Consider the following 70295-nt stretch of genomic DNA (forward strand, 5'->3'; position numbering starts at 1 on the left):
GCTTTGGCTATGCCCCTGCCTGCACCCCAAAGATCAAGTCGTCTACGTTGAATGATGAGCAATCAAATGTCCGTTGGGCCTATTCATACCTAAGGTAGGCAGCTTCTCGGAATATTTTTTTCTGCGGCGGTGTGGTGTAAGGGAAGATAATGCGGGAAAACATACAGGTGTCCAACATATGTTTTACACACCAATTAGAAGTAATGCTGATTCAGAATTGTGCAACAATGCAACCATACGATCAGTTCGCGGTCAATCACTCGGGAGACAGCCTGGCCAGGACAATGGCCACCGAAGGCGGACGGGAGCAGGGCTCAGATAAGGAATATATGACAGAAAGACCGTCATTCTATGGCTTGGTTTCCAACGAAGGATATCCAGTTTAATGGATTTTGCCACATTGCTTTTGGCAGTTTCAAGCTTCCGAATTTCTTTCCGTCTAAAATGCTACAACAACTCTTACCTCTTGGAAAGCAGCCAGCGAAATGAAGGCGCATGAAAAATATGTTACACTGTGAGCCATCGATTCACTTTCAAAATTCTCACCAGCCTATGTCCAGGCCGTATTTTGGTATCTACCCTGTGCTTTGCCCCTCAATGACCCAAAATGCCTACCATCCCGTGGAATTTCTCTTCCTCAGGAAAGACAACGTGGAAGCGGACAAATAATCTTGGGAAGCTGGATAGCTGTATTTTCCTAATGACATAGATGAGTCGAATAGACAAGAGCATGCACCACTGGGAAACAGCTTCAGATGCATATCTGAAATAGTGGCCATTACATTTGAATAAAAAGCGATAACAACCTCCATTTGTACCCCCCCCCCCCCCCCCTCCTCCCGGTCTTCGAGCTCGCTTTCCAGAAAAGGTTCCTGGAGTACGCCCTGAGCTTGCCGCCCGCTTTTTGAAACGTTCCTACTCCTATGTTTTTAAAATGGGAACTTGACAATTTCAGTCCCTGGCAGAGCGTTGGGACGGTCGTTACAGGTACAGGTCTGCTTTTAAAACACTGCATATGTACTACGCTTGTACCAGTCTTGGGCGAACTTGCATCTAACTTGCTGGGAGGTCCGTTACTGGACCTGGGGCGGAGGGGGGGGGGGGGGGCGCCTATCGATCAGACCACTGGCAAATGACATGCTCAATCACCAGTATGATAGAATGGCCGGCACATGTCTCCACATGTCACATGCGCGCACACGTGTCACGTTTGTGCCATTTTGGCCGGTCTGACATCTAGCCTGAAGGGAAGACTCTTTCTGGACTTGGAGCAATCTAGTCGAAGCTGCGCCTCGTTGTGCTTGTGTTGGGCGCGGAAAGTGTTGAGACGGTCGTAACATCTCGGACATTTTCACACATATGCACACATGCCACATTTGTACCAGTCCGGGAGACCCTGCATCTGACCTATCGGGAGGTGCGTTGTTGGACCAGGGGCAATAATCGACGGACCGGCCGCCAGTCGCTCACACCGCTCTTGTCATGACATGTTCAATCACCAAAACGACAGAGTGGTCGACACATGTCCCCATATGTCACACGCGTACATACGCGCTATGCTTGCGCCATTTTGACTGGCCTGGCATCTAGTCTGACGAGAGGTCCCTTACATGGCCTGAAGCAATCCAGCAGCGCCCCTTAATGCGTGAGTACGGAGATGAAAGCGATGGGACGGTCGGTACAGCTTTGGCATCTGGTACCATGTTTATGTTTGGCCAATGTACACACACCATGTCTGTCTAACATCATGTACACGTACCATGTTTGTGCCATTCTAGTCGGTCTTACCCCTAGCCTGCATGAAGGCCAAATACTAAACCTGGGGTGGTTCCCAAACTCTGCGCCTGCTCGGGTGCACGTTGCCGCCGCATCTTCGGCCGGCGGCCATTCACCACCTGGTGGTGGCTGGGCGAGTCGGGGGTCCCTTATGCTCCTAAAAAGCAGACCTATGCTTAAGGAACTCCTGAAATGCTTACCACCCATCTACTATATCCACCATATCTGTAGCTACCTTTTTAACAACTTGTTGTCGCGGGATAAAGTTTGCCTCCTGGAGGGTTTCCTCTAAATCAGTATATGGTAGCTAAAACACAATGGCAACATTCGACAAATATGACGCTGGTACGTATATCACGATGCATACTGTTAAATGCAGTGCTGCACCATCATTGACGCCAGGGATGGCGTAATCCGTTGCTCGTCGTTAAATGAAACGTGTGCCGTTCAACATTTTGATTTAAGGCTGCTAAGGAACAGGTAACATACTTCACCTGATTCAGGAGCCTGTGTTAAGTATTCAGACTCATTGACACAATGACTTATGATTCCAAATGTGGGAACGTTGGTAACTAAAGGGGTACTCTCCAAGTAGACGTCACTTACTTTTCGGGTATTAAACACAATGACCTCCAATCAGACTATTCTCCTTAGAACTGAACAATACCTTAATTGAATTATATTGCATCGGGAAATCATGCTGTTTGTGCTGTAGATCCACTTATATATTGTAGATATCAAAAATCGAGGCATGCGTCTTGAGGCCGTGTTTTCGTACCGCTTGCGCCGCCGATAGAGGCGCCGCGCATGTTCGCAGGGACATGTGGCTCGTGTACATGCGTGTCAGCCAATGATGACATCTCAGATTTACACAATTGAGCTCGAGTTATTGGTCATATTAGTGAAGTGCCTTACATGTTTGCTGTTGGGACTATTTTTTGTAATTTATGTCTTATTCATCTTCAGTTGGGCAAAAGTTGTCATTAATTTTAGCAAATGGGGATGGTTCTGAAAAAGTTATAACTGTGGTAGTAAATTGGCCAAATGGGATGTGTTGTGTGTTGGCCAAATGTGTTGGACTTGGGACATAAGAAGATCCAAAATCTTTGGTCATTTAACAGAGGAAATTCCCAGTCTTCTAATAGGTGCAGCAAGTAACATGTGATACTGGCTCATTAGTACCTGTTAAAGTGATCAGTCACCCAATTTTGAAAGCCAAGCAGAAAGATACAAAGGAACTAGGGAGAATGTGCTAAATCACATTTGGACCCTTATGATGACCAATTTGGTGCATAAGTGTTCAGCTAGTAACACTCAGTTTCCATCCCCAAATATGCACTTTGGGACATAATGACTGGGTGGTTAGCACCACCTGCTCCCACCTTGAAGCCTGGATATGAATCCTGTTTGCACCATGAGCCCCTGAGTGCTAATTTGGCTGCTGGAACTGTTGGCTTTCCATAAAAGTTTGTGTGATGTTAGGCATTGTAATCCCAGCCCCCTTAAAATAAGCACAAATTGCAGATGTTTAATTGTGCAATTGGTCAAGCTGTCCTGTAAAGTTTTAAACCTGCTCATATTTGCCAAAAGTTACTATTATTTTAGTGAGGTATTCAAGCACTATGACCTATGCTACCTAGTATCTAGTGATGTTTTTGTTCTTAATGCCCTCAATTGCTCAGCATCCTCAATTTGTGATATTCCATTATGTTGGTAGATTAAGGGTTTGGAAATACAAATTATTGTAATATGAGGGTACAGAACATGTCTATCCATGTGCACTTACTTCATTAAAAACCATCTATAGTTACTTCATTAAAAACCATATATAGATATACTTACTTCTACCATCTTACTTCATTAAAAACCATATATAGATATACAATAGATATTGTATATCTATATATGCTGCTACTTAAAATTCCTTTGCATCCTGTTTCTATGGCTTTGGCTGTTCTATCTCATGTCCAGTGCTTCATTTAGAAGAGAAATGCAACATGCTTATGTGTTGCCTGCTTGCCTGATGAGACCCTTGCAACAATAGGTAGATTTTTAGTTCCATGATCAAATTGTAGCCATGATAATTGACAAATAGTGAGGGTCTGGCCAGCTTTACAGAGTTACATGTTTATTTCTTAGAAGTCATAGTTCTGAGCCAAATAACTCCATATCATATTTTGTCTGCATATTTAAGCTTGTTCCCAATCCAGGGTATGACATTTAAGGTGACATATATGCATTAGGCCATTGCATTAGACCTACACCAATTACCTTCTAGACCTACCTTACATTGTTTGGAGACATGGTCTTAGATATTAGGACAATAATACTTATAGCAGAGGCTTTTGGCTGCATATGAAGCATCAAATATTAACAAAGCATGATTGATTGGATATGATGAACATTGTGGCTAAAATTTGGAATGAAAGACCAAGTAAAAGCCATGTGACATAATGACATAATGATATGAGTATTGATGTTAAGGTAACAATGGTGTTTATTCATCATACCTTTTGCAATGCATATTATTATGACTTCATTGTTTTCATGCAACCAAAATGATTGTTGCCATTATGCCACCAATGCACCAAGATATCAAACAACCAGGAAGTAGAGCTTCAAAAGCCATGTGCACATTTTAAGAGAAGACTTAATGGATAACAATTGTTGTAATGCAACCTGCTCTTTTAGTTTCTTACCCAGCCCTTACACACTTCACCTGCTGCGATGTAAGAAGTCTAAATACCAGTCATCCTGCTTCTGCAGTTGTCCCTGGAAACATCCCCCCACCATGGGATGTGACACCTGAGTGTGTGATGACACCTGACCAATGACTTGGTTCAGTGGTGGCCACCACTGCCATCTTGGGCATCATGTGGAGTTGGCACCATAGCTGAGAGAAATGTGCTTGACTCAAGACTGGGCAGCTGCAGGCTCAAAGTATTTGGCGAGCTCTGCTCCAGACTGCCATAACATTCTCTGTCATGGTATTTTCCAACCTGATGCAGTTTCTAAGACAGTTATGACACAAATTTAACTTGCAAAAATTTGCACTTAAAGAACGTCCAATAGAAATTAATTCTAAGACTGTCGCATCTCAGTACACCCAGAAGAGAACTTGAATCATTGAAAGTTTTCCGCCGCAAAAATTGAATTCCTGTGCCACCACGTGACGCTGGCTGACGGTGCTCCCGCTCTGGGCAGCGTCCGCCATGTCGGACAGCGACTCGGACAGCGGCGGCGAGGGCGGCGGCGGCCTGGACCTCACTGCGGTGCTCTTCGGCAACATCGACAGCAGCGGCCAGCTGGAGACGGACGTGCTGGACGCCGAGGCGCGCGCCCAGCTGCGCGGCCTCTCCAAGCTCGGGCTCGGCCAGCTGCTGCATGACGTGGTGGGCGACGCCGCCGACGACAAACGCTCCGGTCAGTGGCGGCTGGGGACAGCGGGTCTGGGGCACGGGTGGGCAGGGGCCCACTGCTGGCTCGAGTATCGTGCCAGCCGGCTTTGGCAGTGGTGTCTTTTGGCGCGTGGGATGAACCCCGGATGATTCTCCCATGGTTTTGCCAGTTTGTGGATGACCCAACAGGTCCACGTGTGCTGACGCGTACGTTCAAGGAAAAGTGTTACGCACCATTAGCGACGCTTGATCGATGCACACGCTGAAGCTGCGGTGTGTATTGCACCGACAACAGTTTGTGGCATTTGTGACGGCATTTGTGACGGCATTTGTGACGGCATTTGTGACGCCTACGGCGCTGCGCGCACGTGGCCACAGTTCGCGGCGAGACGCACCTGCGTCAGATAGCTGAAATGGTGTGGAGCAGAAGTAGGCCCCCGTCCGAAATCTTCACTTTGTCGCTGTTGTGGCCGGAGCCGCCCGTGTCTGGCATTGCAGGCGATGTGGAGGGGAGGGGGAGGTCGTGGGTTCCCACACCCTGCTGTCAGCACCAGACGTCCCCGAGCCAGCGCGCCCGCGCCTGACGCCGCCGGCGAGGTCGGCCGGCCCGCGGCGCCCCCGCTCGCGTCCTCGGTCGCTGTGAGGTGACCTGCGCGTGTGCTGCGCAGGCGATGAAGAGGAGGAGCCGGTGCCGGCGCCGCTGCCCACGGCCGTCGACTACTGGGACATCACCGAGCTGGCTGAGGAGGACACGTCCTGGAACACGCAGGAGAACGGATCCGACGGTGCGTGACGTCGCCCCCCCCCCCCCCCTCCCCCCGTGCCGCGGGCTACCGGCGGCCCGCGCGGTCTCCACTGCCGCGGCACTCCAGCTCCCCCGAGAGCACCAGTTCGCTTCAGCGCAGTCGCCATTCCCTTGAACTGCCCGAGATCTCTCCCGCCACGGTCCCGCTCCGCGTCTCCCTCAGTCGGCGGGGTCGTTCGCGCCGTTGCACCAGACCGCCGAGATCGTCAGACCATGCCTGTCGCCACGGCAGTCCCGAGACTGCGCGATCGTCTTGTGACGCCCCGCCCCGTCCGCCGACTGAGCCGCGGCCCGCTCCCGGTACGGTAACTGGCCGGCCGTCCCCAGACTACGACGCCGACGACGAACAACGGGACGCTCGGCTGATGCCGCCGCCGGCGGCGCTGGGCGGCGGCACCGCCGCGGCGCCGGCGCCGCGTCGCAAGCAGCTCAACACACCGCTCGGCGCCATGCTGCCCGAGAAATACGCCAACGTCGAGATCACCGAGATCTTCCCCGACTTCAGGGAGGACAAGGTGAGGCGACATCAATGTGTGTTCTGGTCCTCACTATCTTACCCATGTTTTCCTAGCTTTCGCTTTCGCATGTGTTTTCCTAGGCGTTTTCCGCGTGTTTCCCGTTGTCTTTCATTATCTCGCCGTATTTGGGGCCTGTCTCTCAGCATTCCAATTGTATTATTTTTGGCTGAGCTCGGAACGGTGGGCATTACACAGTGGGGTGGAGATGTCATGGTGGATGTGGACATTTGTCTGGGCCTTCAACAGTTTCTGTATTCCATTGACATGGTGATCTCCGCTTCAAACCGCGGTCTCCTGGGCCTGTGCAGTAGTCCCTCACGTTCGGCACTTCTCCCTGTCTCCTGCCCCAGCCCGCACCGCTCCCAGCCTCCCATCCCAGCCCGCGCCGCTCCCAGTCTCCCACCCCAACTTGCGCCGCTCCCGGTCTCCCTCCCCGGCCAGCGCCTTCCACTGGTCTCCCCCCCAGCCGCCTCCCGCGCTCCCTGTACCGCTCCCAGCCTCCCATCCCAGCCCGCGCCGCTCCCGGTCTCCCTCCCCGGCCCGCGCCGTTCCCTGTCTCCCACCCCAGCCCGCGCCGCTCCCTGTCTCCCACCCCTGCCCGCGCCGCTCCCGGTCTCCCACCCCAGCCCGCGCCGCTCCCTGTCTCCCCTGACCGCACCGCTCCCTGTCTCCCCTGACCGCGCCGCTCCCAGTCTCCCCTGACCGCGGCGCTCCCTGTCTCCCCAGCCCGCGCCGCTCCCTGTCTCCCCTGACCGCGCCGCTCCCGGTCTCCCCTGACCGCGCCGCTCCCGGTCTCCCCTGACCGCGCCGCTCCCTGTCTCCCCTGACCGCGCCGCTCCCGGTCTCCCCTGACCGCGGTGCTCCCTGTCTGTCCAGCCCGCGTCGCTCCCTGTCTCCCCTAACCGCGCCGCTCCCGGTCTCCCCTGACCGCGCCGCTCCCGGTCTCCCTGACCGCGCCGCTCCCGGTCTCCCCTGACCGCGCCGCTCCCTGTCTCCCCTGACCGCGCCGCTCCCGGTCTCCCCTGACCGCGCCACTCCCGGTCTCCCCTGACCGCGGCTGTGCCGCCGTCAGGTGCTGCGCTTCTCGCGTTTGTTCGGGCCCGGCCGCCAGACGAGCCTGCCGCAGCCCTGGCGCAACATCCGCCGCAAGCGCCGCAAACGGCGCCGCGACGAGGAGGAGCCGGACGCCAGGCCGCGCGAGCTGACGCTCTGCTTCGGGCCTCCCCTGCCGCCCGAGCTGGTCGAGTCCGATGATGAGGTGAGGCGCTCGCAAGTCGTCGGCATGGCGGGCTATGGCTGCCGAGGTTTTTGGATGCTTCGGTCGAGGGTCGCGGATACATCCCCACATAAATCGCCACACGCTGCGGCTTAAGGTGAGATCAGTTAAAAATAATATCGGTGCAACTACAGTCCGTCCCGGTGGCTCAGTTGGTTAGAGCGCCTGCCTTCCGATCCACACACTCGTGGCAGGGTGGGTTCGAGTCGCTTTAGGGGCTCGATATTTGCCCTTGGCAGGTATGGCCTGCGGCCGGTGGCAGCGGTCACGTTAAAGGTCAGTTGACGTCAGAGGGCAGGACAGACCGTACCGAGCATTGCGGCACGTTAAGCTTTCGCCACTAAATTCTGCCGTTTCCTGGCATTGCGCGATCGGATGGTGGGGGTCAGGGCTCACACAATAAGCACTGCTCAGCGTGAGCGCTGATCCCAAAAATTCATCCATTCAAAGGGTTTGGATCAAATTTAAAAAAAAAAATTAATGGAGAGGGTCGTAAAACTCGCGCGATCGTCTTGGTTGTTGTCTGCCAGGACGATTCACGCGCGCCCGGGATTGTGGCAATTTGGCGTTGCGCTGGCTCGTAGCCGGCGGATGGGACGCCTGCGGCCGCCCTCTCCCTGTACGGCCGCCGCCCGTCGCCCGCAGGAGAAGCTGCTCCGGCCCGAGGAGGTGACGGCGCAGACGCGGCCCGTCGCCGAGGACAAGCCGTCGGGTAACAGCTCGCCCAAGGCCACCGACTGGCGGTTCGGGCCGTCGCAGCTATGGTACGACATGCTGGACTGGCCCAGCAGCGGCGAGAGCTACAACTACGGCTTCCGAGAGGGCGACGAGCCGCGCGCCGACGCCAAGCCGGAGGTGAGCTGCTGTTCGGCTCCGGCGGTGTCCCCCCCCCCCCCCCTGGCCGCGGTCGTAAACGGTGCATGTTCGTGGCAGCGCTGCCGTGGGCGTGGTGCGCGCGCAGGCGCTGCATGCGGTCGGGTCGGCACGCGCCGGGCGGCCCCCGTGAGGCGGCCGGCGGCGGGCCGACGCGCTGACGAGCTTCTGAGCCGAGTGTGACCTGCCACGCGCCGCCGACTTGCGCTGGCCAGTGTCCCCGGAGTCGGCCTGTGCTCGGCTGAACCTTGTAGTGAAAGCTGACCACGCAATACAGCGTGGGATCCATCTTTCGTGATTTTGAAAGTAGCTAGTATCGTGTATTGCGTGGTGGATGCATGCTTCGAAGCCTGAAGATGTCATGTCTTAAGACTAGATCCGTGTGTTCGTGGTTGTTGTGCCTCGCCCGCCGTGAGCAGTGTCGGGACACTAGCGGCGCAGCTCCCGCGCCCGGCCCCGCTTGCATGCACGTGTGTGCGTGTACGTGTGTGTGTGTAGCGTGAGCCACCGCCTGCCTGTCGCCCCGCCTCATCCGCTTCTGCCGTAGCGTGTGCGTGACGCGGCTGTTGCAGGGCGAGGATGTCCCGGTCGCCGAGGTGGAGCGCGAGCCGGAGCCGCCGGCGGCCGACCTGCCGCCCGAGCCGCCCCGCCGCCCGCCGGCGTCGCTTGTTAGTCACCCCGCGAGCCGGCAGACGGCTGCGGGACCGCGCCTGGGCGCGTGTGCGGGCTGTGGCGGCTCGTGGCCCTGTGTGTTATGACGTGTTCGCTTGTGCGCGGTCGCTTGGTCAGGAAGTGGGGCTGGGAGCGTCGACCGGCGACCATCCTCGTGCGTTATGCTGCGACCAGGGCTGCTGCATGCACTGCTGCGTGTGCGATTCCACTGATCAACGTGCAGGGAAGTCAGCGGAGTCACTCGTCGTGTCAGCTTTAAGCGTTTGCGTGCTTGTTTTCACGTTTGCTGGCACCTGATCTCACCGTCATTTATTCTCATCGTACTTCATTGTGGGCATATGCTCAGCTGTCAGTGTAGTTGGTACGCGCTTTCGCCACCCGCTGCCCGTGTCATTTGGTGTTGCCTCTCGGCGCCGGCACGTCCCCGCAGGGCGTGACCGCATCACACGCCCGGACTCACCTCATGTGACGCCACGCCGCCGGCGCCGCAGGTGAAGAAGGAGGCGACCACCGAGCGCGACGAGGACGCGGAGGACCCGGCCGGCCCGGTCAAGTTTGAGGATGACGCGTACCTGATGGTGACACAGCTCAACTGGGAAGATGATGTAATCTGGAACGGCGAGGACATCAAGCACAAGGTGTGTGGATGCGCCCCGCCCGCTCCAGTTTGTGTACGTATCGTTGTATTTTAACGCATCGGTGCTATTCCCCGAGGGGCTTATTTGCTTTCCTCCCCACTGTCTGTCATTGGTGAAGCGGTGTGAGTGTCCAGCGGAAGCGTCTGAGCGTCTCGGAGCGCCGCCGCCGCCGCCACATCGGCCGTCGGTGCCGGAGAAACGACGCCCACTGCATCGGCAGGTAATGCAGAAGCTGACGAGCAAGACGAACGCCGCCGGCTGGCTGCCGTCCGGCTACAACCGCACGGCCGGCCAGCTCAGCCACGCCGGCAAGCCGACCGTCACGCCCGGCTTCCCCGCGCCGGCCGGCCTCAAGATCCGCGCCTCCGCGTGAGTCAGCCGCGGCACGAGCCGCCCGCCCAGCGCCCGCGCCGCCGCCGGGTGCTCTGTGGCGCAGAGTCGGCATGTTTGCCTAACTTGTGTGATCATGGACGGTCTGGAAGGACGGCACAGTCGCGGAAGCGCTCCGTGTGGAGCTGATGGCTGGCCGTTCGCATGGTGGCGTTAATTCGTGCCGGGGTCTGGTGTCGTGTACAGACTGACCTCTCAACCTTTCAGAATCCTTGTTCGTAAAGCTTGGGCAACCTGCCTCGCAGATGGATCGCAGCTTACAGATGGATGTCCCAAAAATCTATTTGCATACCCATTGTCTTAAAGTTCAACCAACCACCCTGTGCTAGTAATTGGGGCTTTAGTACGCCTCGCCTACGCGGTCATTTAGCGCCCATGCAGTTTATCCGTAACACAGCAGAGTACCATCCGCCGTCCGCCGACATTCGTTGCTCGGATGGGGATTGCAGTACCTTGTTTGTACGTAAGCCCCACACGTGAGTGTGCTCGCATGGCTGGACTACTTTCACCGCCGCCTGCCCGTCTGATCCCAAGGCTGAAGTGGACAGTGTTCCGCTCCCTTCGAGCCGTTCGACTCGTGGCCGGGCCGTGCATTGCCGGTGCCCTTGCGTCTTTGACCAGCGTCAGGGCCGGGCTTCTTCGCAATGGTGCCCACCCCTCTGACAGCCGCGGATGTCTCGCGCACATCGATGTGCCTGTACGCTCTGTGACAGGCCATCCCTCTACGCCCCCTGTCTGCGCTTACACAGTGTTCCCTGACCTGTCTTCCCGACCCGTCCCAACCTCCGTTGTGTGCCGTGTCCGTGCCCCCACCCGACCGACGGCTCGCCTGGCGCGCGCTTCACCGCCTCTACCGTGTACCGCGTGCCTGCCTCCGCCCGACCTACGGCCCGCTTGGCGCGCGCTTCACCGCCGCTGCCCTTCCGCTTCCCGCCGCAGCGCGGCCGACGGCAAGAGCAGTTGGTTCTCCATTTTCCCCGTGGAGAACGAGGAGCTGGTGTACGGCCGGTGGGAGGACGACATCATCTACGACCCGGAGGACATGGGCCGCATGCCGCGGCCGCGTATCCTCACGCTCGACCCCAACGACGAGAACGTGATCCTGGGCATCCCCGAGGACGTGGACCCCACCGTCGGCAAGGGCGAGCGTGAGTGGACGCCGGGCCGGGGCGCGCCAACGCTCGGCGAGCGCGGCAGCGGCGGCGTGGCAGAACGGCTCGCGCCCGCGCGTGCCTGCCGTGTGGAGTGTGACGTGGTGCTGGGGTTGGATAGTGGTGGATGAAAGGTTCGGAATATGAAAGCCTTTGGCGTATTTTTTAAAATTTGAAATGAATGCGGCACACGTTCAGTGGACAGTTCTCCGGGTACCATTTGCCAGACGTGCGTTGATACTTCAGCAATGTGCTGCCTGTGTTTGGAAACGCGCTGGCTTGCAAGAGTCAGCCGCCACTTCGTGGCTTTATCTACCTTCTGCTCATGCTGCCGCTGTTTCGCTAACCAGTCGATGTTCTAGCTACTGATGCATTTCCACTCTCTGAAGCCGTTTGCGGTTGACATCTCAGCACCATCGCCGGCTGACATGCCGTTCCTGTCCGTTTTCCCAGCCGGCGAGCAGCGCAAGATCAAGATCCCGCACCCGCACGTGCGCAAGTCCAAGATCCTGCTGGGCAAGGCGGGCGTCATCACGCACCTGGACGAGGAGACGCCTCCGGCCACGCCCGAGCCCACCGACAAAGACCCGTTCAACATCTCCAACGACGAGTACTACCTGCCCAAGACGACGGACAACTCAATCAAGATCGGCAGCGCCACCGGCCTGCTGCAGCACTCCATCCCGGTGGTGGGTGGCCGCTGGCCGGGGTGTCAGCTGTCGGGTCACGCTGCAGTGCCGCGCTGGGGGAGCGTGGACACGTGGTCTCTGAGTGGGGCTGGAGCACTGTCCGACTCCTGAGGAGTGACTGGCGATGGTGTTGATGTGGAGGGCCTTAGCGCCTGCACGCCGTGAGCGGCGGCTGGCGAAGGGTAAAGGATGAAAGCTTGGGCAGGAATCGAGAATCGCACGCTATCAGCGCAGTGATGTGGTTATTACTTACCAGCGAAGCGTCGCCGGCAGTCTTGTCGCGTTTATCCGTGGAGCCCCGAGGGTCGGGTGTGTCGTCGGCGTGTTTGTGACCTCGTCTACCCGGGTGGCCGCCAGGTGGAGCTGCAGGCGCCGTTCGTGCCCACGCACATGGGCCCGATCAAGCTGCGCCAGTTTCACCGGCCGCCGCTCAAGAAGTTCTCCAACGGCCCGCTGGCCAGCAACCAGCCCGTGCCCGTCCAGCCGCTGCAGAAGAACATCAAGCGCAAGGCCAAGGTACGGAAGACGAGCGGCGTGAGGCGGCGGGGGGAGTGGCGAGAGGGGAGGGTAGTGTCGGAGTCAGGCGGGCTGTACGTGCTGTGAGACGGGAGAGATCAGGAGTGCGCGGCCGCGTGGTCCGCAGCGTCCCGACGCCAAGCCCTTCGTGTGGGGAAGCTAGAGGAGGATGGGGCAAAATGGCGCAGTTCAGTGTTCGGAGTGTGCTCGGCTTTCGCGCGGCATGTATGGGTTCTATTCCTGTCATCGCTCGACGACGTGCGCCGCGCAACCGTCCGCTGTGTGACCGGGCGTCCGCTGTGTGACCGAGCGTCCGCTGTGTGACTGGGCTTCCGCTGTGTGACGGGACGTCCGCTCGTGGCTGGGCGTCCGCTGTGTGACCGGACTTCCGCTGTGTGCCGGGACGTCCGCTGTGTGACTGGGCGTCCGCTGTGTGACGGGACGTCCGTTCGTGGCTGGGCGTCCACTGTGTGACCGGGCGTCCGCTGTGTGACCGGGCGTCCGCTGTGTGACCGAGCGTCCGCTGTGTGACCGGGCTTCCGCTGTGTGACGGGACGTCCGTTCGTGGCTGGGCGTCCGCTGTGTGACCGGGCGTCCGCTGTGTGACCGAGCGTCCGCTGTGTGACCGGGCGTCCGCTGTGTGACCGAGCGTCCGCTGTGTGACCGGGCGTCCGCTGTGTGACGGGACGTCCGTTCGTGGCTGGGCGTCCGCTGTGTGACCGAGCGTCCGCTGTGTGACCGAGCGTCCGCCATGTGACGGGACGTCCGTTCGCGGCTGGGCGTCCGCTGTGTGACCGGACGTCCGCTGTGTGACGGGACGTCCGTTCGTGACTGGGCGTCCGCTGCGTGACCGGGCCGCCTCTGTGTGTCCGCAGCAACGCGAGCAGGAGCGGCTGATGTCGGGCGGCGGGGACGTCTTCTTCATGCGCTCGGCCGAGGACCTGACAGGCCGTGACGGCGACATGGTGCTGGTGGAGCACTGCGAGGAGCACCCGGCCATACTGTCACAGGTACGCCACGGCCGCCCGGGCCGGCACGCGCTGGCGCAGCTCGCGACGTCGGAGGTCGGAGTCCAGCGACCGTCTGGCGTTTGGAGATGCTCTGATCGTCGGGTCTGAAGCACTGATATGCTGTGACACTGTGTTTGCGCCAGGGGTGGTAGCTGTCTGATGCGGCGTACAGACCGCGGGCGCGATCTGGCCTGGATGATCGGGCTTTGCTGTGCTGGGCCGCATCTCTGACGTTGACTTCCGCTGACTGGCGCCGCTCTGTGTGGCCGCAGCACCACGCACTGTCCCATATCCGGCGGCGTCTCTGGACTCACCCGCCCCTGGCCACCCCTCACCCCGGTGACGTCTTCCGCCGCGCGCCCCAGGTCGGCATGTGCACCAAGATCAAGAACTACTACAAGCGGAAGGCGGGCAAGGACCCGGGTCCGCCGGAGATGCGGTACGGCGAGACGGCGCTGGCGCACACGTCGCCCTTCCTCGGCGTCATGCAGCCGGGCAAGTGCGTGCAGACGGTGGAGAACAACATGTACCGAGCGCCCATCTACCCGCACCGGCCGCCCGACACGGACTTCATCGTCATCCGCACGCGGTGGGTGGAGCTGGCCGCGGCGGCGCGAGCTTGACGACGTGGGGTTGGTGGAGACTTGCTGAGAGCTCGGTTGGGAGCCGGTAATGCGTTGCCTATCGCATGTTACGTTGCTGCCATTAAGCTGGTTGTTGTACAGCCTTGGTGAAAGTTCGCTGGCGGGCCCGTTTAGCGCCGTTTTGAAAGAGTGAACCAGCAACGCGTGACATGTTTGTCCGCCGGCGTGGGCTTACCACGAGCATCGCCTCCAGCCGGGGCAAGTAAACCCCGTTAGCGGCAACTCCGGACACAGACCGTAACGGCGCCCGCCCTCCGTGCCGGCCCGCAGCCAGGGGTACTTTATCCGAGAGGCGGACGCACTGTTCACGGCCGGCCAGCAATGTCCGCTGTACGAGGTGCCCGGACCCAACTCCAAGCGCGCCAACAACTTCACCAGGGACTTCCTGCAGGTGGGTGGGCGGCGCGGGCGGGGAGGCGGCGGCCGCCTCGCCGTCCTGGTCGCCGCGCCAGTCTGGGCCAGCGCGTGCGACAGGCAGAGTGTGTTGGACTGAGGAGGCTGCTTGGCGGGTTTTTGATGGCAGGATTTACTGGGAAAGAAATGCTGGATATTGATCGATACCGCGCGTTTGCTCTATAACGTCTGGGAACTCCACTTCATCTGACACATGGCCTGGAACAAGGTGTGGATATGTTTTGGTTGGTTGGAGCTAGGTGTGACCTCATGTCGCTGTCGCCGATCTGTTCACTCAATTAATTCATTTCATCATTCATCTTCACTTCATTCATTCATTACACATTCGACCCGTTGACATCCCAGGAACAATCTAAACGCCCCATATTAATGCATGCACAAAAGAACTCCCTGCCAGCGAGATGGTCGGTAACAGCGCAGCTCTGGCCAGACCGGGGCTCCCCTTCTGCCACCCGTCGCCATCGGACCCGGGGCGATGCCTGCTAACCCCCACTGCCTCCGTCGCCAGGTGTTCATCTACCGGCTGTTCTGGAAGTCGCACGACAACCCGCGCCGGATCAAGATGGAGGTGATCAAGCGGGCGTTCCCGCACCATTCCGAGTCCTCCATCAGGAAGCGGCTCAAGCCCTGCGCCGACTTCAAGAGGACCGGTGAGTCCGGGCGCCGCTCGGCCCGGCCCACCTCACGGCGCTGGTGACGGGCGTGGCCGCCGCCGCCGGCATCTGTCCTGTCGCCGTGTGTAATTGGGACGGGGTCGTGACGGAGCACTGGCCGGGTCGGTCGGAGTGCTCGAGCTATTTTGTCGTTTGGAGCCAGCCGCACTCATTGCGAGCGTTGAGTCGGATCTGGCATAGGATAGGCCTGCGTGCATTGTTGGCGACCCGAACAAGAAACTTGCTTGTGGAAGCGAATAAACCGCCCTTGCCTCTTAGGAGACAACGACTTACTTTGAATTACGCTACAAAGGTTTCACAATTTCCGGATCACCCAGCCTTTAAGTTCATCTTCTCTCAGACGTTAATCCGTCCTTTTTTGAGGGGGTGGCCCACGTCATCACGGCCGATGTGCCTGCGCGTCCGGGACTGGCTGGACGAGGCGGATATTACGCTGGATGACATTGCACCGCACACTCTTCGGGACTCTGCTCCGTGGAGACGTCTGAGTCTGAAGTATAATTTTGAACTTTGTCAGCATCATAAAAATGGCACTTCCCCACGAGAGTTCCTCACCTATTCGTTGGAACAGATCTCACAATACGCGAACTCATTACAAGTATTTACTGATGGGTCCAAGGGCTCAACAGGAACGGGCTGCGCATTTGTTTGCGGTGACCATACCGTAGGTATATGCCTCGCGCATCACATGTCAGTTTTTTCCTGAGAACTGTTTGCTATTTTAGCAGCGCTTCAGTACGTTGCTTCTCGTCCTGAAAGGGATGTAGTCATTTTGACCGTCTCACTCAGTGCACTTTTATCATTAGCCCGACGGCGATGTCGCGTGACCACTCATTTTTGACGCGCTCAATTTGGGAGGAACTGGAATGGCTGGACAACTTTTCCTGCCGTATTACATTTATGTGGATCCCCAGTCACATAGCAATAATGGGAAATGGAAAAGCCGACGCCGCAGCGAAAGCTGCGGCGTGTGAGAGAAAACAAATACCAATTTATGTACCCGCTCGAGATCTGGAGTCAGTCATTTCCAAATACATCCGCAATACGTGGCAGCACATGTTCGACCAACATCTCCACGCTTTCAGGGGAATCCAGTCCCAACTGGGTGATTGGGAATCCTCCCATCGCCGAAGCCGCTTCCAGGAAGTCGCCCTTTGTAGGCTTCGGTTGGGTCATACATATGCAACACACTCGTTTTACTTGACGCGTAGGGATGTGCCACGGTGTGATAGATGCGGGGACCGGTTGTCTGTTGAACATGTCCTCGTCTCATGCCGGCGCCTTGAGACGGAGAGGCGACGATTTTTTCCTCCAGCGCCCCTTCATCGGTTACTCGGTCGAAACCCATGTGGTGAACTTGGAGATATATTCGCATTTTTAGCACACATTGACTGACGTTATTTTCACTCACCCCTCAGTGTAAGTGCGCCAGTGATACTACCTGTTATTAGTTGACAACATACTTATCGCGTCGTCGCAGAGGTAGATAACCGTCACCGAGTGGGCGCAAAATGGCCCCGATGCCGACGCGCCCTTAAAAAACCAAATCACCACCAGAGTCGGCGCCATCAGGTTTTCTCCGTCCACACAAAACTCGCGTTGGCTCCTCTCTGGATTCGCTTCTGTCGGCGATTGTCCCAGCGGCGCCGGTCACGCGGCTGGGTCCTACGGCCCGCGTCTGACGCCGTGCCCCGTCCCCGCCTGCCGGCGGTCGTCCCAGCGGCGCCGGTCGCGCGGCTGGGTCCGACGGCCCGCGTCTGACGCCGTGCCCCGTCCCCGCCCGCCGGCAGGAATGGACAGCAACTGGTGGGTGATTAAGCCCGAGTTCCGACTGCCGACGGAGGAGGAGATCCGCGCCATGGTGTCGCCCGAACAGTGCTGCGGACACTTTAGGTCTGTCGGGCGGACGCGGCGCCGCCGCAGGCTCTGCTGTGGTGGTCGAGGAGAACGCAGCACGGGGACGCCGTGCCCAGCGAATAGGACGAGCGGCTCTTAAGATTTGACCTGGAGCAGGGCTTTGCCGCGGGTTGCCTCCCCGAACCTCGACAGCAGTGACAGCAGTGACAGCAGTGATGGTGTTCAAAATCCTCGTCCAACTTGACTTACTTGAGGCGTTTTTGTTCCGTAACTGGTGCTGCACCACCAAGTGCAGGCTACAAAGTGCGATATTTAGAAACAGCGCGTCCAGTGGTGCAGAGCAGAACTCGTGACTTCTTATGTGAACCACATGTGACACGTTTTTACATGCGCCAATGCAGTTTCGTAGCACGCATCGGTGACCTGACCTATGCTGACGTGACCGTTCCCAGCATGATCGCTGCCGAGCAGCGGCTGCGAGACGCCGGCTACGGTGAGAAGTTCCTGCTGACCCAGGGAGACGACGAGGACTCCGACATGAAGATAGACGACGAGATTAAGGCGAGTGGCGTTTGTCCGACCTGTGCAGCGTCCCGTTCGTGGCAGGGTTTGTTTCCGGTCGTTGTTTGTATTGTCGGTGTGTGGTAGTGTGACGCCCTGTGGTGAACGTGTAAGGTCGTTTCGTGATGAGCAGCCTACAAAATAGGATATGGCGTAGCACTGCGTGTTTGTGAGTTTTTTTGCGAGCAGGCCCCAAGTCGGATATTTTCGCTGCCGAAGCCCGGGCCAACATTATCCACCCAAAACATTCCCGTGGGACTTTGTCTGGGGACGGTGTACCTGCTGTCGGTTGTCTTCATTTGCAAAACGATGGCGCCATTGCATGCAGCCGTTTCGCTCAGCCAAACATTGGACCAGCTGCAGCAATGTGCGTGGGCGCGCGAGTCGGGCGGCCGGCGCGAGTATGAGGTACACCAACGCCGCCGCCGCCTGAATTGCATTGCCCCACTGAACGCGTGCGCTCTGGGTGGGCAGGTGGCGCCCTGGAACACGACACGGGCCTACATCCAGGCGGCCAAGGGCAAGTGTTTGCTGCTGCTGACTGGCACCGGCGACCCCACCGGCTGCGGCGAGGGCTTCAGCTACATCCGCGTCCCCAACAAACCAACGGTAAGAGCCGGCGCTGCGCGACTGACGAGTCCCTAGAGTGAGGTGGGTCTGTGTCGACGAACGACCCAGCAGTCATGACTAGCAGTGAGTCCAGGACAAAAGGTGCATTTCTATCACCAACAAACGGCGACTGATCGGTGGGCGTTTATATGAGGACAGGGAGATATCGCTCCGACGATACGTCTTGCCACGGATCAAGATTGGACGCGTTCCCCCGCATACCCCTCGGGTCGAGTTTGCCACGAGGGAGAAGACCTGCTTATTTTTGGATGCCGTTTTTAACTCCAGAAAGGACATTTTATGTTCTGATGCGTTCTTAGAGAAGACGGGTGGTTGCTCGTGATCGATTCGTAGGCGGGCTCAGCTTCGATGAGATTACCCCACCCATCGTAATCCAAACAATTCCTGCTAAAAACATGCGGCGGAACGTTGTGCTGATCACCGTTGTATCGACCGGCCGTGACCCCCACCCCGCCGCGCCCGGCAGCAAAACAAGGAGGAGCAGGAGTCGCAGCCGAAGCGGATCGTCACAGGCACCGACGCCGACCTGCGGCGGCTCTCGCTGGCCAACGCCAAGGCGCTGCTGAAGAACTTCGGCGTGCCCGACGAGGAGGTGAGCGCGGTGCCGCGCGCGGGCCGGCGGCCGCAGCCAGGGCGGCGCCGCGTGAGGGCCGCCGACGATCGCGACCGGCGGCCCCAGCCAGGGCGGCGCCGCGCCCGGTCTGGTGCCGCTCGGCTGGAGGTCTGGTGCCACTCGGCTGGATGTCTGGCTTGCAAAAGGCGTGGGGTCGATGGCCACGGTGCAGCCGTGTAAACATGACTCGTCATTCAGGGCCACGAGTTGGCACGTGCAGTGTCATAACGTAAGTCGCGTTTTCTCACTGGCTACTCCGATGACGCAGTAGTGAGAGCCGTTTCCCCACCTCTGATTGTTTTTTGAAGCCGGCCAGCGCGTGCAGTGCGCCGGTGTGCCCACCCCAGTCGGCAGTCCCGTCCCGGTGCAGCGCTGCGCGATGGGCGGCGCCTCCCGCCTGACCGGCGGCCCTCGGCTGCTCCCCAGATCAAGAAGCTCTCCCGCTGGGAGGTGATTGACGTGGTGCGCACGCTCTCCACCGAGAAGGCCAAGGCCGGCGAGGAGGGCATGGACCGTTTCTCCAGAGGCAACCGCTTCTCCATCGCCGAACACCAGGAGAGGTGATGGTCGATGGGTGGTGGTGGTGGGGTTTGGGGGTAATGCTTCTCAGTTACTCAGGGCACGTATGTATGGTTTGCTGATGGACTTTCACACACGGATTCTGGGAAAGGGTAGCCCTGTGGACGCTGAGCTTTCACCGTCCCTTGAGAGCCAATTTCCATCACTGCTTTTGCGTGTCTTACTGTCCCTTCAAAGGACGGTGATCAGGGTGCAAGTGTGTAGTTGTGTGGAGGATTGGGCACTACGCTGGCAGATCCACTTTAATGCCTAGAGCAGGGGCCCGACAGTGACTGATAATGCCTAGAGGAGGGGTCCGGCGGTGACTGCTAATGCCTAGAGCAGGGACCCGACGGTCACTGATAATGCCTAGAGCAGGGGCCCGACGGCGACTGATAATGCCTAGCGCAGGGGCCCGACGGTGACTGATAATGCCTAGCGCAGGGGCCCGACGGCGACTGATATTGCCTAGCGCAGGGGCCCGACGGTGACTGATAATGCCTAGAGCAGGGGCCCGACGGTGACTGATAATGCCTAGAGCAGGGGCCCGACAGTGACTGATAATGCCTAGAGCAGGGACCCGACGGTGACTGATAATGCCTAGAGCGGGGGCCCGACAGCGACTGATAATGCCTAGAGCAGGGGTCCGACGGTGACTGCTAATGCCTAGAGCAGGGGCCCGATGGTGACTGATAATGCCTAGCGCAGGGGCCCGACGGTGACTGATAATGCCTAGCGCAGGGGCCCGACGGTGACTGATAATGCCTAGCGCAGGGGCCCGACGGCGACTGATGTTGCCTAGCGCAGGGGCCCGACGGTAACTGATAATGCCTAGAGCAGGGGCCCGACGGTGACTGATAATGCCTAGAGCAGGGGTCAGACGGTGACTGATAATGCCTAGAGCAGGGGCCCGACGGCGACTGATGCCCTGCTTGCATCAGTTGCCGTCAGTGGACGCAGACGCTGGTAGGCCTCAGCACTTACAGGTGTCGGCGAAGAAGCAGATATCAGTTGGATGTTTAAAAGCGATGCTTTCCGTTGCCTACCCGGTGTGCACCCTATGCTACCCGGTGTGCGCAGTGTGATCGCGAGGACGTCCCAGTGCACCAGCCCGCCATCCCCATAGGCGGACGCACAGCCCTGCTGACGACGCTGGCGTCCGCCGTCAGGTATAAGGAAGAGTGCCAGCGGCTGTACGAGCTGCAGAACCGCGTGCTGGCCTCGGACGAGGTGCTCTCCACGGACGAGGGCTCGTCCAGCGAGGAGGAGAACGACGACGACATCGAGGAGCACGGTATGTGGCCACTGCAGGCGAGTGGGGGGGGGGGGTGGAGCTGGAACTGGAACTGGAGCTGGAGCTGGAGCTGGAGCTGGGGCTGGGGCTGGGGCTGGGGACTGGGACTGGGACTGGGACTGGGACTGGGGCTGGGGCTGGGGCTGGGGCTGGGACATGGACGGAGGCAGGAGCTGGAGCCGGAGATTGAGCTGGAGCTGGAGCTGGAGCTGGAGCTGGAGCTGGAGCTGGAGCTGGATCTGGAGCTGTGGCTGTGGCTGGAGATGAAACTGGGGCTCGGGCTCGGGCTCGCTGGTGCACTGCAGGGGTCGCTCTTAGGTCATGGCTTGTTGGCCATTTTTGTTGCTGTTGATGTCTATAAATATCAAACATGTCGACCCGACTTGAAAAAATCAGACGTCAATCGGCGTAAACTGTTTCGATGATGATGACGACTGCATGCGCCGAGGGCAACAGACCAGTCATTAATGCATCGAAAATCCGGTTTCAGATGGGATTTATTCAGCCCCGACACTAGCGACGACCCCACGGTATCAGCTTGCCGTGAAGCGCAGTCTGTGACCAGGCCCACCGCCCTGCCCGCAGGCCGCAACATCGAGAACATGCTGTCCAACAAGAAGACGTCGACGCAGCTGAGCCTGGAGAAGGAGGAGCGCGAGCGGCGCGAGCTGCACAAGATCATGATGGGCGACGCCGGCCAGGACGACACCAAGGATGGCCTGCGTGACGGCAAGAAGGACAAGCGCAAGAAGGAGGACGGCGAGGAGGACTCGGCGGGTGAGGACGTGCACCGTGTTCTGACCGGTGACGGGTGACAGCCTGGCAGGAAGTAGCCAACACGAGCTCTTCCAGGAAGCGTAGACATTTTTATACATAAGTGTATGCTGTGTTTTTTATGTGAGTTAGGCGTGTAGGTAAGGCGAGCGTTACAAAAGAGAAGCCTGCCGTAAGTTGAGGTGACTGCTTATGCCGCACCGGTGCGAACAGTGCCCACAGAAAAAGCTGTGTGTAAAACGAAGTGTGGGTATGCGTCTCAGTTTGGGTCTCGATGGCTCCCTCCCATCCTGGCGCCCAGCCACAACACCCGCTAACTGTCAGGTGGTTTGTCTCAGTTTGGGTCTCGATGGCTCTCTCCCATCCTGGCGCCCAGCCACAACACCCGCTAGTTGTCAAGGGGTTCGTCTCGATGCTCCTCTGGACTGTTCTCATCATCTCGTCCGTGGCGTCAGGTCGGGTGTTGAGGATCATGCGCACGTTCCGCAACTCGGAGGGCGGCACCTACACCCGGATCGAGACGGTGCGGAAGCAGGCCGTCATCGACGCTTACCTACGCATCCGCACCACCAAGGACGATAGCTTCATCAAGCAGGTGGGCAGCAGGGTCGGCGCAGGTCGGGGGATCGCTTGTCGGAGGCGACCTTTGGCCGCGATGTGTGGCGTCCACCAACCAGGCAAGCAAAGATGTCGTGCAGTGTTTAGTCGGAACTTGCCCGCCTCGCCTGAGGTGGTAATGCGTGAGCAGTGCTTGCGGCTCTGGATGCACCAGCTGCCATAGACGCGGTGGGAGCGGTCAAGAGCTCTGCAGAGGCTGCACCACTCAGCACCGAGTCGGAGTCGATGCATTCCCATCTTGCCGACCAGCCTGCGGTACGCTCCCTTTAGTGAAGTGCCGTTCACGGACATCGTAGCCCCGGCCTGGTCCAGAGCCTGCAGCCATCGGCAGAGGGGTCATTCGCTGCGCCTCACGCGGTGTCCCCTGCCTCAGTTTGCCGGTCAGCTGGACGAGACGCAGAAGGAGGAGATGAAGCGGGAGAAGCGGCGCATCCAGGAGCAGCTGCGCCGCATCAAGCGCAACCAGGAGAAGGAGCGGCTGGGCCTCAGCCAGCAGCCGCGCCAGCGCAAGCCCAAGCTGAAGCCCGACCTCAAGCTCAAGTGCGGCGCCTGCGGACAGGTGAGAACGTGTGGGATGGGCTGACCGGAGGGGGGGGGGGGGAGTTCACTCGAGAGTCAGCGACCTCTGAACGAAGGTTGGTGAGTTTTAGTTGTAGGCTGTGAGCTCCAGTTGAGAGATACTGTGCCGCCGATCTAACCACGTGTGCTTAGGTTGTTTGGACATGGTAACTGTTCGTGACCGATCAGTTTGCTCGTGGCATAGGATATGTAAGCATATATTTACCCAGTTTTGTGAACAGTAAATCTGCATGATATTAGCTCTTTCCCATGATGTTTTGTTTTTACATTCTTGTTGCCATTGTATCCACCATGAAGAACAAAGACAACATGAAAAGGACTAATTTCAGGATCAAATAGCCTGTTACGATCCAACAGTAGCTCTAGCTCTGATGATTTGCCTGCTGGCTGTTTGTGTACCGCCGTGTGTTTGTGTGTTTGTCCCCCACCGCTGGCCAGCCGGGCGCCGCGCCTCCCAGCCGTGGCCGGTCGTCGTCGACGGCGCGCCGCAGCGGCTGCCGTGCGCCTCTGCGCGGCCTCTGACCGGCGCGCGCTCGCCCACACCCACAGGTGGGCCACATGCGGACCAACAAGGCGTGCCCGCAGTACCAGGGCCCGGGCGGACCGCAGCCGCCCATGAACGTGGCCATGACCGAGCAGGAGGAGGAGGACGCCTGCCGACTGGACGTGCCCGACGACGAGGAGCTCATCAACGTGGACGGCACCAAAATCAAGCTCTCGGGCAAGGTCATCAAGGTACGGCTGGCGGTGGCGATCACAGCGGTGGGATGGGTTTTGCGCCTGACGAGAGGTGGACGTGAAGAGACGTGCTGGCGCCGGGTGCGGTGCGGCGCCTGCCACGCTGGCCTGTTTGGATAAGTCAGGTGTTCGTACGCACGTTGTTCACTGATTGGTATTCGTCGCGTTTGTTCACCAAGTTCCGCTCTGCGTATCGATGCGGGATTCAGTCATCGATTAGCCATGTGTCCATTGACCACTGCCCATTAAAGTCTCCCAATCGAGCGCGACGCTTGAGGTGGTGTGCTGAACGCTGCTATCTGCAGACATCTGCAGAGATTCCGAGTGCGAATCCCGGACTCCTGCAGCCGCTGGATAGCAGGACTTACAGCTTAATGTCGTCTGTGGGTCTGGCCGTGCCTTGCTGTGTTCTCACTTCTTTGTGCGGCAGACGCGGCGCGCCTCATGCAGGACGCCATTCGCCTCCCACTGACCCGCTCTCCTCCCTGCCGCAGCAAGCCGAGGAGCTGAAGCGCAAGTCGCTGCTGCTGAAGGTGCCGAAGGACGCGATGTCGGGTCGCCGGCGGCCGCCGCATGGGCCTGGACCTGCACTGCGACTACCTGCACCGGCGTCAGAAGACGGCCAACCGGCGGCGCATCGACCCGCTCATCACGTTCAGCACTATCCTGGAGGGCATCCTCAACGAGATGCGGGACATGCCGGACGTGCAGCCCTTCCTCTTCCCCGTCAACGCCAAGGTGCCGGTCGTGTGAGGGGGGGGGGGGGGCGCCGTGGTCAGGTCGTCGGCGACGTCCGAGCAGGTGGTGTAGCAGGTGGTAAAATTGGTTTGATGTGAGTCGGTCCTTGCGATGCATGCGGGGGAAGGCTTTTGTGCCGTCGCTCGCAAACTGCAGGCATGCTTTGCGTGTTGTCGTAATCTGAAGCACCTGCTGCCTGCGTGCGGCAGCTTATTCAAACTCGCTCAACAACGGCGAACATTGAAGTGTTTACCAGTGCAGAAGCAATTCAGTCTTGTCTTCTGCAAGTAGCTATGCACTAGTTGTACCCGCGGAGCCATCCGTCGTTGAAGGAGCACCAGATCCACGCCGTTCCCTCTCGCCCTTACAGACGGTGCCGGACTACTACAAGATCATCCAGCGGCCGATGGACCTGCAGACGATCCGCGAGAACTTGCGCCAGAAGAAGTACCAGAGCCGCGAGGAGTTCCTTGCTGACGTCAGCCAGATCGTGGAGAACTCCAAGCTCTACAACGGCGCCAAGTCGGTGCTGACGCTGACGGCGGAGAAGATGCGCAACCACCTGATCGACTGGTTCGCCGAGAAGGAGGACCGGCTGATGAAGCTGGAGAAGGCCATCAACCCGCTGCTGGACGACGACGACCAGGTGGGCACCCCGACCGTGCGCACCTCTTGGGCGGGTTTAGAGCCGGTCATGGTGCAGCTAACCGGCGGCCATGCGCCATGCTGGCCCGTCGTGCCTGGCATGAGGGCACGTTGCATGCATGTCCGTGATGTCCAGGTGGGGTGGCTAACGGGGTGGCTAAGCGCCGACTGTGGAGCTCTCCGGTGGTTTGAGGACCACTGAGGTGTGGGCCAAGGCTGGCCACGTGTCAGGTGGTGTCGATGACGCCCGCGCCGCTGGGTAAGGATACGGGGAATGTTGGTATGGCATGCTTGGAGGCAGCGCGTCATCGACGGGATGTTCATGTTAAATGTTGAAAGGGATAGAAGAGCAGCATGTGTTACGAGCTAGAATCCGTGTGACGTTCAACCATTAAACGGCTGTATAAGATTGTAGGGTGTGGTCTCATCCATGCTGTGTGACCGTTTTGACTGATTTGTTGGAGTGCTCGGACACGAGTGGCCTATATGGCTGTGTTGACCGGTGACGTTGACCTCTGGCGGGTATGTGCACGTCTAACAACGGCCGCTCCCTGCGCCCGCAGGTGGGGCTGACCTACATTCTGGAGCGGATCGTCAACGAGAAGGTGAAGACGATGCAGGAGTCGTGGCCGTTCCTGCGGCCCGTCAACAGAAAGCTGGTCAAGGACTACTACGCCGTCATCAAGCAGCCGGTTGACATCGAGACTATCGAGAAGAAGGTCAAATGTACGTGCCTGACTGCTGCGGCTGGTCTCCGGGCGGCGCTCGTGCCACCGAGACAGTCTTGTCCTTCTTGAGGGAATGCCAGGCCGCTGTGTGAGTGTCGGTTTTGAGAGCGAGGTAGAAGCCCATAGCTTTGACGTGCTCCCACCCACCGACCCGCCATGTGCAACGCTTCATGCTGGAGGACCCTACGTGAACTGCGTTCAAGATTAAGAAGCTCGCACGTAGTTCTGGTCTGTACACGTGCTCGGGTCCCCTCGCTAGAGGTCATCGCTCCAGCCCCGTCGTGAGTCGTTCAGGCTGTTCCTCCGTCTGGTAGTTCTGTAGTAGTTCTGGTCTGTACACGTGCTCGGGTCCCCTCGCTAGAGGTCATCGCTCCAGCCCCGTCGTGAGTCGTTCAGGCTGTTCCTCCGTCTGGTAGTTCTGTAGTAGTTCTGGTGTGTACACGTGCTCGGGTCCCCTCGCTAGAGGTCATCGCTCCAGCCCCGTCGTGAGTCGTTCAGGCTGTTCCTCCGTCTGGTAGTTCTGTAGTAGTTCTGGTGTGTACACGTGCTCGGGTCCCCTCGCTAGAGGTCATCGCTCGCCCGTCGTGAGTCGTTCAGTTTCTCGTCTGTAGTCGAGTAGTTTGGGGACACGGCTCGGTCCCCTCGCAGAGTATGCTCACCCGTCGTGGTCGTCAGGCTTTCTCCGTGTGTGTAACGTGCTCGGGTCCCCTCGCTAGAGGCCATCGCTCCAGCCCCGTCGTGAGTCGTTCAGGCTGTTCCTCCGTCTGGTAGTTCTGTAGTAGTTCTGGTGTACACGTGCTCGGGTCCCCTCGCTAGAGGCCATCGCTCCAGCCCCGTCGGGAGTCGCTCGGGCTGGTCCTCCGTCTGGTAGTTCTGTAGTAGTTCTGGTGTGTACACGTGCTCGGGTCCCCTCGCTAGAGGTCATCGCTCCAGCCCCGTCGTGAGTCGTTCAGGCTGTTCCTCCGTCTGGTAGTTCTGTAGTAGTTCTGGTGTGTACACGTGCTCGGGTCCCCTCGCTAGAGGCCATCGCTCCAGCCCCGTCGTGAGTCGCTCGGGCTGTTCCTCCGTCTGGTAGTTCTGTAGTAGTTCTGGTGTGTACACGTGCTCGGGTCCCCTCGCTAGAGGCCATCGCTCCAGCCCCGTCGGGAGTCGTTCAGGCTGTTCCTCCGTCTGGTAGTTCTGTAGTAGTTCTGGTGTGTACACGTGCTCGGGTCCCCTCGCTAGAGGTCATCGCTCCAGCCCCGTCGTGAGTCGTTCAGGCTGTTCCTCCGTCTGGTAGTTCTGTAGTAGTTCTGGTGTGTACACGTGCTCGGGTCCCCTCGCTAGAGGCCATCGCTCCAGCCCCGTCGGGAGTCGCTCGGGCTGGTCCTCCGTCTGGTAGTTCTGTAGTAGTTCTGGTGTGTACACGTGCTCGGGTCCCCTCGCTAGAGGCCATCGCTCCAGCCCCGTCGTGAGTCGTTCAGGCTGTTCCTCCGTCTGGTAGTTCTGTAGTAGTTCTGGTGTGTACACGTGCTCGGGTCCCCTCGCTAGAGGTCATCGCTCCAGCCCCGTCGTGAGTCGTTCAGGCTGTTCCTCCGTCTGGTAGTTCTGTAGTAGTTCTGGTGTGTACACGTGCTCGGGTCCCCTCGCTAGAGGCCATCGCTCCAGCCCCGTCGGGAGTCGTTCAGGCTGTTCCTCCGTCTGGTAGTTCTGTAGTAGTTCTGGTGTGTACACGTGCTCGGGTCCCCTCGCTAGAGGCCATCGCTCCAGCCCCGTCGTGAGTCGTTCAGGCTGTTCCTCCGTCTGGTAGTTCTGTAGTAGTTCTGGTGTGTACACGTGCTCGGGTCCCCTCGCTAGAGGCCATCGCTCCAGCCCCGTCGGGAGTCGCTCGGGCTGGTCCTCCGCCAGGTGTTAGTGTGTCCGTGACCACGTGTAGTTGTGTTTGCCGCATGTAAGGCCGTCGTTGCGCCCGGTCCACAGCGCACAAGTACCACTCGAGCCGCGAGTTCGTGGCCGACTTCGAGCTGCTGCTGGAGAACTGTGTCACCTACAACGGCAAGGAGTCGTCGTTCTCGGAGAAGGCGCAGGCACTGGTGGACGCCGTCAAGTCGACCGTCGAGAAGGTCAGCTCTGACGACAGAGCCTGCGTGGTGCTCTGAAGCCGTGCCCTGTTGTAGTAGGGCCGAAGTGTGGGGGATCGGTGGACTAGCGGAGTTTTAGACGGCAGAGTGCGTATTTGAGTTGTGCATTTATTCGTTATTTGAGGTATGCACTGATCCACTGTTGTGGTAGCGTAGCACTGCAAGGTGACGTGGAATTTGTTGGGAAACATTTCTGTATTCGTGTAGTGGAAGGATGCAGTCGAGGCGTGTAAAGCGCATAGAAACTGCGCAGTAATGCATTGTAGGAAGATGTAGCGTACTAAGGTGCCGCGGTGCACTGTGGTGTACTAAGGCGCAGAGAAACTTGAGGGATAACATCAGTAAGGACAGCTCAGAGTTAGCTGACGTGTCGTTCTGGCGGTCTGGAGCAGAGCGCGTCAAAGCGAGCTCAGGCAGCAGAGCCCGCGTCATTCCGGACATGATTGCGCGACCTCGCGTGCGGCGCTCGCGGAACCGCTGGCAGTCCGTCGTCGGCCACCGAGGTGCTGTGATCGCCCACGCGCTGACGAGGCCGGCCGCTGGTATGCCCCGTCGCTGCCCGCCAGCCGCCGTCCCGGACGCGCGTGTGACCCGTCCGCCCCGCCGCCCTGCGTGCTGGCAGTACGAGGACGACCTGCGCAGTCTGGAGGCGAACATCGCGGCGGCGCAGCAGCGCGCCCTCGAGAACGCCGACAACGACTCGCTCGGCACGGGCTCGATCAACATGGACGACGAGTCGCACCTGTCCGAAGGCACCGGCCGGGTCACGCCCACGGAGGACGACGACGTCGGGTCGGAGCCGCGTGCCAAGCGCAGCCGCACGCTCGAGGAGGGTCAGTCGGGCGACGGAGACGGCGCAGCGTGGTGGCGTGGGTGGTCTGGCGTGGTGGGTCGGGGTGGGGTGCGTAGCCCGGGGTTCGTGTCCGCCCCAAAGCTGCGGGCTAAGGCTCGGAAATGGACAAGCAACTGAAGCCGCGGTTAGCTTGAATCGTTAGTAAGCTTTTGATATGAAATTGTTTTTTAACGGTCTGTGACGGCGTTGTGATACGGGTGATAAGACATCAGCGATGAAAGGCAACGCTCGCCCTACGACAGCAACCGCCGCCAGCGGGTGAGGGCATAAAACGTGTCTTAACATTCAGCGTTAGTTTGGGAATCAACACCAAGCTGTCATGTGCCAGCAGGGCGTTCTGAAACCCGCTGAAGCTGGTTGGAAATAGTGTAGTCGGTGAAGTGCATGGCGCTCTCGGTCGTTCTTTGTTGCTGGCATTTTTATGCTGACATTCGGCGCTCATCTCGTAGCGATGCAGACGGCCATTTTTTTGTGGGCCCATCCACAAGCGAGTGGAGCGCGGGAGCCGGCGTGAGTCCCGCCCCGCGCCGTGGCCGCCGCGGCTCTGCACTGTCCTGTGCGCCTGACCCCGCCCCGTCTGCCACCAGACCTGGAGTACAGCGACGAGGAGGACCAGATGGCCGGCCTGGAGCACGGCCAGGACGACATGGACGCCTCGGAGGTGGGCGGCGACGAGCCGATGCTGCTGGAGCTGCCGCAGGAGGAGGAGCACGGTCAGTCGAGCCGCTCTCCGGTGGCAGCGGACCTGGCGGGGAGTAGTCGCCGAAGCTGCTGGCTCCAGAATCAGGGGTTTGAGGCCTGTCTTTGGATGTCATGTCATGTGCGAAAAACATAGCTTTGTGCGTTCTGGGAATGATTGAGGTTTTGATCTGGCTATGTTTGAGTCGTTTGGATGGAAGTACTTGGATGCCAGCTAAGCTACGGGCACCGGATCTCAGCTAGGTACATAAGGTACAGTACGCAGATGTGCTCTGCTTTGCACCCCTGTCCAAGGCTTGGCCAACATTTCGCCAAATTCAGTCTCAGCTAGATTTTATTTCTCGTCCTGCGAGCGCTTGCACAGCTTAGCGCTAGCCGCCCGTCTTCATTGTCACGTGCGCCCCGCGTGGCAAGCGTGACGCCCCAGCTGCCCCGCAGACGACAGCGAGGACTTCGACCCCAGCTACGACCCGTCTGCCTTCCTGTACGGCCTCTCGTCGGCCCGCGAGAGCCGCAGCGCACCGCACGCGCCAGAGGGTGCCGCCAACAGCAGCCGCATCCACAGCGATCTCCAGGTTGGTGGCGCCACCTCCGACGGACGTCTGCCCGCGGTTCGGTGGTTATCGAGCGTTTGTTTCCGCTCTGTCAGGGACTAGCGACTGCTGCAAATATTGGTGGTCGTGTGAGATTAAACTGTCCATGTAACGGGCGAGCAGTTTCCTTGCGTCGTTCCGGAATGGAACGGAATGACGGCGACTTTTTTACAGTTCGCATGGAACCACTGCATGGTCGTTAGAGTCTGCAATTTAAATCGAAGTGCAGCCCGTGTCCACCATCCCGCGAGGCGGCGTCGCTGCTGTGACCCGACCTGACCTGACCTGACCCCGCCGCTCCCCAGATATCAGACAGCGAGGGCGAGGACGACGAGCGGGGCCGCGTGAAGCGGGAGCCGGCCGACGACGACGACGACGGCGGTGGCCTCTACTTCTGAGCGGCAAGCGCGGCCGGGCTGCGCCGGGCATGCCGCGGCTCTCCGAGCGTGCCGGCCGTGGGGCGGCAGGAGGGGAAACGCGTCACCTGGTGACTGGGGGAAGCGGCCGGTGTCTCCGTCGAGTAACGCGCCAGAGCGGCTGGGCTGCGGCCGGTCGCCGTCCGCGGCCGCTGGCAGCCGCCGGCCGCGGGCAGACGGCCCGGCGGTCCGGGCAGGGTCACGTGACCGGCGGGTCTCCGCTCGGGCAGGGCGGTGACCCCGCCCCGGCCGCCGGGCACGCCCCTCACGGCAGCGGACGTCAGGAGGCCCCGGCGGCCGCCCTGGTGCTCGTCATCAGACGCCAACAGGATCGGCATGACGCTCCCGGCGTTAGCGGCACACAGACGTGCAGTCGGACTCCGCGAGGCCGGCGCCGCGGTAGGCGGGCGCGCGGCGTATTGGTACAAAGACAGGACGGCGGGCCGCTGCCGGACGAGCCCCGCGGCACGTGTGCCGGGCGGTGGCGACCCCGCCCGAGTGGTCAGTGCTGTGTTGTGTGGTGTGGTCAGCACGAACGGCGTCGTGCTGTGGGCGATGCATCGGCTCGACTGGACAGTGTGGCGGTGTGATTGGCCTAGCAGGCTGGTGCGTGCTTTGTAAACTACCTGTTAATGTAATGACGCGCGTAAACGAACCCATCTTGTTCGTACGGTTGCCTACTTTGGTGAGGAAGCTGTGTGCATTCATATAGACGAAATGAAATGTTCATTGTGTGCAGGCACACAGCATCTTAGTAATTGCGCTCGCGTGGCGTAGTAAGATCAACTGTGTGGTTTGTATATGGTGCCACACAAATGGTCTGCGTAGTTTGTACCGACTTCATCACGTAGTTTGTTCACATTGAATAAACCATCATTCACCGAGGTATCGAGTTAGTCGAAAGGGAATTATGTAGAATTATTCAACGGAACTGGGAAGCTCCCGAACAGACACTCATGTTCCGACGGTTGCGTAGGCAATCTTCGTATCGAGGCTTAACGCTGGGCTAAAGAACAACCCCATTGCAGACCAGAATAAAGCAGAACGGTCCAATGGCAGAACAGAACAATGCGTAACAGTCTCATTGCAGATCCAGACGACGCCAGCGCGATTGCAGGTCGCTCGCGCCGCGGAACAAGGTGTTTCATACCAATGGCATCTTGTGGCGAAGAATAAACTCGATGAGCAGCTGACTGCTGCCAATTATTTGCTGGCATAAATGGCGCATTTGCGACAAAATGTTACGCGTTATTCGACACAGTTGCCACTTCGATGGACTGAAGTATCTGGCAGGGATGGGTGCACTTTTATAGATTTTACATTTCAGTCACAGTTAAGCACAAAATCAGGGGTTAAGATGCTGCTGGCTATGGTTCACAGGTTCGTCAAAGTAGAACGGGTCGGCTCGGTTCTTTCAGCCGCACCATTTTGCGGCAGGAGACGCGTCTCTACGCATGAACCCAGAAATCTCATCGATGCCTACGGAGAGGCGAAGAGGATATGCTACTGTATGTAGTTCTTCGCTGTTGTAAACTTGTTGCCTAATAAAGTACCTGTATTTTTATTGTTTGCATGTCAGCAATGTGTTTATGTATAGCTGTGGGATATTGATTAGTTATTCTACAATTTGTGAGCAAGGTAATTTGGTTTTTCTTCTTATCACTTAATGGACCCTAATGTAGATTTGAAACGATTCAAATGTGGTTTTCCATTCATTGTTTTGATAGTTGCCATTGCAAATTGTACACAATATCTCAACCCACCATGCTTATGTGTGTCACATGATAGTAATACAAATGGTTGATATTAAACAATTTCCCATGAAAGCCTTAATAGTTTTTTCTTGTTTTATTGTATGCATGAGCTCTTAGATGTTTAGATTTGTACACAAGTTTATGTTAACAGCCATAATGTCTCATTGTGATCAATCTGTGTTTCTCTGCAGCCAAGAAGCCCCCTCCAGATGTGAACTCACGGGCAGTATTTGCTACCAATGAGTTGCATCTGAGCCATATCAACACCTACGGGTTTGATTATGACTACACTCTGGCAGACTATAAGCCTGCTATGCACCATCTTATATATGACCTGGGCAAACAAGCACTGGTGGAACAATACAAGGTACAAACATGTGTTTCCTTGAGTTGATCTATATTGTAGTTTTGTGATGATGCAGCACAGGATTCTTAGATGATTTAGGATGAAAAGTGAGCTACCACACATATGAGACAAAGCATACCAGATTTATTTCTACAGCCATGGTTTTAAGACATAATACAACAAGATCAATGAAAAGGGGTATTTTCAGTGTATCACAGTGGTAAATGTGTTTCCTTGTGTATTGGAAACTTTTTACAGATGTCAAATTAAATCATAATATACATATATATATATATATATATATATGTATGTATATATATAATCATTATATATATATATATATATATATATATATATATATGAGGTGCATGTGGGTGTTTCCTCTCCTGTTTTGTATCATGATGTGCTCTGTATTACATTTTGATATCTGATGCTACAGTGTCTTTTGACTTAAGATGTGCACAGAACATCTGTGCTTAGTCAGGATTTAGGTACATGGGTTAAGCTGTTCATAGATAAGTTGTTTGCATTTTTCTTTCCAGTATCCCCAAGAGGTCAGCAACCTACAATATTTACCCAACTTTGCTGTTAGAGGTCTGCACTATGACATTCAAAAAGGCCTTCTTCTCAAAGTGGACTCCTTCAACCAGATTCAGCTGGGATCTGTCTACAGGTGAGACATCTGGCTGAGATGACAGCAGACCCACAGTGAAATCTTCTGTGATGCAAAACACATTTCATTATAGTTTCAGTAAATCTCTTTGTTTTACAGGCACTGCATTCATAAAGTGGCAGTGACATAGCCAATCTGACTTACTCAGTATTTTTGTTGAGGAAGGATAATTTTATCCATTTGTTTGTACCTTTTAGGAATAGTTTCTGCTGTTTCAAAACTTGCAATGAAATAAATGCATCATTCTTTATATTGATATATATTATCAAGAAACCACATTGGTGATTGAAATCATTCACCATGCACAGGGCACCATGTACTCATCACATAAAACGTACAGCGTAATAATTGTAGACAGACGCGACCCTGTCTAAAAGTGAAGACATCTCTTCCAAGTAAAACAGTTTTACCCTCATGTCAGGGTCGTCGACAGACGCGCCAATAAATACAAGCACACAGCTTTCAGACACCTACTGTAAATCGCTTTTGCCCTACCATCATCTGGGATACCATCCCCATTTGCCACTTCCAGTCATCATCGTGCCGGCCTCGAACTGACAAATCAGTACACTGCTGCAGCCGGCAGATACGCTACCGTGCCGCCGCTGTGCTCCGCCTGGCCCGCCTCTCCGCCGTTCATTTCCTTCGGGCCATACTCCGGGTGCGCGGTCTCGCCCCGGTACGTCACATGGGCCACGTACCCCGAGTCGCCGTCCACCCGGTATTGCACGTGCTGGGTCCGGCCGTCGGCCATCAGCACCTGGTAGAAGCCGCGCGCCAGCGCCCCCTGACGCGCCTCCTCGGCCTCGTACCTCAAATCCTCCCCGGAGGAGACTGCGTACCGGTATTGGTACTGGGCTAGTGCCTACGCAGCGGGAGAAGAAAAGGACGTGAGAACTCCGCAGACCGCGGCGGTTAATGCGACGTTGTAATATTGCGCTTACGTTACTACAGCACTTCTACTTGCTGTACTTTCTGAACAGCGCATAACGAGAAATCATTGACATTGGCGTTAAAATGGTTTGCAAGCCAACTTATGCCAATGAGATTGACGGCTACTCGAAATCATCAGCTGTTGAGCACTGGTGACAACTGCCAGCATTAACCAAATTACATGCCAAACTGTGCTAGGCCAGGGACATGCATCTTAAATGTATTTGAGTCAGAGATGTTATAGCAGAGCACTTGAACGGCGCAGCAACAGATCTTACCTTGTGGTATTTCGCCTCCTTCGGTGACTGATAGGTGTCCACCTCCTCAAGGGCGTCTTCTGAGGCTTCGTACGTCTTCTTCGGGCCATGGTAGGCCTCCTTCAGAGCAGGATGGTTGGGCTTGGATGTTTTGTATGCGTTAACAGGGGCAGCATATGCAGCGTCAGGGGCTTTGTAGGCCCCGACAGGATCAGCATAGGTGGATTTCGGAACTTTGTAGGCCTTGATATGAGCAGCATAGGTTGGCTGAGGGGCTTTATGGGCTTTGACGTGAGTGGGTTCCGGGGCTTGGTAGGTTTCAGCGGGAGCAGCATAGGTGGGCTCCGGGGCTTTGTAGGCTTCCACAGGAGCAGCATATGTGGGCTCCGGAGCTTTGTAGGCTTCAACAGGAGCAGCATAGGTGGGCTCCGGGGCTTTGTAGACTTCAACAGGAGCAGCATAGGTGGGCTCCGGGGCTTTGTAGACTTCAAAAGGAGCAGCATAGGTGGGCTCCGGGGCTCTGTAGGTTTCCACAGGAGCAGCATAGGTGGGCTCCGGGGCTTTGTAGGTTTCCACAGGAGCAGCATAGGTGGGCTCCGGGGCTTTGTAGGCTTCAACAGGAGCAGCATAGGTGGGCTCCGGGGCTTTGTAGACTTCAACAGGAGCAGCATAGGTGGGCTCCGGGGCTTTGTAGACTTCAACAGGAGCAGCATAGGTGGGCTCCGGGGCTCTGTAGGTTTGCACAGGAGCAGCATAGGTGGGCTCCGGGGCTTTGTAGGTTTCCACAGGAGCAGCATAGGTGGGCTCCGGGGCTTTGTAGGCTTCTACAGGGGCAGCATAGGTGGGCTCCGGGGCTTTGTAGACTTCAACAGGAGCAGCATAGGTGGGCTCAGGGGCTTTGTAGGCTTCAACAGGAGCAGCATAGGTGGGCTCAGGGGCTTTGTAGACTTCAACAGGAGCAGCATAGGTGGGCTCCGGGGCTTTGTAGGCTTCAACAGGAGCAGCATAGGTGGGCTCCGGGGCTTTGTAGGCTTCTACAGGAGCAGCGTAGGTGGGCTCCGGGGCTTTGTAGGCTTCAACAGGAGCAGCGTAGGTGGGTTCAGGGGCTTTGTAGGCTTTGGCAGGAGCAGCATAGATAGGCTCCGGGGCTTTATATGCTTCAACAGGAGCAGCATAGGTGGGCTCCGGGGCTTTGTAGGCTTCTACAGGAGCAGCATAGGTGGGCTCAGGGGCTTTGTAGGCTTCTACAGGAACAGCGTAGGTGGGCTCCGGGGCTTTGTAGGTCTCCTTAGGTGCGGGATAGCTGTGCTCTGGAGCCTTATAGACCTCAGCCGTGCCCGCGTGCTGGGCGACGTACCGGGACAGCGGCCGGTACAGCCGAGCGGGAGAACGCCGTCGGTCAGCCGACACGGACGCCGCCAGCAGTACAGCTATGAATACCTGGAACACACGGACCGGACCACCTGACCACCTGCGCCGGGGGTGCTCGTGGCGATGTGCGTTGCTTTCCCTTTTGAAAGAAGAAAGCACGCTTGCCCGATACAATGACAGTCGCTGTTGCTTCATGCTGTACAAAAAATAGTGAGCGTATAACTTTTTGCAGGTATACATGAGACCCAGTACACATATTATGTTTTTGGGGAGCATGCTCTGGTTTAAAAGTAGGGCCGGGGGCAACTCAGGCATGCTGTCACCCTGTTTTGTGTTTTGGTATCTCTCGCCTCACCTTCATCTTGAGTGAGGACCGATGCGTGGAACCGACCGATACACCACCAGTGAGAGGAAGCTGGCCGCTCTGTGAAGACTGGACGGGGGCTGTGGCTTATATACGGGGCAGCGCGTTCCATCGAGCAGACCGGGGCGCCGGCCTGGCCCCCATGCGATCAGATCTGGCCTATATCCTGCGCATGGGCGGCTCCTCATGCTTCCTGGTACTCATATACCGTACTGGGTACGGCGGTGGCATGCTTGTGGGGTCTGTGGGACATGGGAGGCCAATATTTACAAACATTTACATTTACTATCAACAACCGAAAGTCAATTGAGGTCGTTTCCGACTTCTCCGAAAAATTCAAGATGTTCGAATGAGATAATCTTACAATTGCAACAAATCTGGTTTGTGGCTAATCGGGACCATACGCAATATGTCCACGAATTGTTGTTATTTTGGGAAGTTGTATCTTGGTATTTGTGCACAAGATCCCCGCCCGTGGCAGCAATGTCACCTGTATGTAATTTTTCAATGGTGATGCTACATGTACGCATGACGATCTGGTGATGTGAGTAGAGGGGTAGCTTGTGACACAAAGATCCCCGCCCGTGATCTATTTTTTGGGGGTAAAGATAGACCCTCAGATTTGAGACACAGCCACTTGTTTGGATGAGAATAATGCATTCCGTGTCCCAGAGGACCTCTCAATGATGCATGCCGAGAGACTGTTTGCTTATGAAATAGCGTTTCTAGCAGCACAACCGATTAAAAAAAACTGATCTCCCCGAGAGGCAAAAACATGCTGGATGCCGGAAATTTTTTGTTACAACGCGCCATACGGCCTCAATTCAACAAATAATGTATGCTTTAGGGTTCGAGACAAGTTGGGATCTTGGGAGACCAAGGGCCTTTGGTTGGTAGTACATTTTTTTCGGTTAGGCGCGGCACATTTGTCGCCTATTAGGCGGTGACCCCCCCCCCCCCCGGACTGGGTTACATAATATAACCTTGTGAAGGAAGCTGGGGAAAAAGGCTGAGACTGTTGTGCATTTATCCACATTTGCACGCGGTAAAAAACGTTCAAAATATTGTGTATGTGTACGTGCCTCGTAAATGCTTTGGAAACACCGCAGAAAACCTCTTTGTTAGATCCATTTTTTCATATCCGTTTGGATCCCGACATCAAACATGCTTGCCTGGGTGTAGGTGTGCGCAGTCACATCGCTGTAGGCATCATTCGTAGATAACTTCTACGTGGGTTTTGAGGGCTTGATCTCGGCTCAGAAGTGTTGTAGATCTGCCACAACTCGTTGAGCTATTGTGAAAATTTGAGTCTCACTTTTGGAAGTGCAGACATCATAAGCCCATTTCGGGGGTATAGTGTGATGAAGATATCTTCTAAAATGAGCCCTCATAGATTTTAAAGACTTCCAAAAACTGTTGCAAGATTAACCCTGGATACCGAATAATGCTTCTGCAGAATTATGATGAAGATCGTGAACATGAAGGATCCGCTGTCAACAATTTGAATTGGATCCAGAGACGCAAGGTGCCGATTAGTAGAAATGGATCACACATGTTAGATTCCAGAAAATCTGGAAACCAGGACTTAAGTTCTCGATCTTCAGTAAAAATCCGAGACCTTTGGGACACAGCAGAGAGAGCTACTTGCCTTATATTCATGGCTTGCAGCTTGATGATTCTTTACTGGGCTGGTACCGTCTAGTGATTGTAGTTCTTCGGCAGCCGCTGCGTTTTAACGACGTTGTGCCATTGGGTCTAAGTGTTGTCGCGCCGAAATATAGTCGTCCTCAGGTTCTGTTATGGTTTATGCCAGAGTATCTGTGAAATTTATTGCGGTGATATTTTGTTACGCTCTAATACCGTTTCAAAGCATATGAGGGGATGTCTAAACGTCGAAGCAGTTTCCGTCCTCACCTCGTGTCCTTCATGTGTGACGCACAGTAATGCTACGGTATCGGTAAAGTACTCGGGGGGGGGACTTTTCAAGCGTAGCGATGAGGACCAGATGTCTTATTGTGTCATTTGTAGCCTCGCTTACACTGGATATAGATACAGCCAGACAACGGGACCTGCAGTTTGGAACTCGTCATGCCAAAAATTTGGCGGGTCCTGATTGTGCAAAAGGAGGTGTTCGAAACGTCAAGGTATGTTGCAATATCTTTTTGATTTCTTACCAGATCTACTGTGTTAAGTATTTTTATAATCACGCCAGCGCTACGTTACGCATGAAGTCGGCACAAAGAACAAAAGAAGGAGTGTGTCTCATGTTTCACATTTATCTGCCGTGAAAGGTGCACCTCCGCTGCTCTCCGTCAACTGGCTATTGACCTGGCGGTCGGTGCCGACCCGACCGTCCTATCACCGGCCTGTCGCACACCGTCGCTACTGGACGCAGAATCGCACTCGGCTGCGGGCGGTACACTGGCGGCCCGTGCCGACCCGACCCGGCCTGTCTCACACCGTCGCTACCGGACGCAGAATCGCACTCAGCCCTGGACGGTACACTGGCGCGTGAAATACGAGCCTGCAACACGAAACGTCTTTGAAATGCGGTGTGCACGTGGGTGCTAGTGAGACATTATACTGCCAGGCACTTCTTCAAGGATGGCTGTTATTGTAGTTCGGATATCATTTTTGACATAGATCAAATCGATGTGAAGAAAAGTAAATAGCTTTTGTCCGTATCAGGGAAAAGGGACGAAATAGAATCAGCGTATTCCGCTTCACAGCTTTTGCTGGACTTCGAAGCTGGCCGCTAAAGGATGTGTCAAATTGTTGAAGCTTTGGTCAATTGGCTGTTTCCCGTCTTCTGCTTCCACGCCTGCGAATCGACGATTTTGTTTGGTTGGTGTCGGTAGTTGCACCAACTAATTTTCCAACTAGCTTCGCCCACGGAAGGTGCCGTTTCTCGGTGCCTTAATTTACAAAGAGCTCTGCTGATTTTCCAAATCATTGAAACCGCACTGACCGCGCTGTTAACCTTGACTGGGGTGGCAATTTTCTTCTCGATTTATTTTGAGGTCCTCTGGGAACACTAAAAGAGCGATTAAACTCCCTCGGTTTACGGGCAGTTGTCTGCGGTTTGCAGCCTTGTAAGGCGTCTCATCTCCCCATCTCCCCGCAATCCAACACTGGCTGCTGCCTGATCAAATCGCCACCCGTTCCCCGTGAATAATGCAGTGGTCAAAAGGAGCCCTACCCTCACCACACCGCAGTCGGTAGCAGCAGCAGCGGAAGTTGTAGCGGCTTTAGTAAAATGCTGCAAAAGCGCTACAGCGGACTGCCTTTCGCACATTACCATTGTCTTCCCAGCAAACTTGTCCCGTCTCCTCAACATTTAATGAGTGTTCGACCCCCGTGCAATGTGCCTGGACGCGCCTATGCCGGCCGGACAGCGGCTGCACCAGCCGCCGTGGCAGGCAGACGCGATCCGGTGCCGGCGGGCGCCGCTGTTCCCCTGATAGCCCGTCTGATCGGGGCACGCGCGGCGCCGCCGCCGCCGGCGCTCCGTCTGCTGCGATCCGGCGGCGGCGGCGTCCGATCCTTTCGGCTGATACTATTGCAGCCCAGGTCAGTAGGTGGCCTAGTTGGACAGCGGGCGCCGCGGGGGGCGCCGTTTCCGTGACCGCGGAGGCGCAGCCAGGGGTGCGTGCCCGGGCCTGCTGTAGGGTATCAGAGGCGCGGCCGGGGGTGCGTGCCCGGGCCTGCTGTAGGGTATCAGAGGCGCGGCCAGGGGTGCGTGCCCGGGCCTGCTGTAGGGTATCAGAGGCGCGATGGGGGGTGCGTGCCCGGGCCTGCGGGGCATCAGAGGCGCGATCGGGGGTGCGTGCCCGGGCCTGCGCGGGATCAGAGGCGCTGTTTTCTGGAGGTTCTTGTCCAGAGTTCAATCCAGAGAACAGGGAACAGCTGGCCATCCAAAAAGCGTCCAAAAATTAGATTATCGAAAAATTGCAATATTGAAGAACAAAATAATCCTAGCTGCGGCCAGCAATCCCAGTAACTACGCACGTCGCTGCATTTCCTTTACCGAATCGAACGAAAATAACGAAAATAATTTTGAGTAAGTCATGGACAGCACAGGCTTTCGTGGAAACATCCACAATTCACAATTAGCATCTAAGCCTGACTATCAGTGAGCTAGATGACGGTCGCTTAGTCGGATGGGAGTGGTAACGAAAAGTAACTGGGTGAGCAATAAGTATCCCCTCCCGAAGACATTAACATCGATACCTTTCCATTGATGCCCTTATCGATGCCCGGATGTCAGAAACTTTTTATGTCATATTTCCAGGAAGTGTTTTCTAGTGTACTCTAATAATGCCTTGTCGATGTTCAAGCATCAAATTGGTTTGAAAACGAGAAACATTAAATAAGTTGAGATGCACACCAACTTGCAACACGGCAGAATATTATCGGCTCTCCAAAAAGTTGCATAGATTTTTGTCCTGTCCGTCCAATTTCCAAATTGGTTGTGGGAGATTTTAGGAATTGCAGAGCTCGTAACCTTATTAGGATTAGGACGTAACCTCATACGGATACCGTACTTGCCGTGGAACTGACACTGGTACTGTACCAGCACGAATATGGACGCATGCATATTGCAGCTCGAGGTGCGTGATGTTTGGATGGTATCGGCACTTATACCATCTTAATATATTGACTTGTACCGGCTTCGATATATTCACTTACATCGGCTGTAATAGATTGACTTGTACCGGCTTTAATAGATTCTTTTCTACCGGCTTTAATATATTCGCTTGTACCGGTTTCAATGGATTCCCGTGTAACGGTTTCCAAATATTTACTTGCAGCGGCTTCAGTAGGCTCCTTTGCACCGGCTTTAATAGTTTCGGTGCAAGCGGCCATTTCCATTTAATGGCAAAGTCCGTCATGGTCATCCCACCCGCGTCAGTACTGCCGGTGCTGACTCTGTATTGACTGTCAGTACCGTGACACCAACATTTTATATCGCATTCGTTTCCCAGCGAGCCTTTCTGGAACGCAGCTGCATGACTATTTGATCCGCTATGGCCGACGTCACAGGCTGCTCGAGTCATCGACTTTCACTGTCACTGCTCCTTCATCTATCTGATATTTGCAGGATGTGGTTTCCGTTCCTGTTCGTCTCATGGCTATGACAATATGCGACTTGGCATCTGAGATCGCAGTTCCACTGCGCGAACCGTCACCGTTGCTATGGTTTGCGTTGCCTCTGCCTCGGGAAAATCAGGTTAATTGAGCACGGGTTGTGCTTAGTAGGCTGCTTATCGCCGGGAGATGCAGTCCATTGTCGACCAGATGCTGGGGGATGTTTATGGTTGTATATCGACCGGTCTGAATCAATTGGACCTGCAGCACAGCCCGCCCAACCAACAAACACGGCCGTTAGATCGCACCTCAAACGGCCGGCAGGTCGGCCAGCGGGCACTCCCGTGTTCAGCACGAGTTAGGGCATGCTTTACGGGGCCGGACTCCGCAGTCGGCGGAGAAAGCTGATCGAACCATGAAATGCTGGCGCCGCTACCGAGTGGAGCGAGCACTGGGCTGCCAACACGGGATCATGGTGTCCAGACAATCCCTCAGATCGACGCCGGCTGATTGCTGTGTTTTATGGAAACTCGGTCGGCAGCGGAATATGGCGCCGAGGTCAAGTGATGAGAGCTCCGGCTGGGGAGGCGTGACCTTTCCGGGCATGGCTCGGCACCCTACATGACCTCGGTATAAGCGGGGCAGGCTAGGTGTTCTTTATGTCAGTCTTTGTAAGTATTGACACGAAAATATGACATCGCCGTCGGGCATGGTTACCAAATGGGACGCCTTTATTGTCTAATTCTCACATCTATGCTTGGCCAGTGAATTATTGACCGTTAAGGGCGTGTCAACTGCGCTGATTATCTTTGCTCTAAACGCTGCGCGCTAGCGTTTACCATAGCCCGTGCCTTGCTCCTTTCACACACAGGCTCCACCACGTGCAGAATGTTGGGAAATTGGAGGTAGGAGGGCCTCCCGTTCCAAGTGTTCGTACCACGCCATGCCAGTGGGATAATTTCACAAATCACAAAGTTAGAGACTTCGTTTTCGTTCCCCTTCCTCTTAGTTGATGCGCTTTTAACGCCGTAAACTAGCTTGATATTTCTGTTTTTGCACTTTTCCGCGAAAGCTTTCTTCCAGATCGCATACTACAGGCATCCTGAAGGGCTACGGTGCTTTCTTAATGCGTCTTGGTTGTGGATGTAAAATGAATGGAACTTGGTTGGTTATATACGTCTGAGACATTGCATTTTAACTGCCGTATTATGTCAAGAAGCGCTGCACTCTTGGTTTTTCTACTCGTAGTACTCCTTTTGGTTATTCTACTTGCAGTTCAGCACCTCGTGAAGCCTGATTTCAGACAAAGCCCAGCCAAAACACGCTTACATCGTGGGACCAGCTGACCCACGGTATAAATCAGTTCCAACAGCATATACCAAACGCCTTTCTGTTAAGGCCTCCTGCGAGTTTTAGCCAATAACTTGGGCTGAGGCACGCGCCATCTCGCACCTGCCACCGCCGTGCTCTTCGCCCCTGACGGGTCCCCTCGTTCGCTTTGTTCGCTGTGGTCTGTCTTCAGAGCCCGCGCGAGGCGCTTAATTGGCACCTGTCTCTTTATTGCTGTGCGCCTGTCTGCTATGTCGGATTAACCCGCCTGGGTCCATTAAAAGGCGTCAGACACGAGTCTGTGCGTATTACTCTGTATTCGGAGCCCGTTCAATAGACGGCACTGGGCTGCAATGCGTAGATTGGGGCACTCGTTTAAAACGCGATACTGCTTAGGCCGACGCGGTCGCCATCGGTTCATCCACAACGCTAGATGGTCACATGCCTCTCCCCTTTTGCAGGGGGCTTTCCAAGGTGTCGGACGAGGAGGTGCTGGCTCTGTACGGTTCAACGCTGCTGCCCGTCAACTATATCGAGCCTCCGCCCGGACGATCGGTGAGGTTTCTCCTCGCCACGCGGCGCTCGCTCTCCGTCTCCGACGCGGGTCCGGTTTGATTTGTGTAAGAATTTTGTCTCGTGGCTGTTGTGTTGTCGTGAGCAAATGCTAAGGGGGAGGGGGGTGGGGGGCACGGACCATGGTCCCCCATGTGAGTAATTTGTGCGAATGAGAGTCTGAATGAGATCCACAACCTAAGGTGTGAAACTGGACTTAACTCTGCATTCCTTCGTACGATCAACAAGGAAACGACGTTCCGATCGATATCAGACAACTACGATATCATTCGTGTTGTTGAAACCGGCAAGCACTTATATTTCATTCAGTCAAAACAGTCGCCATCTGTTAGTTATCTTGCGCACCACGTGGGGTGAAATCGGTAGCAATAGAGGTAGCATGAGCTGTCCACAGATGGCTTTGAACATTTTTGGCTATTTACAACCCTCTCTCCCCTAGTTGCGTATTTATTACGATGGGCGACCCCACCCCACCCCACTCCCCCTGGTTGCGCTACGTTAATGTGAGGTCCCAAAGACGTAACGTCCGTCTGATACCCAATGAAGCTGGGGATGCGAAACAAATAATAGCGTGCTCCTTGTGATGATAGGAAGCCTGCGGCATCCGACTTCAGGGCTCTAATTTTTAAAGATATTTTAGCATGCTTTCAGCCATGCCGGAGCGTAACATTACGCTGTCCAAAATCTCTCCTTCCTCCCTTGTTGTATGTCTATTTTCGCCACCACCCACTCGTCGCCTCTTTTCCCTCCATGCGTAACATAATTTATGGATGACCCTTAACAACATACAGACAGAAAAGTCACCCTCACCACGTCTCTTCTTTTACTCACACTTTAAGCAAAGAACAGCCCATGATAGTGCTGCCCTGCACGCTTCCGCGAGCGTTATCCACAAGTCGAGACATGCCGGCGCACGCGCCCTGAAGAGCGCCCCGCGAACGTGTCAAAACCGGAGCCGCCCCGCAGCCACGTGTCCGTGTTACCCGCCCTGGCCAATCCCAGCTCGCGCCGCCCCGCAGCCACGTGTCCATGTCACCCGCCCCGGCCGATCCCAGCTCGCGCCGTCCTGCAGCCACGTGTCCGTGTCACCCTCCCCGGCCGATCCCAGCTCGCGCCGCCTCGCCGCCGCGTTCACATGCTCGGACAGGTGCCGCGGCCGTCACACCGGGACCCCGGCGCGATTTACGGGGCGGGGGACGCGGGAGGAGGCGGGCGGGAGCCCTCAGTGAGGCAACCGGCCGGCCGGTGGCGGCCAATGGACTGTAAGGCGGCCGGGTCGCGAGGCAGCTCAATAGCGCGTCGATTCCAGTCCAGAGGGGGCCGTGCTCTCGAAAGGCAAATGCGAGGCCCTCCGACTGCTGGGGTGGCGACATGAGCAGCGCCACTGGGCGCAGCGGGGGATGAAGCGAGTGGAGCGGCCGTGAGTCGGTGCTGTGGAGCTGGACGCGTACATGCCATGCGCTGTCTGACGCAAGCAATGCCGGTCTCGGCGAGAAGGCTTTGGTCAGGACCGTCTCCTGCGAAGGTGCTCGTGGGATGTTCTGTGCGAGGGGGGTTTGACCGAGGCGATTGTCCACCGCTCTTCTCGTGTCCTGTGGCGGCCACCATGCATAAATGATTTATCTGCATCTTATTTTATGTTAGAGACGTCGAGGAGATTAACAATTCCCGTTTAAATTTAAATGATGTTGAGATATCAGTTGGTAGACGACTGGCCTAACATTTCACTGAGCCTCTGGCCAGGTAGGAGCTGAGTCAGATGGTTTCGAATCAACCGCGTTTTGCTTCAGTTAGTGTCATTTCGTAATTTTGATGCCAAAAAGTGTTAATGGTGAAATGCTAAAAATCATGAGCTCGTTCCGGCGTTGTTGAGCATATCGCGTGGGTAGCTTCACTTTTTGCTTTAATATTCCTTTTTGTGTAAGCTTGTTTTGAACTTGGAAAGTCCATTTTCGAGGAGCATAATGCACATAGATAAAACAGTAGTAGTAGCCTTATTCGTCGGAGAAAACCCAGGAGAAAGGAGATACACGTACGTTGTTATTTCGGCAACGTGCCTTTATCGAAACGAATGGCAGAAGTGAATTCACTTCTGCTATTCGTTTCGATAGAGGCATGTTGCCGAAATATCGACCATTTTTATCTCCACTCTCCCGGTTTTTCTGTGAGGAAGAAGGCTAGTACTATTGTTTTACCGAGGTTCGTCAGCTTCTATAATAAGCAAGAGTTCTGGAGAGCGTCAAACGCGACAATAAAGGTATTAGAGCAGTGAACAGCGGAGGTAGACACAACGCGGTCGGCTCTGGCGTTGGCGCACGGCCGTCTCTGATAAGTCGTGAGTTCGAACCCGGGTGGAGACCTGGCGTTTCGTCGCCCCCGTATAAGCCAGCATGGGAGATGCTGGTGCTGAACAACCGAAGTAAACGAATGGGTCGTTAAAATACCAAGTAGTTTTAAGCATCCCTGTTTGACAGAGTGAAATGGCGTTTAAGTGTTTTTCGGCGTTTGAAGGTGTTCCAATGGGGACCACAAATACCACATAATGCCACATCAGAAGGGACCTGATACCACATACAAATACCACATAATACCGCATCAGAAGGGATCTGTTACCACATACGGATACCACATAATACCACATCAGAAGGGATCTGATACCACATACAAATACCACATCAAAAGGCATCCGAAGAGGGATCGTGAGCAATTGTTTAAAGTGTCATTTCACAGTCTCACGCGAACGGTTGCAATAAATGGCTAGCTTTCTTCCCGCAGTTTTTTGTAAAGCTTCTACCAGTGACCCTAATACTGACCTCTTCTCCGTGTCCCTTACGACAGACAACGGGCTTGTACTGACGCTCACGTGCCGCGTTGCAGAAAACTGTATCTGCTTAGTGTTTTAGCGCATTAGGAGTAAATTGTGCAGCCATAAACCTCACGTCAATAATTGCCCCTGTCTCAGTGCTCCAACAAACCATGTACCCCCTCCCCCCTCCACCGTCATCACCTGTGGCCTTAACCGTGTCTCTGTGTGCCCTGCGGCTGCTGCTGATGACCTCCAGCACGTGGTAAGTGGGTGGTCCGGCGGGCCGGCGCCGCCGCTGGGTGGGCCGCCACTAACCGGAGGGGCACGCGGCGCGCTCGGTGGTCCGGGGACGGCGGCGCGGGGGAGGGGCGCGCGGAGGGGCACGCGGCGTGGCGCCGCCGCCCGCCGCGCCGTCGCGCCCGTGAGCTGGTGCCGGTGGTGCGGAGCGGCCGCGGCGGGGCGGCGATTGGCGTTAATTGGATGGGAGGGCGCGCTTTATGGCGCACTTGCTTTGCGGTCGCGGGGGCGAGTTTTGAGGTGTCGGCAGTGGCATCTTTGTCGGCCTCCGCGACCAATTGCCGAGTCGTTGTAATGGATCCGGTCTCAAACTCGCGTAGCAAAGCGAATTAGGCAGATAATTGAGATAATTTAAGGCAGATAATTTTGTCGTCAGTTATGTCTGATTGAATCATACGAATGGGCATTAAGCGAACATGTCAAGCGTTTACAATGCTGCCAACGCGAGGATGCATGCTCAGTGATAAGACGCGCCCTGTATGATATAACCTGAATGGTGTACATTGGGGATTGATTACTTCGCATGCTGTACCTAAGGTGGCTAATACCTTAACATTCAGCATTGGTTTAGTATGCCGTTGGCCAGTATACGCGAGCAGTTGATGGAAGTATGCGGGGTGCCGGTGGCATTCACATAGCTACTGCTGACTCTCGACTGCGACGGCCGGTGGACATATGTGACAGGACTGCACGAGGCTAGGCGTCCAGTCCAGGCGGTGCGATGCTGGTATGCAGGCTGACGTCAGTAAAGCGACATCTTCGAAAGGTTTCGGGGTCGTAAAAAAACACGAGTTTTGCATTTTATTTAACAAACTTGTTGGTTTATCTTCGCTTTGAGTATCAGTCCGCCGGCTGTTTTATTTATCTTACGAATCTACGGAAGCAACAAAATAAGCAGCATAGAGCCTGCCTATTCCACACAGCTTTCCTGTTGCCTGTCCTGAACCCGGACCCTTGAGCAGCAAACGCTGACACCCGGCTGGGCTGTGTCGCAGGAGGCGCGCATGGTGCAGCTGGCCGACCTCTTCTCGCTGCCGGAGATGTGCCTGATGTGCCAGGTCACCGACCTCTTCGTCACCAACAACATCGACTTCCAGCCGGCCGTGCTGTTCTCGGACGTGCGGGTGAGTGGAGCGCGGCCCGCTCTGAGCTGTTCTCGGACGTGCGGGTGAGTGGAGCGCGGCCCGCTCTGAGCTGTTCTCGGACGTGCGAGTGAGTGGGGCGCGGCCCGCTCTGAGCTGTTCTCGGACGTGCGAGTGAGTGGGGCACGGCCCGCTCTGAGCTGTTCTCGGACGTGCGTGTGAGTGAAGCGCGGCCCGCTCTGAGCTGTTCTCGGACGTGCGGGTGAGTGGAGCGCGGCCCGCTCTGAGCGCCAGCGCGCGCCGGTCCGGGGCAGGGCGCCGTGGCTGGCGGGCACCGCGCTCGCCGGTGTTATACGTCCGCGGACGGTCCCTGGGTGGCTCAGCTGGCAGCGCGGCCGTCACCGTCCACTGGGCCACCTGTGAGACGCTTGATGGGTATGCGCCGTGGGCGAGGAGTGGTTGCCTGGAGTACGACCTTGGGAAAGACAGGGCGAGGTCCCTTGTGGTGAACAGTTTCAGTTGCCGTTGGCTAACGCGTAACTGAAAGCTATGTTTCGTAGTCCATGCGCCAGCACTATACGCATGTTTGAAGGGACTACGTTTGCTTGGACTCATCCATCACCTGCCTCTTCAGCGGAACATCGAGCTTTCCGACCGATGTGAGGTTTCGTTTGTGCACCGTAAAACGGTATGGTATCGTCTTGTAAACGGTGTGGTTTGGTTCTCAGAACGCCATCGGCAGTATCCACCCGAAAATGCACGGGATCGTCAGTAAGAACCCGGCCTCCTACCTCAAGGAGAACCCAGATCTGGTGCCGTACTTGGAGCGGCTCGTCCAGGAGGAACGGAAGCTCTTCCTCATCACCAACAGCCCTTTCGACTTCGTGTGAGAATGCTGTGTGATCTCCAGCTCATGCTGCCATCTGTTGGTGGGAGATGGCATTATGTGAGGAATGCGCTGGTCCAGCTTTCGAATTGGGCGGCAGGAAATGCCACCTCTCAAGTTCAGTCGGCGCTCATCTTCAGATGAATGGACGCTACACAACGGGAATTTATATAATGGTTAATGTGATTCTCTTCGCCCTCTGCACTTCCGCGGTATGTGTGGCGTGTGTGGAATGCGTTCGGAAGTTTCGATAATGTACACCACCACCGCGGCGGACAGGACAATGCAAGTGTCCACGTTTGTATCCGGCAGCATGTTGGCATGTGGCGACCCGTGGGTGGTCTTCATTCTTTCAGGGACCGAGGGATGCAGTTTCTTGCGGGGCCCGAGTGGAGGTCTCTGTTTGATCTGGTTGTCGTCGAGGCCAAGAAGCCCAAGTTTTTCACACAGTGGTCGTCGCCGTTGCGGAGATTTGATCTCGGCACGCGGTCAAAGACTTGGAGCCAGGTTACGGAGGTCAAGAAGGGTCAGGTGTACTGTGAGGTGAGCGTGACCTGTAGCACACGCACGCCATGACGAGGACGAATACGTCCTACGGGACTCTCCTCCGCGCTCGTGGAGTATTTGGGTTTGTTCCATCTTTGCTGTCATCAATAACGGCATACGAAGACACCTCTCGTCTTCCTTGATAAGTGTTTGGTGGCTCCGTGTAAACAATCAGCGATAGAACGTATACTAATTAGTCGACCAAAGAACTGTTCCTGAGCTTCAAAATGAATACTTTTGAAACGTTCGCGACTTGAGCTGGCGTACTTGTCCTTACCTTACGCGTCGCTTCGTTACCAGGGCAACGTGCGCCAGCTGCAGCAGCTGACGGGCTGGTCAGGCGGGAACGTGCTGTACTTCGGCGACCATCCATACACGGACCTGGCCGACGTGCGCCTGCACCACGGCTGGCGGACAGGCGCCATACTCTGGGAGCTAGACGTGAGGAGCTGCGGCCCGGGCAGGACCGCGCCGCTCGTGCGGGGGCGCCGGGCTGCTGCGCGGCGGCGGAAAACAGGCATTGTGAGCGATGTCGTTGGGGAGCGAGGCTTGATGAGCGCGGGTTCTGGTCAAATCTCGTCCCATACTCGTGCGAGTTGGCACTTAGGCGTGCCGTAGACAGTCAGTGGTGGATCGTTTTCACATTGCGCGTACAGCCGTGAGGTTGGCACTTTCCACGTGGTAATCGTCTATAACAATCATCGTTCGACAGCGCCACCTTTCGAGCGTGCTTGTGCGTCTGGCCTGGCTTTTGCACCCACTGCTCTGTCGCCAGTCCTGCGCGACCTTTGCCCGTGTCGCCCCCTGCCCGCGGCTCGCTCGCTGAGGGTGCCCTCTGTGCGCAGCACGAGATCAGCATCCTGAACCAACCCGAGTACAAGGCCAACAGCAACTGGCTGCAGCAGCTGCAGCAGTTGATCGAGAGCGAGCAGAACGAACTGCGCCGGCCCGAGAACAAGCCCATCATGCAGCAGTGGGTCGCCGAACGCGACCAGCTAAGGTCAGTGGCTGGTTCACGTCAGGTCAACTGAGGCCAGCTGCATCCAGAAGGTCAGGTCGTGTCAGGTCAGGGACATTCTGTGAGGTTACCTCAGGTCATTTCAGATAATATAGGACTTGCTGAAAGCGGTGGGGCGTGTAAGCGGATCGGAGAACCTTCGGTGAGGTTAGGACAAGTAGGACAGCTGTTTGCAGTAAGGGTATCCCAAAACACCCAGCATTGATCCTACCTTGCTATTTTGATCGTTAGGCCCGTGTAGACAACCGAACCAAAAATATCTCGATCACGAGCAAAGTTTGCAAGACGTGTACTGCTCTCAACTTTCGTGTTTTCTGCCGGCGCTGAATGATCAACCAGCATCACCGGCTTCGCCTTCCCTCCATAGGCTGTACACGAAGAACATCTTCAACAATCAGTTCGGCAGCCTGTTCCGGACGCACCACAACCCCACCTACTTCTCACGACGCCTGTTCCACTTCTGCGATCTCTACACGTCCAGCATCTCCAACCTGCTCGATCTCAACACCGCGCACGTGTTCTTCCCGCGGCGCGGCGCGCTGCCGCATGAGTACCGCTCCATGTTCGTCTAGCGCTGACGTCACGCGAACCGTGTGACGTCACTGCAGTCTACCGGGCGGCGGAATAAGGCAAAGGCGTTTGTTTGGCTGGGGACGACGTATGGCCTGTATTCAGGATTAGTGAGCTGCGACAGGGTTGAAGGCCGATCTGTGACCTTCTGGCACAGCAGGTGTTCTCGTGCTATAATTATCGGAGGTCCCGCTGCCGCCAGGTGAGGGGGTCTGGACACGGAAACGTAGGTGCACAACATTTCTGCCATCGGAGCTTTTGCCAGCGGGCATTTTAGAGCTCGTGGACGTTGTTTCAGATCCGCTTTTTGTAGGATCGATGTGATGAGATGTAATCAACGCTTAACCAAGCGCCCGGCCTCGTCGATATAGCCATACCTGTCTGCCATCGCATCATGTGTGAACTAGCGCGTGCTTTTGTATGCGCTGTATTCAAACGTAGCCTGTCGTCAGTCGGGTTGGATTCTGTTCTCGCCAGCCATGTCGCCTCTGCGGCCTTCCGCTGGCCCGTTACTGCGGAAGCGTCCAGGGGCCTGTGCCGGGCGTCATCCAGCAACGTCGACCCGATGCTGTTGGCGTGGTGGGCTGCTTCGGCGGGCGCTCGTACCCACGCCACGCACTCGGTAGCGGTCCGTCAAGCGTCCGTGGTCTCCGACGAGCCGCTCCCGTGGTCTGATAAAGCGTGAGCGTTCTCGCCGGTGCGTCGGTATTCCGCTCCGTTCAGTGGCCACACGTCTGCCGCTCATTGCGTAGTAGTTCTCCTCTCGTCACGTGACCGCTGAGCCGCCTGTCAAGCGGACAGTAGACCGGCTGGACGGTGGCGTTTACGTAACAGGACCGTTCTGGTCTGTGGTCTGCTCTGATATGCTCAGTATCTCGAAGCATTTGCTTGTTTTGTGTGTCACTGATCGCAGATGTTCTGCTAGTTTCCTGTTCAAAGACCAAAGTAAGCCGCCTTTTGTATTACCACGAACATTTGGATTTGTTTAGATTATCTGTTTACTCTAGTACGATAAAATGCATCGCAGTTTCATAAAAAAACTGGCAAACGTACAGCGTGTGTATTAACACATACGAAGTAGAGTATCTCGGTGCTCTCTCATTTGCACCGATAGAACAGTGTGTTTTACCAAGGAACAAAACCTCACGCCTCTCGTAATGCGGCTTGGAATGGCCAGGTGGCACGTGTGTTTTCATATCCGCTGTCACAGTTGGACAATCTGTATTCCACATTAGTGGCTGATATAGTGTAAACTATGTCCGTTGTTGGTGTTTTGACGAGTTTCTTTGAGAGGAGAAAATGCTTTCATCATCGTCTACTTATAATAACTAAGTCAAACCGCCGTGGTGTTACAGGTCGGTTTAGACGGCTAGTTGATGGACTGTTGTGTGTATATTAGTGTATTCGAATACCGTGGGCCTGTGCAATAAACGCGAGCTAGTCGCCGGCGTGTCTAAGTCTCTGAGTTTGTCATTTAAATGAAGCAACGGATGAAGCATCCCTTATGCTTTTTCGTGCCATGCATTCAAAGCACGTTTCATTGATAAATCCGCCATGGAGTGAAAACGGTCTCAAAACAGCATATTTTATCAGTTCGCGTAGTAAATAAAAGTGGGAGAGTGCTCCGTGCCGCTGCGTAGTTCGTGACGCGAGCGGCCGCTGTGGTAATCTCACCGCCTAGAACTCGGGCGCGCATTGGACCAATTCGCTGTCTGACGTCACTGTTGGAGTGATTGGATGACAGCTAGGAAACGCTCTGTAATATTTTGATTAAGATTACAAATTATCGATGAGAGTGAAAATCGCAGCAAAGCGATTACAAGCCCATGTCGTCATGACAGGTCACGATGTTGTGGCAAGTAACATGCGAGGTTCAGAAACATCGGTGTGCTCCTCACAGCGGCGCTCACATCGGTGGCATCGGTTACATCGGCGTCATGTCCATGGTCATGTAACCGTCACACCGGGGATCTGCCAGTCGTGGGGCGGATAGTTGGCATGATCATTACTTCCAGCCGTAGCCACGAGTGCAGGTAAAGTCTCTCCCGAAGCCCTCCCGTTCTCATGAACACATCGGTTTATGACAATAAGTTAAGCTAGCAATTTCACCCTTGTTTTCGTTTGGTCTTGTCAGCCCTTCCGCGCTGCGAGTGAATGGTGAAAGGCAAAGTGCCCATTATGTGTGCAATTTGACGGACAAAGTTCGCATCTACGCCAAACTGACCCGTGTTGCTATACGCATCACGTTTTCCGTTATTGTGAGATAAGTCTTCAGTAAGACGTCTTATGTGACGCTTGATGAACAATGTGATGACTGATAAAGATTAACAACAAGTAAACTAATAACAATATCGCCCGCCCTGTCTGCGCGCTCCCCATAGACTACGACTGGCCGATGCGCCTCAGGCACTCCGCCGGTCGGGCCGGCCACAATACGGAGACGCAAAAATGGGCCGGTGGGCACGGACAGAAATCGGACGCTGACAAAACCCAACATGCATTACCCCTGCGAAGATACGGCCTTGCGTACGATGCGCTACGTGTGCGTATCTTTTTCCTTCTTTTTATGCGTGCGTGCATATACGCGTGTACTTGCGCGTGCGTGCGTGTGTGTGTGTGTGTGTGTGTGTGTGTGTGTGTGTGTGTGTGTGTGTGTGTGTGTGTGTGTGTGTGTGTGTGTGTGTGTGTGTGTGTGTGTGTGTGTGTGTGTGTGTGTGTGTGTGTGTGTGTGTGTGTGTGTGTGTGTGTGTGTGTGTGTGTGTGTGTGTGTGCTTGTGCTTGTGCTTGTGCGTGTGCGCGCGCGTGCGCGTGTACGTGTGCGTGTGTGTGTGCGTGGCACGCAGAGGAACTTGGAGCATGATACTCAGCTTAACTATGGCTTCACTCTGACTACACCTGCACCCCTGTCACGCCATGAAGGACAAGCTTGCCTCGTTAACAGGTCCGGCATGCATGTGACCACGCCAGGACCCTGATTCGCCCCAATTTATTCAGTGCATCAATCAGACGTAGTTTTGTGGCATTACATTAATGTGATTCTTAGTGTTAGAGGCCTGTCAGCCGTCCTTCTTGATCCTGACTACTTTCATTTCCCCCTCACCTTTAAGTTGCATTTGTGTGCGTCATAATCCCCCCCCCCCACTATCCTGGAAAAACTAATCCCTGTGTGCTCCTCTGCCTAGCCTGTCAAGTATTCCTCCTACTTCCCAGCAGGAAGTGCTGCAATTTCCTGTTCCTTGTTTGGATGTCACCGTACGGTTCTATGCGCCGCGGTGGACAGGAGCGGTCACTCCTGGTCACCTTTTACGGACGATGGGTAGAAAAAAAGGGAAGAATTAAGACTTACCAGCTATCATCACCTAGACTACCCCAAAAATTAGGCTAATCAAGCCAATCGTTGGTGCACACCAATACGAATGACTAATCAATGTGCGGGAAATTCCGCCATCCGCTGCGGCTTAGTCGGCAAATGAACACCGTTACAGTGCTTATTCATAAAGCATATTTTTACCAATGGTAAGTGAGACGATGGCTCACAGGCGACGATGGGCGCACAGTTGCCTCAGCGCACAACGAAACGTGGCCAGGAATGTGAGCATGAAGGGACGAATGACTATTTCACTGCGCTGGAGAGACAATGCCAACACGATAGTGCTCAAATGTCACGAAGCGTATCGAATGAATTTGCGGTGTTTTTATCAAACCATTCACGATCTCTATGTGGATATATATATATATATATATATATATATATATATATATATATATATATGTGTGTGTGTGTATTTTTATAGCTTACTGATTCGTAGAAGGAACGTATATTCGCCAATCCTGTGCAGTTTATTTCGATCTCTATCGCCTCTGGCTTCAGAGATCCAGCATCAATCTTTAAAAAAAAAAACTGAAAAAGGTTTGCCTTGGCTCCTTGGCTCGAGTGCAAGGGCGCGTCAGCCACACATCCCCTATTTTTAGCACTTGATTCGAGAGCACATGGGTCCGGACTTTTGCCGGCAGGGCGGCCGTATCTCTCCTCCATGAAGTGATGTCGGTTTGCTGTTTCAGCCACGGGTGTCGATTTGTATTCTTTTGTGAGGACACTGCCCCCGCAATGGTGAGTTGGCTTGGCTCCCCAATGTTGGCTTGGCTCCCCAATGTTGGCTTGGCTCCCCAATGTTGGCTTGGCTCCCCCCAATGTTTTTGGCTGCACCACTACAAAAAACGAGGGGTAAAAGATGATCATAGCACAAAGACTGATCTTTCTGCGTAGTGGAGTCTGGTACCACTGTCATAACAAAAAGTCATAGTTGCTCTCGCCACAACATACCGATCGTGACAACTGCACGGATAAATGATGCAATAAACTGCACATACCTAGCGTCATAAGACGCGTAATGGTCTGTGAGGTTAAAGTAAAAAGCTTTGGAATATGGGGATGACCTAAGTCCTTCATGGCTAACCCCATCCCCGTCCCCCACGACCAAGATGCGAGCCGCCTCCCGTGACCGCAAGGTGGCCTCTAAAGGGCGCCTTAACGTGTCAATTAGAAGAGGCGCGTTCGTCCAGTGCCTGCTCCCTGGATCCAAGCCTGTGCAACGTTTTGTATTTGGCAAGTGTTGTACTCTCTCTCTCAATGGAAAGGGGATATCTGTGTTTTGTTTGCATAACCAGGTCGTGGCAAAATGATGCCCGCTCAAATAGTTAAAGACATTAGGGGTCGACACGTCTTGAGACTGAATCTACTCATAACCATATCACAATCAATTATAATCATCTTGACCATGAACTGATCCATCGCTTGCGAGGACAGCTTTGTCGTCAAACCCTCACTAACATCCCTCCAAACTCTTTTCCTTCCAACAGAGCTCGAAGATCTGTTCGTCTTCGGTCGCAACGCTGTAGACCGGAATCAGACTACTGCGATTAAGTGCCGAAAGAGTGTTAGCTTCTAGAAGGGGTTCCCGCCGGCTCCGGCTGGGCCTCTCCGGGTGACGTCTTCCTCCCACCGTTTAGATGACACTCTCTGAGCCTGCCACCCAACCGTCAGAGCAGCGTGCGGCTGTCACTGTTTGGACCTCCGTCAGCACAGCCTGTCCGAGGGAATGTGGTGCTAATGTGACCTGCGGTGCGCACAGTCGTGTGCCGAGGAGTAATCCAACGCAGTCGCTTCGATGGACGCTTGCAATAACTCCGCACCGCACGTCGACTCTGGACAAAAACCAACAGAGCCCGCAAGTCGTCGTAAGAGGCCCACCTAGCCGGGCCTCTACCATGCTGGAGCCGTAAAACAGTGCCGAGACTGGCGCCGTCCTCCGTAAAATTGGCCATTGGGAGATAATTTGTCCGGGCGCCGCCTGACCCACAGCTGCCACCCCGGCGCCGGTATTTCCGCAGGTGAAAGCCACGTGGGACACCCGCGAGGATGCCTCCAATGCAGCGCTTTGTGAGGGAAGTCGCCCGTGGCTGCAGCCGTCACAGGGCGCCGCCTGTCGCCCGTGGCTGCAGCTGTCACAGGGCGCCGCCTGTCGCCCGGCACTGGTTGATGGAACAATAAAGCGCTTATGAGCGCAAGGGTGGCAAACGGGTCTGATGATGTCGGCTGCTCCGTTGAAGTATGTGACAGGTCCCGAAGTGTGCCTGTTTGGACACCGTCCATAGAGCTTGGTGCCGATTCGCAATCACATATGCTTGCGTGCATGTGCAGCCGTGTCCGGGGGCGAACGTGAGGAATTAACAATAATCGCATTCCGTGCTGGACTCTTCAGAAGCCGTGTAGGGAGAAGGGGATGCAGCCATGGCTAAGGAAATCGGATTCGCCATTTGTTCTCTAAGCCTGGGTAGTCGACACACCCTAGCTGAAAAGAAAGCTGGTCTGTGTCCACTCACCTAAACCCCAGGAAACAGAGGCTTGCTTTAAAATAATGTCCGCAGTCCAGTTCATTGCAAAATCGCGAATAAGATATGCGAATGAACGCTTTGGAGACTTGGCACTTACTCTTGTCACTTTTAAGTCACTTGACTTTTTTCCTTTGCTTTTCACCCGCGCGCTTCTGTATGCATGACATACGGCGCACCGTACTATTATGCTCCCGATGACCTTGGATCGGCACGACCCTAAACGTCGAGCCTCACGTTGGGCGTTTGATTTAAAGCCGTCGTGTGTTTCCAATGGCCAGTTACCGTGAACAAGTTGCCGGCTTCCAAGAAGCAGGCATCTGGCTCCTCTCCTAATTAGCGGCGACAAATGATCTGCACATCATCCAATGGCCCTGACCTCCTTCAGACCGCGAATAAACAGAGCGTTTCGGGAGAGGCCTATGTGACGTCATTTGCCAGTTTTTCACGGGCTTGCAAATTTGCACGTCAAGTGTATGGCTTCATGAGAGCCTTGGTAAAACAGCGATCAAGTGCGGTGTTCCGCAGCGCATCCCATTGCATCATATGTTATGTGGCGGCCGCCGTCGCTTACCTCATGGCTCCGGGCATGTAGCGTCCGTCCGTCCGTCGCGTAACAGCCACCTACCCAGATTACGACACCGTTAATTGACTCACATCAATGCGTCAAACAGCTCATCAAATACCCGCGTCTAATCAGGGTGCGGTTCGCTCGTGACCACCCACCCCTCCCCCGCCCCCCTCCCACTACGCACCCTCGGGGGAGAGGGGGGGGGGGACATCCTCCGCGCGTGTGGTGCGCGATGCCGCCCCGTGATTAACACGATCTCAGCCGGCTGGCCACACCGAAGAGATGCTCACGATCGCGTGGGGTAGCAACGACCGGTATCCGGCGGACATGCCAGCCGAAACCTGCGCGGTGCCCGCGCTGGCCCGGCGCGCCGCCCCGCTCAGCCATTTCCGTTTCCGGCGCGGCTGGGCGCGCCGCCGCGCCGCCTTCTCGGCGTCGGGCGCGCTCCCGCTGAAAGGCGACGAGGTACCAGGTACGCTCCGAGCGCCAGCGGCGTGGCCGCCGCTGACGTCATAGCGGCAGGCGTCTGCGGTGCCGCCGCCGCCGCCGCGGAGCGATCGGTATGGACAGGGTGTGTGCAGTTAGCGGTAATCGGGGCCATGGCGAGAGTGGTACGGGGTTATTTCACGAGCCGTGTTCGGCCAGTCGGCATTAATGTCTGACCACAGGGGCGTACGAAGGATTACTCAATGTACTTATCGCCATCTCAATGAACTTATTTATCTTAATTTTTTAAAATGTTTTTATCTGTTCTCATGCAAATCAGCGTATGTAGAACTTTGAAAAGGGGATAGGGTTTTGGCTCGGTGCTCCCTTGAACACGCCCCGGCCAGCCCGCTACGGGCGTTCTCCAGCCTGTCGTCTTCTCCGCTCGCAACCCCTTGTAGCGTATGGCGCCCTTTTATTGATGATTGTGTTTGTGTGGCGTGGGACGACTTTAAAACACCGCCACTACTCCTCGTCATTTGGCATTTTAAAGCAGAGTCAGACCCACGCCCACGAACACGTACTTAGCACATATTAGTAGTCGGAAACGGCAGGCGCCAATTACGCCAAGCCCCGTTTCGCGCCGCGGCTCGGCCGCCGCGAGCAACAGCGATAAAGAGCTCGGCTGGGCTGACCCGAGGACAGAGCGGGCAGCGCCTCGAGCGGCGGCCCGGCTGCCAGGCGGCCCGTGACCTCGTGGGAGAGGCGGGGGAGAGGCGTGGGAGCCGCCCCCGGCGCCTCGGATATGATGGCCCGCTGCTGAAGTGGCCGGCGTGATAGCCTAGCGGCGTAATCAGCAGGTCCGGCTTCCGGTGCCGTGGCCCAGTCGTCTGGTGAGAGACTTCGCTAACCGGTTCACGCATGTTCGATTGACATATTTTTCCATGTGAGCGCCCTGCAATTCCGTTTCAAAAAGGGCGCATACCGCGGATGCAATCGCATGATTTGTTGAATTCAAGCATAATGGCTAGATTGTATGGTGCTGTGTGCCGGTACATAGTAAAGAGTGTTCCCAATGCAAAGCGGTATTTTAATCACATGTGATGCCGGCGGGCATAACATTCCTTCTCCGATGGTAGTGCTCTAATGCGCTCGAGTTATGCCGCAGATACTTACATGTATAGCTGCCTTTGCAGATGCTTACAGGTATAGCTGCCTTGCATGTGATCCGGTCCCTGCTGACCTAACTTTTTATGGGTTCATGAATCGCACAGGCTGTGATAAGCATTTCTTTGTTTTACCATGCTACGACACACGGCATGGGTGAAACAATGCTGAAATGATTAAACGCATGATGATATACTCAACTACGGCATGCACACATGCCTCTGTTGCCCTTACGGTATTACCAAAAGCGTCTTTCAAAAACCTTTCATGATGAAAACCCTCAATAATTTTCCGGCCCATGCCAGCGTTTAAGACGCCACTGCCAAGGATCGCGTGCTCCGTCGAACGGTCGTTACAACGTCGGTGCCCCGTGCTCCCTCGCCACAATCGGGGCGCGAGGCTGAAACGCTAATGACCACGGCCGTGGTCAACGTGGTCACACAACGAGCGAAAAAGACAGGCACGGTGACGCAGGGTTTTGTGACTGAAAGGCGTTGCCCGTTGCCATTTTTCCGATAGCGAGCTGGAAACCCCACTGGCACGACAGGAAGACAGATGTCGGTAAACTCACGTGTATTTCAGTCAATGGTATTTGCTCGTTCTTGGCTGTTTAACCACGCCACGGTATGTTGAATCGCGCCTAGCGTCCTCTGACAGTTGGAGAGTCCAAAGACTTGAGGAGTCACGCAGAAAGCAAGGATGCAAGTGTGGCACATTAGATGCGGATCGAGAAGCGTCACATCTACGTCAACGTATGCCGGCGACGTGCTGCGAGGATGTGTCAGTGCGCGTGATTAGATGATCCTCCACGGCATGCTGTACCGTTGCTGCTCACCATAAAATGTGACTCAGACTGCTGCAATGATTGCACGACAGCACTGCCTGTCGCGTTTTTAATCGGCGAGGAATTCATGTGCGATGATCTTTAGTGAGATAGGCAACAATGTGGTCTTGAACCTTGCAGAAGGCATCTGGACAAAGGATGGATACAATGAATTTTGACATCCAGCGTCAATGCAAAATTTTTCCGCTTATACTGACAAGTAAAATGTTAACACGAAAAATATCAACGCCTAAAAGTAAAATATCGCACCGTAAAATGCAGACACGCCAAATGTTGACATGTAATAAATCGACATCGCACATAATTATCTATAGGTGTTTTCGGCACCGGTGTCGATACACGAGGACACGAAATGGTAAGAATAGGGCCAATAAGGCGCTGTGATGCCTGATACCCTATTTGGGCTATGTCTCTCAGCGTACTGATAACAACATAATGGAAATATCACAACGCAACGGATTCAATATGTTTGTTGAGAATCGGTATCAAGCTGTGTACATGTCAATGTGTACATAATCTAGGCAAGCTTGCAATGCACAGCGATTTTCATCAAAGCAATTTTTCCATTAGCGCGAGCAAAAACGAAACGTGAAATCTGGCCGCAGCTGACGTTCTGGCAGTGCGACTTAAAAATACCGCGCTGTTTCCGGTAGGTGCGGCATCATGTGAAGGGCAACACCGCGAACATGCACTCCAGAGGCAGCCCGTACCTATTAGCCTACCGTATGATCAGCCGTACCAGGGCCCTGAGAGGAATGCTAGGTCTCTGTGAGCGTCATACTAGGCCTCCGTGGACGCCATTCCAGGCCTCTGAGGTCAGTATGCCACGCATCGATAGGCTCTATGAACTGCATATGTGGGCTGCCTAACAGGTCGCTGTTTTGTCGGAGTGCCAGGAAAAGCTGTGTGTTCATTCTTAGTTTGATATCAATTCTTTCATTTGGTTACAGCATGCGGAAGTTCGTATATTGTCATGAGCTTTGAACAACTAATGCCATGTGGGCGGGTATGAAAGGGCTGCGTTATGCCTCTAGCAAGTCCTCGAACGTTGAAGGGTGCGGACCCACTCACCCATCCGGGATCGCCAGTCATACTGATTGCTAGGTTAGCCGTTTAGAGAATGCTGGGCGGTTGGCGATATTTTTATGCTACGGAAATTACGGGCACTTCTTAAGTGAGATTGAATGCCTAACAATTCCTGATGTTCCAACCACACGGACCCGGCATGCAGTTAATAAAGGCCAAGTGTGCGGTCCACAGATACCTGGTATCTTTCCAGCGACGCGGAGCATGCCACCTCAAGATACCCGAAATGGCGCCCACAGAGACCTGCATGACGCCATCGAAACCTAATATTTCACCTACGACCTTGGTGTGACTGATCGTAGATAGGTGTCACCAGCTTGCCACCAAACTGCGGTGGCGTCAAAGCGCACGCCCGCCGTGCCACCCCTGACGGGTGCCGCACCGACTACAAACAGCTGTGGCATTCTTGAAACCCACTGCTAGACTACCAACTGTCACCGAATTCCTTTGTTTTGTTTTTGCCCTCGCCGGTGGCAAAAACTACTTTGACTTAACTCATCACCCACTGCACAGTTGCAGAAATCGACATGCGCACTGTTCGAGACTGGTTCTTACGATGCATCTTTAATTCGGTGTGTTGAATTCTGCCTTCGTTGTTACGATACGCGAGTTATCATAAACACGTTATCAGATACAACAATGGTTTAGAAGTCGCATCCGTCTCATTTTTTCTGTTCAGACGCCCGTGCCCAAAACAGACGATCGGACGTGACGTCGCGCCCCAAATAGATGGTCAGACGTGACGCCCGTGCCCCAAACAGACGGTCAAACGTGACACCCGTGCCCCAAACAGAAGGTCAGACTTGACGCTCGTGCCCCAAACAATTTAACTTAATTACCTCGCGTTCTCCATGTAAACATGTCAACAGTTAGGTTGCTGATATTTAAAGGCATTTGTGTGCTAACATTAGTCATTAATTATAAATAATTGTAGCGCGGTTCCGTAGAGCATGACGCATTGTAGATCATTTCGACCTAATTCCACAGCAAGTCGTTATATGCAGCACAAGCTTTATATGTTTTTCTTTTCGTCACAGCGCTTGAACTCTAATCTTTGCGTGATGACTATTCTTCCAAGCCATACGTGACCCAGAATTCCAGCGATGCTCGCCCCCATATTATTTGTTTACTGCGGCTCAACTTTAATACGCGAGCTCCGAAGAACTTAACTGCCACATCACGAACACCGCATTCGGAGCATAAACACACTTCTGTGGGGTTCCACGTAACCATGCCAGCCGGCGCCTTGTGCAGCCTGCTACGAACAGGGTGATGGAAGACGTGAAAGATAGCAATCAGCGACATGCAGACCACACCAAAATCTAAGCTAATTATGCAAATTCGTTTGCGAGGTGATGCATTTAGCTTTGATCGGTGCATTGGAAAGTCTGTATTTGAGGCAGTTCAGCCGAGATTCACGGGTGTGCCATTCGCGTGTTCATTGTCGAATCACGTCGTGCTTGCAAATTGGCTCGATATGCTTCTGGCCAACCATCGCAATTTCTGTCGCGAAATCGGACAGCTTTCTAAGAATTTTTACTTCTTGGTGACTTCGTAGCTCGACCCAAGCACCGCGAAAACTCGAGCATTTCGGATGGAGCTGGACTGCATGCCTGGTGCGTCAATTATCCCGTTTCAAGCGACAGCATGATCATTATATTCGATGCCGGTTTCGCAAAGCGTTACGTTACCCATTCCACGGGCGATAAGCGGTGGACATATGAACTCGACCTCGCCGGCATCGGTAGACATATGCGCGCGACCTCGCCGGCATCACGCTTCCATGTCTCTAGCGCCAAGCATTTCATTCTTTCATTATTTTTCTCGCCTTTATCTGTTTCGGTCGCAGACGTTTGGCGTCAGTCATTACAAACGTCCCGAAACGGTCGGGGGCCTAGTTTGCCCTCGCGCGGGCGTCACCAGCTGCACGCATCCACCCCTGCACGGTGGTCCGTTCCCTGCCCCGTCGAACCGTATCGGTTTCGTGTGGGTGTCATCGAAGTTTGTTGCGAGTCTCGACCCGTTTTGAGCAGCTTGTTGACGCTCGCACACAAATTTTACATTGTCCATGTTCGTCGAAAATGAAAGGCTGCAAACTATCACATTACAATGTTTGGGCGCCGGGGGGGGGGGGGGGGGGGAGCGGACACGACAAATCAGCATGAGAGTGCCTTATCATATATCCATTATGACCTACAAAGAGTTACACTTCTTTTTGCTGCGCATTGCATGAGGTAGTACACTCGCATGCCAGTCCATCACTTCCTCCGCTTCTCCCCCTCCCCCCCCCTCCGCCGCCGCCGCCGTCTGAACACCGTCGCCACGAGCGCGCGTGTGGAGAGAATCGCTTCCGTTGGCACGCGGCCGACTCCACCCGCAGCCCGGAGGCCGCCCCCGTTACGCTATTAGAGAGGAACGCCCGGTCCGGTGGGAACCGTGGGGCCTTGCCCATGAACCGGCGACCCTTGCGCGCGGCGGTGGACAGGCACGGGCCGGCGGCGCCGTCCGCTTCTGGTACGGACAGACGAGCGTATACAACGAGGGGACGTGCGCGCTGATGTCAAAGGTCGGCTCCGGCTCGTACGCAGTTGGCGAACACTGCTGGTACTGCTGCCTGGCCAATGCTTAGAGAGGAACATGGGAATGCAGCGATATTTTTGTACTGAATCATGGGAAACCGGACAGGGAAAAGCTATATTTGAAAACAAATTATATGGATAAGTTAGCTAACTGATTGTCTCTTGGCTATTGGCACATTATGGACTAGCAATTTTAACCAAGACAAGCCGTTGTTTAAGGCTGAATGTGATTGAGGTTCTTGTGGCTAATCGAGTCACGTCGCAATGACTATGCCAAGAAGAAAAACTGCTCTAGACGACACAATTTCTCCGTATAGTAAATATGCGCCTGGATGCGTCATTGTCTGAGAATGCCACCGTACCTTGCACAGCATTGATTGAGAGCCAACTGATGGCCGCGATATCTGGAAATCCTGCAAGCTAACGCCAGATATGAAGGACTTAACTGTTATATCTTATTTGCCCTGATCGCCACATGGCTTATGGAATAGCAGGATTTGAATGATGTCATAATGACGTCATAAATGCCAAGGTGACCCTAAAGTACTCTCCCCGAAATAGTTTCCCCATGTTCGCGGGCGTGTAGCTCAGAAATTAAAGGGGTTTCGCTCTTTAGAAGTGCAGGGCTGCGAGCCGCACCGAATGGTCTTCAAGACGGTTATGGTCTGGTCTGGTCGAATGGTCTTCAGAAAGGTTTCGGTTAAAAACCTCATAGAACACTCCTTTAAGAGACCAGCCGTTCAAGGCAGATCAGATTCAAGTGTGTCAGCACGGTCTCGCGTTCACTGACATCGATTTTAAAAAAAATGACAATTGAGCGTCTGACAATTAACCCCTCTCAAATATGTCGTTTTCAACGGATTTAGCACACTCCATTTCGAATAACAGCAATTTCTGTTCGTTAAGTTATATGATTTATGAAATAGTCTGCATTTGAGCAGCATAGTAGTCCTGAACGTCAAATAATGCTCCACGGAATTTTGCGCGTGTCATCTGTGGCACACTCAAGGTTTTTGTATCGCATGGAAGTCCTGCTGACATCCTCTCCTTCGTGCACGTCCCTTACGCGTCCCAACCTCCTCCACCGAAACACTCGCGGGTACCGGCGCGCAGTCCCAGCGATAACACTGCAAGATGACGCCACCGGGCCTGGCCTGGACGACCTTGTTGCTGCCCGGAGCCCTCCCGGGTCACGCGAAATAAACAAACAGCCGCGGGCACGCTCTCGAGTGGACACCGCCCCGGTTGCGGTGCGGTGCCTCCCCCCGCCTCCTCTTCCAGAGGCCCTTCGGCCGTCTTTTCCGCCGCGGCGCAGGTGGCGCCACCGGCGCCGGCAGGACCGTACCGACGTGCGGCAGCGCGCGCCCCTCAGATCGTCCCGGTGGTCGGCAGCGCTGGCATCGCGTCGCGAGGTCTCGCAGCACCCGAGCGGCATGGCCCTCTGCACGTCCGATCCGGCGGCCGAGAAGGCCGAGCGGCGCTGCTGCCCGCTCACCCGCGTGCTCCTCATGCTCTGCGTGGGCACCGTCTGCCTGTGCATCGGCTTCATGGAGGTGTACCGGCTGCAGCAGGGTGCGCAGATGCAGCGCCAAATCCTCGAGCTGCAGAGGCGGCTGGAGAAGCTGGAGAGCGCCGCGTCGGCCGACCCGGTAAGGCGGGATGAACCCAGCTGGTACGACTCCGACGTCAGGACGCGCCGCCTTCTCGCCTCCTGTCTGCCTGTCTCCGTCCGAAACGGGCGCCTTCCCTGTCTGCTTGTACGGTGCATGAGGCTTGCACGAACGGCGACGGTCTGCGGCCAGGGTGGAGGAGGGCGAGTCGGGTGGAGGTGACGGAAGTGACGCTTCGGTTTGCTGATGCGGCCGGCTTTTGCGCCACTGCAGCCGGCTGCATTGTAACATGGGGCCAGGAGTTTATCGAAGATGGGTTTAGGTCGCAACACATTGAAACACGGTCAACAGGTCCAGCGGCTCTACACCAAACTACGCGTAAAGTCACAATGACAGCCAACAACTGACACAGAACGGGCTCACTGAAATATAGTATTTCAAGTGCCAATAGAGTGGTTAAATCTTGGGACCATGCAATGGTCCATGATATTTACTACTATGGACCAACTATTATAGTAAAAGGTATTATATTTTAACACACTGTTGATTCAAACTGCCTGTTAGAAGGCCGTCGAACACGATTGTAGTAAAGCAACCACACCATTTACAAATCTAGATCAATTTATCCAAGCGATTCTCGAGGTCAGTGCAGACTGACCTGTCGAGTGGTTAAGACCAGGAGTAACCGGCACAGGGTCCTGTCATTGAAGTCGGAAGGTGCCTGATATGACATCGCTGGGCTTCACCAGCAGTTCAGCCACGCCATACGCCGGATGGGCCAGGTGAGCGACCTCACAAAACAGGTCGGGGCACGTATCAAAGCGCCAAACACGCATCGACGTTCGCGCATTCGAAACACTGCGACGCGACGGCCGAATGCCGGTTGGTCTGTGGTTGGATCCCGGCCGGTCTCTGGTTGGATCCCGGCTGGTCTCTGGTTGGATCCCGGTTGGTTTCGGGTGCGTCGCCCGCGTATTCCGCTACGTGCAAACTTGCAACGAAGCTCAATGGTTTTACTGAACGTTTGAGACGAGGTGTCGTTGCAGGCGAAAGAACTCCGACTTATTGTTTCCGTCAGCGATGCTTTTGTTCTCGCAGCGGTCACGAACGGCTGGTCATGAAAAGGACCTGATGATGTTTAGTGACACATGTCTGCATCTGAGAACACTCGGTAACTGATAGTGTCACGGACGAAACCAATAGCCCGCATGCGTGTTCCGTGTGCGTCGAGTATTACATGGCGTTGGTTACGTGCACCTACCTACACACGCCACATTTGATGCGGTTTGGCGTCGTGAATTTTGTGCAAATTAAGTGCAAGCAACATCTTATCGCACTTTGCATGCTGACCAACAGTTTTTCTTGTTCTGGAAGGCAATGAAGGCGCCATCAAACGCCATGAAGTACAGCGTTCGGTCGGAGACTGTATCAACCCAACTTGTACAAAACAAGGTGTGAACAGGCAGTCCACGTCTAGTGTCACGTGGACGAATGACATGCCCAGACATGTTCGGCTGGTAACAGTTTTTGGGCGGCCGGGGTTTAGGATGCCATTCGGCAATGCTTGCGATTAGCTGCTTATTTCTGAGTCGCATTGGAAAGTGTGAAGAACGCCTTCAATAACAACGCAGTTAGCCTGTTCCAGTTGCCATCTGACGATGGATTCTGCTTAAGGTGGAGGTTAGGTCGTTTAGAGTGCGTTGTTCGCCAGTTGGATGTATTGCCACTTGAAGTGGCTTACGTCGCAATGTGCAGACTCTCAAGTAAATCCTATCTGCACTGCAGTTGAGGATGTGATGTTGTACTGGTTTGGTACCTCATATATAGTTGGAACATAGTTTCATTGCACCAGAGGCCTCATATGTTTGCGACATTTTTCGTTGGTTTGATTCACGCTTTTATTGAGACAATGGTCATGGCGACATGTTGCCAAACATTTGCAACAGCTCGATTGCTGTGTTTTGTGTGGAAAGCCACTTATGTCTGGCAATTTCGAAATAAAGCAGGGCTTGAGACACTCTCGTGAAACCGTCCGAAATTTTGCGCTCAATTTTGGGCCATATCTTTGTTAGTGTCATGCTACTGGAGTTATCAAGATCTCTTTTTCGAAATGGCTATAGTTTCTTTAAGCTGATCGGGATGCCTTTAAAGATATGTAATTGAGGTGTCACAGTTGTTGGGAAAGGGTGTTGATCTGTTCATTTCTGTCGTTTATTTTGATAAACTTGTGTACGATATTCATGGCGTTATTCACATCATAATACGAGCACATAAGTAGCTACAGGCGGCCATTAACCACCTGGCACTCTTCCTTTAGATACCAAACTTACCTATGCACTGCGCTACCGCATTTCTGCTGGAGGCAATTGACTTCGTTTATATATTGCGACAGGTCATCATCTAAATCTTCTCTCGGAGCACGCCCAGGGAGTGCGTGGCCTTGCAGCGCTGTGTATTTATACATCTGTGAGTACCCGGGCGTATTTTTGCACTAGGACAACAGGGCATGATTGATAGTCTTTGGCTCGTTTAGTTTCAAACACCTCGAGGGAAAACAAACGGAGATGACAGAGGTAAGTGGATGTGGCGTTCCAAAACAAGACGGGGTCTGTTGTGATGTGAAATGTCTTCATCTAACTCTAATGCGGACATGAAACACGCTCTAAAAAGCGGCACATGTCAATCCTTGTGTTTGGCGATGAGTAAGGTCCCATAACACCTTACGTATGGTTAAAAGCACGTGAGCGGGCATAAGGGCGGGAAAAATGGAGCGATTAATTGAAAGGTTGCGGGAACGACATCCCCTAACGAACACCACCTAACGAACATCCCCTAACGAACATCCCCTAACGAACATCCCCTAACGAACATCCCCTAACAAACATCTCCTAACGAACATCCCCTAACGAACATCTCCTAACGAACATACCCTAACAAACATCCCCTAACGAACATCCTCTAACGAACATACCCTAACCAACATCCCCTAACGAACATGCCCTAACGAACATCCCCTAACGGACATACCCTAACGAACATCCCCTAACGAACGTACCCTAACGAACATCCCCTAACGCGCCATCAGGAGATGTGCCAGCTTCTGTGAGATGGCGAACATCCCCTGACGCGCCGTGAGGAGATGTGCCAGCTTCTGTGAGATGGTGTTTCCACCGCTACACCTGTCCTGCCGGGCTATCCACTCGAGTAACAGTCACTGGCTGACATTTCCGTTTCTGCAAGCATTTGACGGGAGATAAGCCACGCTGTTGCAGCCATGGCTGCAGCCACGCCGCAGAGATTAGGAGAGGGCGGGGGAGGATACATCAGGATTGGGGGTGATAGCTTGACGTGAAATGGTGTTTTGACAAGGAAGATGCCAAAGCTTACTTGTTACAAGCAACACTACGAGAGCAAAGCCTGTCTTGGCAAATCAGCGTGGGTCATGCCCATCCCCCCCCCCCACCAACAAGCTCGCCCTATGACCACTGTCATGAGGGGCGCTTATCTTCATGCAAATCACACGCGCCAATCACACGCCAGTGGCTGCTCGAGTGCGCCAGTGCGCAGGATGGCACCGCTCAGGGCGTGTGGATGCCTCCCAGGTCTCATGGCGGTACCAGCACGCATGTGTCCGGCTCGCACGCGCCACGAATCGCGTCACCGAGCCCGGCGACCCTGAGCTTCCTGTGACCCTGACGAACGGTCGGACCAGCGTATTTGTGCGCCGACTAAATAGCAGTCGTGTTTATACGCCTGTTTCGCATCAGCGGCCGTTCGCTTTTTGGATGTCTTGTGATCTGGCGCTGTTGCCGACGCCCCATGTGTAACGTGTGGACGAAGCAGACAGTCTAAGCCCACCACACCACGCTTGCTAGCGCCTTCAACGCGCAGCTGACGCTTTTGCAAATGTTTTCCAAGGTCATCGCCAGCTTAGGGTAGCTGCTTCGCTCGCCAGACGGTCATCCCTAGCCTAGGGTAGCTGCTTCGCTCACCGGACGGTCATCCCTAGCCTAGGGTAGCTGCTTCGCTCACCGGACGGTCATCCCTAGCCTAGGGTAGCTGCTTCGCTCACCGGACGGTCATCCCCAGCTTAGGGTAGCTGCTTCGCTCACCAGACGGCGGCGTGCCGCGGGGCCGGCGGCGTCGCTGGCCAGTAACCAGATTACTCGCATTGCTGATGAAAAATCGGACAAGAACGTGCATCATGACACGCGCCCGTTGTTGCTATGCGCCACCCACGCCGTCAAATCCCGCCTAGTGGACCGCGGACCAGCGGAGTCCGGAGTCCGGGCCGGGACCCGGACCGCCCGCCGGAGTGACATACGCCTGGGGGCAGGGGTCGGCTGCGCCAGCGGCGGATGACACGCGCTGGGCCACCCCCACGCTCGCTTTCATTGACCGGCCTCCAGGTGGCCTTCCGGTCGTAGTTCCAACACCGCGGGTCGGCCGTGGTGCGTGTTGTGGCGGGTTTCCTGACGTCACCGGCATCACGGCTTACGTGACATCAGCTCCGCATTCCGAGAGTGCCAGCAAAAATCGGCGACCCGTGTTAGACCTTCCGCTTTGTCGGGATGAAGCGGTAAATTCCACGCCATAAATTGACACCAATTGTGCCGAGCCTGGTTGTGCCGCCCACGACAGGGATATGCATGACGTGCATGCCTGCATATTTGTACGGAATGGCGTTTTGACTATGCAATGAAAAACGCACGAAAAGCTAGTGCAGCCCCTCACGTGTTTGAACTAGGTTATCACGGTGCAATACGAGCCGTGATGGCAGTGATAAGATCTCCGTGGTGCCAAACTCGGTTTCATCGACATCCGTTTGCTGTCAAACGGCAGCCTTGCATGGTCAGTGTTCCGTGCACGTCGCACCCTGTGCTCCACGACGGACTCTCGTTTTCACCGAACTTGCTCGAGAGCACGCTTCCGTCCACAGTGGAAAGAACGACTTCCCCGAAGCTGGCAAAGCAACGATGCGCGCTCAGACCATCCGAGACAGGCTATGCCGTCTTCCGTACGTATGATCTCCCCTAATCGTCCCTAGGGAAACCCGTTCTCATCGAATCCGCAGACAACAAATGCCATTGTCATTGTCGGCAAATAGCCAGTACGCAGCGTCCACATTTGCGCCGCACGGTCTAGGATGCGTGGCTATGACACCCAGCGCAGGCTTCGCTGGCCGACCGACCGCGAGGTCATCGAACCCGGACGAGTTACGTCACACCTGCCAGCCCGCGGCGTTTACCTGGTGCCACCCTGTCGAAACGGCCCGGAAACGGATCTTCCCAGCGCGAGGGCAGCGGGCGACTTTCCAACCCCGCGGCGGGCGCGACGCGTGCCGCGGCCGGGCACCGCTTCATGTCCAGTCAGCTTCGCCAGGGTGCCCCTGCTCTCTTCTGCCAGCCGCCATGTTATTTCGCACGGACGTGCAGGGCTTGTTTCAATTTGAATAGCGAGAGTCCCGGCCGCCTGTCTAATTTATTGCACGAATGTTCGGGTTATTTATAGCTGAACAGAAACGCAGCGTCTGTCATGCGACTGACCGGGAAAACCATACATCCGGCACGCGCCGCTCCTGTGGGGTCGACGGCAGTCACGTCAGGCCCAGCCTGCGCCTCATCGCAGAACGGCGCTGGGTGACACCCGCCAGACGGCCACCGGCTCCGTCGCGACGCACGTCACCCGCGGGCGTCCCGCCGTCCCCCGGATGCCGCTGAGACGGCCCGCCGGCCGGGAGCAGACGGACCCTGGTGGCGCAGGCCGGGG

General features: G+C 55.3%; 3 protein-coding genes across 5 annotated transcripts in view; all 3 read left to right on the top strand.

The window, feature by feature from the left end:
- Positions 1–2158: 2158 nt before the first annotated feature.
- Positions 2159–31344, top strand: Taf1 (TATA-box binding protein associated factor 1). Its single transcript, XM_037232725.1, is given in 34 exon segments — positions 2159–2256; positions 4981–5199; positions 5843–5959; positions 6307–6494; positions 7570–7755; positions 8419–8628; positions 9810–9956; positions 10177–10325; positions 11286–11494; positions 11951–12186; positions 12544–12702; positions 13578–13712; positions 14078–14301; positions 14627–14747; positions 15279–15420; positions 17235–17337; positions 17754–17862; positions 18337–18471; positions 18959–19084; positions 19532–19665; positions 20833–20957; positions 21543–21734; positions 22187–22326; positions 22723–22908; positions 23478–23663; positions 24161–24232; positions 24234–24404; positions 24775–25050; positions 25613–25775; positions 27737–27879; positions 28520–28730; positions 29338–29463; positions 29888–30024; positions 30348–31344. Coding segments are annotated over 33 exon segments (5262 nt in total). The 5' UTR covers positions 2159–2256; positions 4981–4988; the 3' UTR covers positions 30441–31344.
- Positions 31345–31730: 386 nt separating this feature from the next.
- On the top strand, positions 31731–51809 carry Nt5c (5' nucleotidase C). Of its 3 annotated transcripts, none has more exons than XM_037232726.1 (11): positions 31731–31966; positions 32404–32579; positions 33101–33231; positions 43035–43128; positions 46209–46214; positions 47245–47373; positions 48060–48217; positions 48574–48760; positions 49064–49204; positions 49609–49763; positions 50149–51809. In XM_037232726.1, the coding sequence occupies exons 1-11, from the start codon at positions 31816–31818 to the stop codon at positions 50351–50353; spliced, it is 1533 nt and encodes a 510-aa protein (XP_037088621.1). In that variant the 5' UTR covers positions 31731–31815; the 3' UTR covers positions 50354–51809. The 3 variants fall into 3 exon arrangements, with proteins under 3 accessions (XP_037088621.1, XP_037088622.1, XP_037088623.1); XM_037232728.1 differs by having other exon boundaries at positions 31735–31838; XM_037232727.1 differs by lacking the exon at positions 46209–46214.
- Positions 51810–64349: 12540 nt separating this feature from the next.
- The window catches only part of LOC119109379 (uncharacterized), a 16593-nt gene continuing 10647 nt past the window's right edge, over positions 64350–70295 (top strand). The window contains exon 1 of the mRNA XM_037232995.1: positions 64350–64565. Within this exon, the coding sequence (XP_037088890.1) occupies positions 64350–64565 (216 nt within the window). The remainder of the gene's footprint in view (positions 64566–70295) is intronic.

The sequence above is a fragment of the Pollicipes pollicipes genome, unplaced genomic scaffold (genome assembly GCF_011947565.3).
Source record: "Pollicipes pollicipes isolate AB1234 unplaced genomic scaffold, Ppol_2.1 Scaffold_7231;HRSCAF=8579_pilon_pilon_pilon, whole genome shotgun sequence".
Classification (NCBI taxonomy): domain Eukaryota; kingdom Metazoa; phylum Arthropoda; class Thecostraca; order Pollicipedomorpha; family Pollicipedidae; genus Pollicipes; species Pollicipes pollicipes.

Excerpts from the sequence above, each read along its gene's own strand:
- Nt5c (XM_037232726.1), top strand. The coding sequence starts at position 31,816 with ATGCTGCTGGCTATGGTTCACAGGTTCGTCAAAGTAGAACGGGTCGGC. Across the intron at positions 48,218-48,573 it reads AACAGCCCTTTCGACTTCGT|GGACCGAGGGATGCAGTTTC; the intron begins GTGAGAATGCTG and ends TCATTCTTTCAG. Across the intron at positions 49,764-50,148 it reads GCCGAACGCGACCAGCTAAG|GCTGTACACGAAGAACATCT; the intron begins GTCAGTGGCTGG and ends TTCCCTCCATAG.